Source organism: Pongo abelii, chromosome 1 (assembly GCF_028885655.2).
Source record: "Pongo abelii isolate AG06213 chromosome 1, NHGRI_mPonAbe1-v2.0_pri, whole genome shotgun sequence".
Classification (NCBI taxonomy): Eukaryota; Metazoa; Chordata; class Mammalia; order Primates; family Hominidae; genus Pongo; species Pongo abelii.
This window is the reverse complement of record NC_071985.2, coordinates 195,334,421-195,406,332: the sequence shown is the minus strand read 5'-3', so window position 1 is coordinate 195,406,332 and position 71,912 is coordinate 195,334,421. Positions and strand designations below refer to the sequence as shown.

General features: G+C 48.1%; 1 long non-coding RNA gene across 1 annotated transcript; it reads left to right on the top strand.

The window, feature by feature from the left end:
- Positions 1-20,207: 20,207 nt before the first annotated feature.
- LOC129059251 (uncharacterized) lies at positions 20,208-57,066 on the top strand. The gene is made up of 3 exons (XR_010136152.1): positions 20,208-20,443; positions 40,698-40,828; positions 55,299-57,066. It is a non-coding gene; the product is annotated as an uncharacterized LOC129059251 (long non-coding RNA).
- Positions 57,067-71,912: the final 14,846 nt, after the last annotated feature.

The following is a 71,912-nucleotide window of genomic DNA, read 5'->3' as shown; positions in this document are numbered from 1 at the left end:
AGTGGGAGAGTCAACAGTGTGTTCTCATGGGCCAGCCAGGCATCAGGGATCCTGCTCCCTGGAAGCCTCTCTGTGAGCTCCCTGTCCCGTGGCTGCAAGCATATCCAAGGCTAAGGTGGGCCTTCCAGGAGGCTCACACTCAGCCACGCTTCTCCATGGAGGTAAGGGCACCAGAACCCGGAATAAACTTGTACTGAGGTAGGTATTTTAGCTGGTGCTGGAAAGTTGGGGGAGGATTAGCTACTGGAAGAGCACGGGCCGGGCACTGCAGGCCCAGGGAGCAGCACGGGCAGAGCCGAGCATGTAGGAGGCTCTTGGTGCACTGGCTGGGGAGGGACAGGCAGCGAGTTGTGGCTGGAACGTGTCTACTTACCTGTGAGAACCTCCTGAAGCCAGGATTGAGTCTGCTCCATATTTGCCTGCCCCTGTAGTGCTTACAACGGTGCCTGGCCCTCGCAGGTGCCATTGACGTCCGCTGTGTGGCCTGTTCAGCTCAGGCCAGGAGTCTAGGAATTGGGTGGTCTAGGCACCTCTGATGGTGCAGATCAGACCTCAGAACAGTCCTTGGAGAAGACGGGGTGGGAGGTTTGGCTGGAAGAATGGTCTAATCTATTTGGTTGTTGCAAAAATAATTGCAGTCTTGCCATTAACTTTGGTAAAACCGCAATTACTTTTGCACCAACCTAATTCCTTTATTTTCTTTTTCTTTCCTTTTCTTTTTTTAAACAATGTTTTGTAATCTACCTTTATTTTAAAAGTAGTTTCTTCCAAGATGGGCATAAGGGTTTCTCCAGAGCTAGAGATGAACCCAAGTCATAATGATCTCCCCAGTCTGGACACATTCATGGCTAAATACGGCTTTGTCTGGATTTTAGAACAGGGTTCTTTACTTTTTTTTTTTTTTTTAATGCCATGAACTTCTTTAGCAGTCTTCTAGAGTAGTGTTCTTATTCTTTATTATTATTATTTTTTTAGAGACAGGGTCTCACTCTGTTGCTCAGGCTGGAGTGCAGTGGCATGATCATAGCTCACTGCAGCCTCTAACTTCTGGCCTCAAGTGATCCTTCCACCTCAGCCTTCCAAGTAGCTAAGGCTAAAGGTGCGTGCCATCACTTTCAGCTAATTAAAACAATTTTTTTTTTTTTTTTTTGTAGAGACGGGGTCTCGCCATGTTGCCACACTGGTCTTGAACTTTTGGCCTCAAGTGATCCTCCTGCCTCGGCCTCCCAAAGTGCTGGGATTACAGGTGTGAGTCACCATGCCCAGACCCAAATAGCGTTTTTAAATGCATAAAATGAGATACATAGGATTACAAAGGAATGGTTACGGTTCTAACCGTAGATCCCAGGTTAAAATGGCCGGTTACGCTCTTTTCGAGGACGAATATTCCACTCTCTGAAAACAGAGCACAAACCTTGGCTTCTCCTCCTGCACACTGGAGGGTGGGGTTGGGGGAGGTGTTTGTGCATATTTTTGCAGGGCTGTCCTGGGGGTGGAGATAAATGTCTGAGAGGCAGAGTTTGGAACCCTAGGAGGATGCCACTTGGAGGCAGATGGCTGGGCTGCCTGGGGGAAGGGTTGAGCACCCCATCTCTGGAGGTGGTGAGCTGGAGGCCCATCTGTCAGGGATTCTGGGGTCAGGCTGGGGTGGGTGATTTCTGCCCAGGTGGGAGAGGATTTTGATTTTTCCTGAGCTACTTTTGGTGGTGAATCTAGGAGGTACCCAGGGCTGTAGGATCTTTCTCTTTTGCCAAGCCCTGAGCCACCCCGGCAGCCCTGGGAATGAGAGAATGGTTACTTTGTGCAGGCTTCCACCCGCCAGGCCCATAGCAACAAATTTACCCCAGTGCCATCTCCAATTTGCCTCAGAACCAGTAATTGATCTTGTTCTTTGGAAGACAATGGCTTCAGGCTAGGGAAACACCTTGCTCCTCTGTCTGTCTTCCAAAACCATTCCTGGGGAAGGGGATGGATTGTAAACCATATCACCCATCCTCCCCCAACAGCTGTGCAGGGTTTCAGTTCTGAGCCTAGGAGGGGATCCCTCCTTCTTTCCTCTGTGGCACCGTCACCCTCCCTGGCAGCTTGGAGGCCTTCAACATCACCCAACAGCCTTTGAAATTGTCCAGTCCAAATCCCCTGTGTGGGAGCATGGATGGGGTCACTGAGGCCTAGAGAGGGCAAGGGCTTTGCCTAAGTCACATAGCCTCGGGGTAGCAGGGCGGGTTCTGGAACCTCAGCACTGACTCATCCTGCTGTGTCTGGAGTAGGGAGAGCTGGCAGTGGGAAGGCAGCCCCGGGTCTCCTTTGACAAACACATCATGCTTCCCACCTAAACCACCTCCGTGGGTGGGAAGCTGGGGACTGGTCTATTAGCTTTCTCCCGCTGTCCCCCGAGGGTGCATTTGTCTGTTTTGCATTTTTTCCCGGCTGTAGTTAGACAACTCCTGGTCCTGGGGGGAGCGCTGCAAAGAGAAAATGTCAGGGCGACATGCCGCCAAGATAACATTAGCGAAATATCAAGTCCTTTATGATGTCAGGAGGGATTCCTTCCCGCTGCCGAAGCTGCCTAATGACATCATAAAATAGGCCTGCAGCAGCCGCAGTCCCCCTGAGTCATCAATCAGCCCCGTTAATGGAGGGCCCCAGCCCGCATGCGGCTTGGGGGTGCCAGATTTTAAACTCAAAGGAGGCCCCAACACGGTACTGTGATAAACTGAGGGACAGAAGACACCCACAGCTCCCAGAAAGGGGCAGCCTCCTGGCGGCAGTGCCCCTCCATGGCTGACCTGGACACTAGGGGACAGGCATGTCTCCAAGGCCCCTCGGAGATCTTGAGGCTGAGTTGGCTGCCGTAGGAAACTAACGCCTCCCGGGGAGGACCGCACCCAGCCTGGAGTACCTCCGTGGTGCTAAATGAGAAAAGAGACCCAAGCCAGACTTCTGGTTTGCTGAGGGCTGACCTATCTCTTGAGGGACAGACAGGACTGCTGGGGCCACGGACCCCATCATCTGGTGCAATGAGACCAAGAGTCACCCCACTGGAGACAGTTGGAGGAGGTCTTTGACTCCTTTGAGGCTGGCATGTACTCTTGCATGTTTTGTGTGTACACTTGCATGTGTCCATCTAGCTGTATAAATCTAGGAGTATTCACAGCACATTGACAAATGGGTTGGTGCACGTGTGTACAGCCCGTGTGTACACACTCATGCCTGCATGCCTACTGTCCACCTGCTTTCATTTTTGTGTGTCTGAGTCTACAGCTGCCTAGATACCTCTCTCTATGTCCATGTGCTTGTGTTTATGCATGTCAAAGTGTCTGCAGATGTGGGGAATTAGATGTGGAAGTGGATAAGGAGGAGTGAAGGGAGAAGGGGGATCCCAGAGGGTGAGTGGGTGCGTGGGGTGTAGGGGTGCCAAGCATGTCCACTCATCACGCTAGGCTGAGGACATCGGCTGTGTGTTGGATTCACCTGGGGAAGCTGTAAAATCTACCCATGCTCCAGTCTCCCCTCAGATCAATGAAATCGGGACCTCTGGAGCCAGGGCCCAGGTACCGGCATTTTTTAAAGGCTCCCCAGGAGATTGTAAAGTGCCACTGGGGTTGAGAACCAGGGGTGTACTCAAGCCTGGCTATTCTAAGTGTGGTCTGAGGACTCGCAGCATCAGCCCACCTGGGAGCTTCAGAGAAATGCAGAATGCCAGGCCCTGTGCCAGGCCTCTTGAGTCATAATCTGCATTTTCATCCCACAATCTGTATTTGAATAGGATCCCCAGGTGATCTGTACATCCATTAAAGCTTGAGAAGAGTAGAGCGGTGCTTCTCCACATGAGCAGGCAACAGAACGTGTTTTAACAAACCCTCTGGGGTGATTCTGTTGCAGAATTTCTGATTCAGTAGGTCTGGGGTGGTGTCTAAGAATGTGCTTTTCTAACGAGTTCCCAGGTGAGGCTGATGCAGCCAACCTGGGGCCTACATTGTGAGAACCACTGGTATGATTGTAGCATATGTAGGAGGCAGACAGGGGGAAAAGGGAGTGGAGGCAGGGGTGTTGGGGAGGGAAGGTGGGATGGAAGGGGAAAGGACAGCTCGGTCACCTGGGAAGATCATGTCCCTCGAGAGTCTGCCCTGTCATTGTCTTAGGGTCAATGACAATGATTTTCCTGACTCCTGGGCTAGGCCAGGGATGGGGCTAGTAAAGGGAACAAGAAACATACAGAACTCTACCGAGAATTGCTGGCATTTATCCTCTCCTTTCTGGTCCCTGCAGAGCCTCTCCCCACCCCTCATTCTGTTCAGTAAAAGGATCCAGGGCTGGATACTTCTCTGGTTCCTGAGAGCCCCAGGCCAAAGACGCGGGCCCTCCCAGAGCCTGAGCTCATGAAAATGCCCACATGCCTTCTTGGGAGTCCAGCGCTCAGAGGGGGCTCAATAATCAGGGCACCCATGTATCCAGTTTGCCTGTGACAGTCAGTTTCCGATAATCATCCTTTCATTCTCAAAAGTTTGCATGATAAGCCATATGGCTCCCTACTAATAATGGTTACCGAAATGATGAAAGCTCGGTTGAGGTAGAGGTGAGGAGGCTGAGAGGGTGGAGTGTGGGAGGGGACTGGGTGTCTTCCAAGGGGAAGCCCTCTGGAAACCTGCCTTCCAGGGCCCCTCTGCCTTGCCTGGCTTCCTTGGGAGGAATGGGAGGGAGGGTCTTTCCCAGGAGGGGTCAGTACTTGTGGGGAGGGGTCTCTCCTATGGGGCGGCCAGCCTTGTCTGTCTGCCAGTGCGGAGGCAGGAGGTGGGGTGGGGGCGGCAGTGGGGGCAGAGCACAGACAGGTAGAGGCTCAGCTGCAGCCCCTCTCTTGGCTGGGGCCAGACCGTAGTATCAGTACCTCTTTTGCCTGCATCTCCACCCCAGGAACCTGAGGGCTGGGGGAGGAGATAGGGATCAGCGGGAATACCAGAGGTGTGAGGCAGGCATGACCTCACCCAGGGTGTGCCTGCTCTCTGAGCCCTGCCAGGCCACCCTCCACCCGCTCCCAGGTACCCCCAGGCCGGGTTAGACAACAAGCTTCAGCCAGCCACGGCAGGGGCGTCCCAACGTGCTGGCTGGGTCCCAGCCAGGCTGAGGCAGGGAACTGGGTAGCCTAGTGCTACCCAATACTTCTTCTGGAAATAGCCGATAGTGAACCAAAGTGGATCTTCTCCCTCTGCCCCTGCTGGGTCCCTGGGGCTGGTGCATTTGGGGGAGCAGCAGGGAAGTAGAGCTGGGGCTGGGGAGAGCAATTTAGGACTGGAATTTTGCCATAGACTTGTGGTCCAGAAGCAAGGGAAGTCAGTACTTTCAAATGACCAGGGGAACTGGGAGACCTGTCTCAGCTTGGGACAGGGGGTGAAAATCAGGAAGAAGTTGGTCCAGCAGTGTGGGCCAGTAGAAGAATGCCACTGTGTGCCCAGTGGTGTGCTCACAGGCATTAGCTTGGAAATCACAGGCAGAAAACCCGGAGGAAGCTGTGGGAAGTATTTACCAAGACAAATACATTAAAGCACCTCTTGGTAACTTCCGATTCTGGATGAACCCAGAGATTCACATGTGGTAAGGTGGGCTGTTAAAGTCAAGTGGTTGACATGGGCTTGGTGGAGTATGGGTGGCCCCCTAGAAGCTGTGGGTGTCCTGAAAATGTACGAGGAGGGCTCTGGGAGAAAATACTCCTACCCTTGACTATCTGCTGAGTAGGCCCGAGCCTCCTGGCTAGGGGCCCCTCCCAGGTGCCCTGTCATCACTCAACAGTCCCCATTTATGCCTGAAAGTACACTCAGGCCCTCCCCACACATGCTTTCCTACCCCCATCCCACTTGTCTATAAGCGCACCCATGCCATCCCTGCATACACTGGCGCTCACCACCTCCATGCACATCCCACACCCAAAAGCACAGGGAAGCAAGGGGGCCTCACCCAGGAGCTTCGCACAGAGCACGCCCTCGAGACATCTTTGCATAATGAGTGAATGGATCCATCTGTGAGCCGTGACCTTTTCTGTCCATGCTCCTTGTCTATAGGCTCAGAGTCCCAAAGCCAGCAGGGAAGTGGGGACAGACAGCATTTGCCCCAGGGCTAAAGGCCATAACCCTGCTCTCCAGAACATCACCTGGTGGTGGCTTTCCCCGCCTTGTGGATCTGAGCTGCTGTTCAGAGCTCCCTTCCCCCATGTGCTTATAAGGGACCCCTGGCTGTATCTCTGCCTATCGTTCTCTGAGTCATTTTTTGTTTAGCAAATGTTTCCTGGGCTTTCTGTGTGCCTGGCCTTCTCCTGAACTCTGGGGCCCAGAGACTAGGAGAACAGTTAGCTCATCCCTTCCAAAGGACACCCAGTGACTCTGGGGCTTGGCAAAACCCTCAGGCTGGCCACCCCTCCATTCTGGGATTGCATCCTTCCTGGACCCTTCCCCACCTTCACTCCCACTTCTGCCCTCACACTCACACACTTTTCTCTACCATGTGACAACCACCCTCCTCCTCCTTGCCATTCTGCTCCACCCCTCCTTTTCCTTCTTCACTCTGCTTTGACTGGATGACAACACCTGGTGGCCTGGTTGTGTCCTCTTGGTTCTGGGACAGAGGCGGGAGTGTTGTGGAGGGTCTCAGACCCCTCTCTGGCAGCTGACACTCCTGTTTTGGGGCTGGGAGGAGCAGAGCCAGGTGGAACCCATGTGGGTGGGTGGAGGTTGCCCCTACTGGGTTCTGGTTAGGGGTTTTGGCTTCTTGAGGGCCTGAAGCATGGCAGGGAGGGGAGGGAGGACAAGGAGGGGGAGGAAGGAAGAGAGAGAGAGGATGGGAGATAGAAACAAGAGTGAAAGAAAGTCACCAGAGACCGAGAAATAGAATTGGGACAAACGGACCCACAGACAGAGATTCTGACTCTATTACCAAGCACTTCTCAAAGATCACTGTTGGCCAGGCAGTGTCTCACACTTGTAATCCCAGCGCTATGGGAGGCCGAGATGGGCAGATTGCTTGAGTTCAAGAGTTTGGGACCAGGCTGAGCAACACAGTGAGACTCTGTCTCTACAAAATACAAAAAATTAGCCAGGCATGGTGGTGCGTGCCTGTAGTCCCAGCTACTCAAGAGGCTGAGGCAAGATGATCGCTTGAGCCCAGGAGGTGGAGGTTGCAGTGAGCCAAGACTGTGCCACTGCACTCCAGCCTGGATGACAGAGTGAGATCCTGTCTCAGAAAAAAAAAAAAAAAAAAAAAAATCACTGACTTTTCTTAGGCATGCACTTGGATCTATCTCCGTGAGTGAAGAGATGCAGCATGTGACGCTCAGCCCTGGGATGGCCTCAGAAAGGGCTCGGGTCCTGTCCTGGACTCCAGCTGCAGCTGGCCACAGTGCCTACCCCTGCTGTGAGGGCCGAGGGTACCCTCCAGGAGGAGACCTTGGAGAGTGGCAGTGACATTTCTCTGAGGGCACTCTGGCCCTGGGATGCTCTTGTTTTCCCCTTCACGGCCCCCACCTTTGTTGAGGTCTTGACACCCCTCAGCTCAAGCCTTCAGGGAGCTTCAGAGATTGGAAATGAGCTTTGTAGAGGATTTTGTGCATTCTCAGCACCCTCTGGCCACACCTCACATGGGTGGCCTTTAGCCTTTCCTCAGATCCTGGATCTCGGGTCGCCCTCCTTTGTCCCTGGCTGTGAGCTTGGACCTGATGAGTCCCATCCTCTGGTCCCTGTGAGGCTGCCTAGGCAGGGGTAGGACTCGGGGCTCAAGATAAGGAGCCTGACCTCTCCTCCTTTCCAGCTGAACTGTCCAGAAGCTCCCGGGCAGGTTCTGATCCATCCCAACCTGCTCTGCAGGCCTCCCGGGCTCCTCCTTTGCCCTTTGCCTGGGGGACCCCTCCCCAGCCCCGGCCAAGGCCCAGGAGCCCTGCTAAGAGCCACGAGCAATCTCCTGAACTTAACAAGGGATCATGGCAGGAGCAGAGAGTCTCTTTGTGTCCTCACAGCACAGCACGCACCCACCCCAGGACAGAGGGGCCTTGGCAGCCTCCAGCCTGGTTATCTGATTTAGGGGCTGATGGGGTTTCTAATGGAAAACAATATGGTAATTTCAGAATGTTCCTGATTAGATGAAAATGATATTGCATCAAAGTTACTTCCTTAATTTATTCAGAAAATAACAAGAGAGAATTCTCTTCTAAGATCCTTAATTAAACCAGAGCTTCCACCGCAGGCAAAGCAAGCTCTGAGCTCCAGGTGTGGGGAACAAAGGCTGCTCCTGGCCTGAATCTCTGAGGGGCTGCCCTTGGCTGTGGGGTCTGGGCAGGTCTTTACCCAGATAGGCTGCCCATTCTGCCGGGAGGGGGTGTTGGCAGAGACAGGGCCCAGGCTGAGGCTCCTTCTGCTGCAGGGGCCAGTGGGGCAGTCATCCTAGAATCATTCCATTCCTGTCCTGCCTTCCTATCTTCTCCAACTTCTTCCTGCTGGGTCCCCAGTGATACCGATCCACGGAGACTCAGAAAGCTGGGGTGGCAGAGCTGGGAGCCCAGGGCATCTTCAAGACATGGGCCAGCTGGGTGAGCATGGAAGATGCTGGTGGGGCCAGTTAGGATCCGCACTGGGTCAGCTTGGGGCAGTCGGCACACCTGAAAAGTCTTCACCAAACAGGCTCTGATTTGAGAGGGAGAGCCAGGGCTAAGAGAAAGAATACAAGATGCTGAAGCATCTGGACGTTAGCAACAGGGAGAAGGAAGCTGTGGCCACTCTTAAGCCTGAAGGGGCAAGGGAAGGAAGGACAGAGGACGGGCCGCTGGACAGATCTGTGGCCATAGAATAGCTTAGCCAGTGCCTGAATGCAGTGAGTCAGAGAGGAGATGGGAGACACGTTCCCAACCTCTCTCTTTTCCTGCCCTTGATTCCTTGCTGGTGCCACACATTAGCTGGCCTGGACTGGAAGCCAGAGAGTGGGAGAGCCTGGGAGACACACTTCAAAGGGAAGGCCCCTGGAGGGCCCAGAACAGGGCAGAAAGTGAACCTGGGGACAGAGCAAGCACAGCTTCCAAGGTGATGGTAAACAACCTTTCATCTGTCTGATGCCTCAGAATTTCTCCAGCACATTCTCATCCATTTTCCTTGTCATTCCCCGCAATAGCCCTAAGTATATATTGTTGTCTCCAGGAGGAAGCAGGCTCAGAGAGGTCAAGTGATGTCCCCGAAATCATACAGTGGGGAGGTAATGGAGTTGAATTCCATTCTGCTTTACTCCACCTCCCTCCCCCTTTTCCCCCAGTTAGACTCTTGGGTGTATGAAAGTGCTAGTCTGAGCTGGGTGTTACAAAGATTCCTGGTGTGCAAGGGCCCTGTTTAGAAGCTTCTGTGAGACCAGGAGGGAAGTCCTGTCTCCTGCCCATCGCATGTCAGCAGGCCCTTGGCACTTTGCAGACCAGACTACAGCAAACTCCCCAGGAAACAAAAATGTCTAATTCGGGTGGGACCTCCTGTTTTGGGGTCTGCTATAGAGTGGGGTGAGTCTGGGATCTGCTGGAGCAGGAGCCAAAAAAGAAGGCATCATTCCTGAGTTGGAATCATTTTGGAAGGAACTCCCCATCTTCCCAGGGACCATCTCCATTTGTCCACATGCCTGCTGGTTACACTGCAACAGCCTCAGTCCCCCCCACCAGACACAAGCACCCCACCTACTGAGCAGTGTAGCAGGGGCCAGGAATGGCTGGGGATCCATGTGTCTAATCCTCTGGGTGGCAGGAGGAACCTGGGTGGGGTTCTTGGGAAGCTTTTGACTTTGAACTCTGATGTGGCAAATGGGTAGAGAGTTAGAAACGTGGGCTCTGAAACTGACTCAGAAGGACCATGAAATGCAAGAAGAGTTCTGAGGGTGGGGAGGCTGGCAAGGCACATGCTTGTATGCGTGGGTGTGTGTGTATACATCAGCACATATGTATGTGAGGATGTGTGTGCAAGAGAAAGAGAATTGTTAGGTCACTGGCAATCAAAGGGTCAAGGTCAAAGGAGGCAGGGCTTGGATGGACTGTGATAATAATAGAAGCAGCTAGCATTTATGTAACACTATATGACAAGCCTGTTCCAGGCCCTTTACACAATTAACTATTTTAATCTTCACAACAAATTTAGGAGGTAGATACTATTATTACCCCATTTTATAGGTGAGGAAACTGAGACACAGAAGGGTTCAATGATGAGCCCCAATACTGGAGCTAGGATTTGGGCCCAGGTCCAAGTCTTGACCACCGAGGGGCACTGCGGCCCCCAGCCTGTCCTGGAGGGCATGGTCCTGGACGCTGCCTCCTGCACAGGGCTTCTGGACTGCTACTTTGATGCTCTGTCTGTGTGTCATGCTCTTTGTCCCCAGCAGGTCTGTTTTGGGGGATGCGAAGTTGATCCCACAAAGTTCAGGTATCAGGCAGGAGGTCCTAACTGAGCCAAAACAGGGAGGTGTCAAAGAAGCTTGGGTTTGGGGGGACCCTTCATCCTGGATGGCAGGATGCAGGGAGTGTAGGGGGATGAGGCAGAGAAGTGAGCAGAGGTGATGTGTAAAGGGTCTTTGTTGGCCAGACTAAGTCATGACACCTCCATCCTATAGCATGGGGGCAGGAGCCCTTGATAAGGGTTTCACACAGGAGAGTGGCGTGGTCATCCTAGAAGGCTCACTCTGGTGCAGTGTGGACTGGAGAAGGAGAGACTGGAGGCTGAGCAATTGATGAGCTGAATAATGCCAAAACCCCCAGGCAAAAGGTGATAAGGCCTGGGCTGGGTCAGGAGGTGGAACTGGGGAGATGCCCTTAAGAGGTAGAAGCCTCAGTGTTTGGGGATAGACTGGACACGGTGGGGTGGGGGAAGGGAGTCACTGAGAAGGACACCTAGGTTTTTGGTTACCTGAGTGGGTAGGAGTTGTACGAGGAAGAGCAGCTCCTGCTAGTCCCGTAGGTCCCTCAAGGCAGCAGGGAAGTCTGTGGCCCTGGTGGCTGAGGCTCAGCTACCTGGAGGAGCCTAGGAGAAGTGACCAGGGCATCTTCCCGTAGGCCAGGGTATCACATGGCCCTGGAGAGATTTGGAGCCCTGGATTCTTTCCTGCTGGACACCAGAGGCTGGGGAGGCAGGAGGTCAGAGGCATGGCAGTGGACAAATCAGGAAATGGGGGCAGGGATTGGTTTCCTTTGGAATCATTTTCACTTTCCTTAGCCTCCTCTGTTTCTAAAAGACTCAAACAGGAGATGGCAGGAGAAGGAAAACTATATATCATTCATTCATTTTTTTTTTTTTTTTGAGACGGAGTCTCACCCTGTCACCCAGGCTAGAGTGCAGTGGCACGGTCTCATCTCACTACAACCTCTGCATACTGGGCTCAAGCGATCCCCTTGCCTCAGCCTTGTGAATAGCTTGGAATACAGGCACGTACCACCATGCCTTGCTAATTTTTGTATTTTCCTAGAGATGGTGTTTCAACTCCTGACGGGTTTCGAACTCCTGACCTCAAGTGATCCGCCCGCCTCGGCCTCCCAAAGTGCTAGGATTACAGATATGAGCCACTGCACCTGGCCTCATCATTCATTCTTAAGTCTGAAATTCCAGAGAAGCCCTGTGCTACAGTGGTTAGAACTCTCATTCTGTGGTTAGCTGGGCTCCACATTTCAAAGTTATCACTTTGTAGCTGGGTGTTCTTGGGCAAATCACTCTACCTCTCTGAGCCTTAGTTTCCTCATCTGGCAGTTAGGGATCATTCTAATACATACCTCATAGGCTTGTTGTGAAGTTTAAGGTAGTGAAGGGCCTCCACGGCTGCTCGTAATGATGCTCAGATCTGTGCAGGGTGACAGGGAACAGGGCTGCTATCGCATGTCTCCTAGGAGGCCTCCACCCTCCACGGGGAGGGGACACGGCTATTCTTTTGGAACTGGGGATGGGGAAGAAGGGGAGGGGTGCCTGCAGGTCTTTACTGCCTGGCAATTCCAGGCCCTGCCTCTTCCTTGCAATCCTGTGGCAATCCCCCCACCCCCCCCCACGCCCCGCCACACCATCTCCCCTGCCTAGGCATGGGCCTCTCCAGATAGGATCGGGAGCTGCCACGTCTCAGCCTTTCCCCCTGGCTGCAGACAGTGCCCAGCTCAGCCCACCTTCTCCCCTCAGGGCAGTGCCTTAACTCCAGCTGTCCCGTGCCTGCAGGTCCCAACCCGAAGCCAGGGCAAGTGGTCCCTGAGCTCTCAGATGACCCAGAGGGAGTTCTGAGGTCTGGGCAGGACCCAGCCTTGCCGCAGACCCATCTACATCCTTCCAACGTCAGAGCCCACAGTCAGAGCCCACAAGGAAGGCAGCAGAGGGTGGTCACTCCCCTCTGTCCCTGGCTCCAGCTCTGGGAGCAGGGGCCTGACCCCTGGCCTGAACTCGGCTCTTACCCCAACCCCAACTCAGAGAGTTTGCTGGCAGCAGCCTGGATGACTTTGGTGTAGTTTCTGTGGTTTAATAAGCTACAAAAACGACATTATTTTAAGCCAATCTGGATATAGCACAAAAACTCTCACCCCGTCTGTTCTGTGAAACTCAGATACCCTGACGAGAACACAGCTCACAACCAACTAATACAATATTCTACTGGGCGCGCTGTCAGCGGGCCCCACGCGGGAGCCGGCTCCCCGAGGACGGCCCAGCCGCGCAGCGCAGGCCGAGGAGGGAGGCGGCGGCCGGGGCGGCGGAGCAGGCGGAGGGCCCAGGGCCGGGGTGGGGGCCTCGCGGGGTTGGGGGGACTGCCTATCTTCTCCCGGAGCAGCTGGGGTCGGCCACACAGAACCCCCTCATGTCTCCCCTGCCCCCATGGATGGGGACGCGGGGAGGAGAGGAGAGAGGAGAGGAGAGGAGAGAGGAGAGGAGAGGAGAGAGGAGAGGAGAGGAGAGGAGAGGAGAGAAGAGAGAAGAGAAGAAGAGAAGAGAGGAGAGGAGAAGAGAGGAGAGGAGAGGAGAAGAGAGGAGAGGCGCGTTCTGGCCTGCTGACAGCAGTTCTACTCCCACAACTCACATATGTCTGATTCCGAAGCAGGGAAGTGTGTCCAACACACCCAATGCAAAGACAGGTTGTTGAATATTTTTTCTCTCATCACTAAAAAGGATTCCCTGCTGGGTGCAATCAAGATCCATAAACTCGCGGCTCGAGTCGGTGTGAAAGCAGCGCTCCAGCCCAGACTCCCTCGCTGGCGCTAAATGCAGGCTCCGGGCGGGCGGAGATGCGCCGGCATCCGCTAGCAGCCTGGCCTTGCGACCGGCAGTTCCCGGCACATTAGGCAGTGCGCTTATTTTGGGCTCCGCTTCAGTGGATTAACTTTCAGTGTAAAGTTTTGGAGCTCGGGCACCGTCCCCGTGACACTGCCCCCTCCCCTTTCGGTGGGTACCAAACTTTACAGAGCCAGAGTCAAGGAGAGCTGGCTGGGTTCTCAGCAGCCCTGGGGTTCAGTGGCTGTTCTCCTTGGCAGCCTGGAGAGCCCCCCAGCTGGCTGACCCAGCCTGCGTCAGTGGGGACCAGGTGCCAACGCCTCTCTCCGGGGCAGAGACACTGAGCTTGCAGGGCTTTGGTGATTTTGCAAGGTTCCCGTCGGGGGTTGATCTGGGCTAAACTCGTCTCACTTCTGCTGGTGGTGGCAAGCCTGGTATCACCACCCTCCACCCACTGGCTCCCTCCTCCCTTGGGGATAGGAACCCAGGACGCATCCTGGAGGCTGGAATCCTGATGTTTATATGAAGATAAGGGTGCCTTCTTTCTTCTGAGTTTCCTTCCCCAACCCTCAAGTAGGGAGGCTGAGGCAGAAAGGGAAGTGGCAGGAGACTTAGTTGGGCCATAGGAGAGCCCCAGGGAAGCTGAGGGGGCAGAGAGAGGAAGTGAGGGAGAGAAGAAAAGGGAACACAGCCAGCCCCTAGACTCCTTTCTGATGCCTTGGGAAGGAAGACATTGGGGTTCTTGGAGAAACCCGGGCTCCTCTTTCCCTCCCCCCACCAGATGCTCAGTGACTGTCTGCTGGAAGTTGCTTTCAGATCCAATGGTTTAAAACTCTAGTTCCCATGAATTATTAAGAAGCAACTGAAAATGTTGTCTTCAGAAAAGTTCCCCTTCTTCCCCCAGCATCCCATTTTCTGGGGACCTAGGATGTGTCATTTAAAACCAGAGTGAGCTTCAGAAACAACACGCAGGGTGAAGCAGCCCAGTGAGAGCGCCCAGGCTCTACAGGGTGTGGACCGTGTTACTTACTCACTCATTCATCCCAACACATCATCAGGGCTGACTTTGTTTAGGTTACTGGATGGGGGCTTTGGGAGGCACGGCCTGGGAAGGGAGAGTAGATACATACCCGTTCACACATTTGTTCATTTATTAACACCGAGCATGAGCCAGGTACCGTGTTTGGGTGCCGAGTGCAAGCAGATGCAGTTTAAGTATGAAGCAGTATGTGAAAAGGGCTGTGAAGGAGAGAAGGGGCTTGGGGATTGGGCTGCACGGAGCCTCTGCAGGCAGCGCTGTCCAGGACCTCTCCCAGCTGCGAGGCAATGCTGAGTGAAGGCTGGACGGACTACAATGCCTTCCGGGACTGCATCCTTTTAAGCTTTGCACCAGTTTGCAGAAACCCACACGGATGCAATCACTGTGCCTCAAAGTTATACCAAGGCAAAACCCAACGATGAGAAAGAGGAAATGTTGAGGCAGTTTGGGGGAGCCCTGGATTTTTTTTACAAAAGCCTTCTTTCCACTCATAAATCACTCTCCTTTGAAACCCCTCCTCCACTTTCTCTGCACTCTCTCTCTCTCTCCAAGAGATCAGCACATTGCAAAGACAGGTTGTTGAATATTTTCTCTCTCATCACTAAGAAGGCCTCCCTGCTGGGTGTAATCAAGAACCATAAACTCGCCTTGCGGCTCGAGTCAGTGTGAATCGAGCCTCAGTCAGCTTTCCTCGATTCAGACACGCTCTGGCCGGCTGACAGCACGGGCCAGGCTGGCGGGTGACGGCCAGGCTGCTCTTGCAGATGCATCCGAAGGGGCTGCAGCCAGTGGGGCTGGGTCTTCTAGAGTCTCTGCCACCGGCTCTGTAATGACCTGGCATGGAATTCAGGGCGCCTCTCCTGAAAGGTCAGGAAGGAGAGAAATCAATGCCTGCAGACAAGGAGTCCATGCATTGACAGGTGCCACGGGCACTCCTTGGCCCTCACCCCATGTCCCCAGGTCCCCGGGGAGAGGAGACAGGGACAGGATGACCTCTCAGACTTGGCAGTTATTTCTGATGAGCAGCCTGACCAGATGGCTTTCTCTCTGGTTTTTAGAATTGTTCCTTTCAAGGTGGAAGAGGGCATGGACCTAGTGTTGCCCCAGTGGGCTAGGGTTGGGCTGGAGGGTGGTGATATTGGAATAAGAAAGGAGAGTGAAGGAGAGGCACCTGGGGAGCTGGGCTGGCGGCTGGTTGGCTGCTAAGGGAGCTGTCCTGTTCTTTGCCTATAAAGACAGAACAGCAAGGGTAAGAAGTCTTCAGAGGGAAAGCTGGGGAGGAGTCTTTCCCATCTTTCCTTGACTTTCTGTCTCTGACAATGTTACTGCCACTGCCTGGACCCCTGGGCCAGATGGTCCCTCCTTCCTGAAAGAGCTGCTTCCAATATCCCTTTCAAAATATACCCTCCTCCTGCCAGCCAGTAAACCTTTAGGACACCCGAGCAGTTTCCCAAATATGCCTTGTACATTCCCACCTCCAGGCTTTTGTGTTTGCCATTTTCCCTGCCAGGCAGGCCCTCTCTTCCTTCTTTTTCTGGTAAGCTCCTACCTGTCCTTCCAGGCTCAGCAGAAACGTCTCCTCTTCTGAGGAGCTTTACCCGACCAGGCTGAGGTCACTGGTGGCCCCTGGGGAACTCATGCAATTCAGCCCTTAACATACTATGTTGTGGGGATCTGTCCATCTGCCCTCTGGGTGAGAGCTTCCCCTCTAGGGTTGGGACTGAGTCTGACTCAGCTTTACGTGCCCAGGGCCCAGCACTGAGTCTGTTGGGATGAACAGGATCAGAAGTTTTATCACCAAGTTTCAACACTGCTCTATGTCTGTATCTGCCTACCTGTGTACCTGTCTACCTGTGAACCTGTGTACCTGAGTGGGAGAATGTGCCCTGGTTTCCATGCATCAGTCTTTTGCAGGAATGCCTTTCTGCCCACTCTTCCCTTCTCCACCCTCCAAACCAGATAGGGAGCTCCTTGAGGGCAGGGCGAGCTCTGCTTCATCTCTAAAAGCACAAATGCAAAGTAGGGGCTGGTAAAGATGTGTGGAACTGGGTCTGGATTTTGCTAAAAGGGACCTGTTCAGGCGGGAGCCCTCTAGGCAGGGTGGCTGTTGTGGCTTCCCATGAAGGGCCTGAGCAAGTCCCTGTGCAGGGTCCAAATGCTCACTCTTCATGGGGTGGGAGTATCCTTTCCTTTCAAGCATGGAGAAGCTGCAGCCCAAGAATCTGCAGGCTCAGCCTCAGGAGCTGGCTCTCCAAGTTGGGTCTTCACATTCCCATTAGCTAGTTGTGGGGCTAGCCCTGGGGCTGTTCTCCTGGGGCTGCCAAATAAGATGGCTCTCCAGAACAAAGGGCGGCGTTGGTTCTGCTGCTGCCTCCATAGCCTCCCTTGGGAGGCTGGGAGCCAGGACTCAGACGAAGTGTGGGTTTCCTCTCAGGTGGACAGCACGCCCGCCCCCCCCCCCCCACCTTTGCAGAGGCCATGGAGATATTGCCCAGCAGATTCAGGGCTCTCATAACTCTTTCAAGACAATCACTTTATTTATATGACTTTGTTTAAAAAACCCACAGACGATCCACCACGGGGACATCTCCGACTGGCTCAGCTTGGTTCTCTCCTATCCTCCGAGTCCATAACTCTTAGTCTTTTGATTCTCCCAGTCCACAAACTATAAAAATCTTATTTCTATAAGGTCTTTTATGGTTACCAAGGTAGTCAATAGTGTCATTTTCATTCATATCATTCTGCAGGGAAGTTAGAGGAAACGAACCAGACAGAGGAGAGCTATAAATAAGGTTCAGCTACACAAGGCCCCAAGTGGATCCCACTGCGTTCTTTTAAAACTACTCATGCACAGAATACACACACACGACATACACCTATGCACACGTATGCCCAGTCATGCTAGAGACAGGTGCATGCGAACTCACCCATGCACACAGGATGCTTTGTCCACATGCTGCTTGCATACACACACGCATGTATGTGCTTGCACAATTTAGCAGTTTTAGAAAAAAGCCCTTTGTGGGATTTGCCTGTCTTTGGAGGGCCAAGAGCAGGCAGCAGTACTTGCTGTGGTGAGATGGGGGGACTGAAGCAGGCCAGCTCAGAGAACGCATTCCAAAGCCATGAACTGCAAGGCTGGGCACCTGGCCATCCATGAGCTCATGTGTGGGGAGCTTTGGAATTCCCGCCAACACAGGAGCCTAGCTCCAGCCTGAGTGGCAGGGGCAGCCACCCAGCCAGCACTGGGAATGCCGGGCCACTCTCAGAGCTTCCTCTGACTGTCTCTTGGTGTCATCTGAGGGCCAAACCCCTCATTCTTTGGAGGAGAGCCAGCTAGCTTCACCATTCTGGTTTGTGCCTTGCTGCCACACCTGATTGTCCACAGCCCTGCTGCCCACAGCTTTGCCTTCAGGGCAGGACCCCAGAGGAGGAGCATAGGTTGTGACCCTAGAACAGAAAGCAGGGAGCCTTGGGCACTGAGGCCCACGTGGTGAAGCAGAGAGAGAGCTGGCAAGGGAGGGTGAGGGTAAGAAGTCTTCAGAGGGAAAGCTGGGGAGGAGCCTTTCCCATCTTTCCTTGACTTTCTGTCTCTGACAATGTTATTGCCACTACCTGGACCCCTGGGAGCAGGTAGGGGAAGGGAGGGGCTGCATGGCTAGTGCCAGAGAACTGTACTCTCCTTAGAGATTTCCAGGCTCCTTGGCATGGGGTGCAGAGGAAGGAATGGCCGCTGGAGTCAAGAGGTCTGGGTTCTAGCACTGACTAGCTGCACACTGCAGCCTTTTGCGATGCTGGGCAGACACCCTCCCATCTCAGGGCCACTATACCCCAGTGAATCATAAGGAGGGATGAGCTCTCAGGTTCCTTCTAGTTTGGGAACTGCAGGTGGATTAGCCACACTTCAGGGTTCCAGGGCAGGTGTGTCTCCTTAGTTTCCCCATCTGCAAAATGGGGCTGATGATTTTTTACTGTTGGCGACATCCCAGGGACACCGTGAGGGAAACTGGGCGAAAGTCCAGGTGTACGGATAAGCTTATTTGGGAACTGGTGGCTTTGGAACTCATAACGAAGGCAACCCATCAGGGTGCCCAAGACCTTGAGAAGGATCCCCTCCTACCCCCAGCTTCTTTCTTCCTCCTTACTACTCAGTACCCCCTGTACTCCCCCAGCACTGCAGAGCTGAGAATGCAGCCCAGGGCTCTGAGCTCGAGGCCTTGGAATTCCTCTATTCCCCTACTGCCTTCTTCAAGGGAACTATTAATTGTAATTTAAGCCTCCCAAGTTAAAAGCAGCGTGCAGATTTAAGGATTCTTTCATCCCAATTACACATCGTTTCTGGCTGCACTTTAGTGCCAGGCTTTTATCTGTTGTTCTGGGGAATCACTTATCAGCCAGAGCAGCGGGCTCCACGCAGATTGCTCCCTGATTATGTTTAATGGCAAATGGAGAGTTAACTCTCCTCCCTCCCCAGAGCTGTGTCCGCACTTTTCCCAGCCCAGCCGAGAGCAGCCCAGGGGAACAGGAGGGCATGGAATGGGGGAGCTGCAGGGACCTCCATGTCCTGGGACTGTTTGTGCAGGGCTCCGAGGGGACCCGTGTGGCTCAGTGTGGCTAAGGGGGCAATGCTGCCCCTACCCGCTGGAAGACCCAAGTGCTCTGTTTCAAATGCTGATAGCAGCCCTTTGTTTATTCTACACATTCCACTACCATGGGAGGCTACTGTGCATTCATGCCTTGGGCTGGCCTGTTTCCTCACTTACACTGGAGTGTGCCTGGCAGTTAGGGCCACTGCATAAGTCTTATATACACTTGCACACTCAGGGTGAGCCCAGCTCCTGGACCTGCACTGCCACACACACACTCACACACACACACACACACACACTCACAATCAACATCTCCATGTGCATGATCACACTCGACTTGCATAGACTCCCTACTCTCACCTGCGAGCACACTCTCAGCTCAGTCCCAAACATGCACAGAGCTGGACCCTTCTCCACCATCAAATGGAGACTTTTCTGTCTTTTTTCTTTTGCTCACAGAATTAGGCTGCCAGAGGAGCTTGGAGTGGATCTTGGAATGTCAGGTGATGAGATCATAGATTCAGACCCCTGTGCCATTGAGCCCCCAGTGTCACTCACTTCCACTGGGTTCCTGATCCCCAGTAGGATTGTACCTTTTCACAGAGTTTGGGCTGGCTCAGTCCTTTGGATGCTACTCTGTAAATCTCAAACTCGACGCTCCAAAGCAGAGCTCCTGGTCTCCCCCAAACCTGCTTCTCCTGCAGTCCTCCCCCGTCTCAGCTCTTGGCAAGTCCTTGCTTCCATTGCTCAGGACAAAAAAACCCTGGAGTCATTCTTGACTCCTCTCTTTTTCTCACTTCCTACTTCTAGTCCATCAGCAGATCATGCTGGCTGTATTTTAAATACATATTCTTAATCTGATCACTTCTCACCACCCCCACTGCCACCACCTCGACCAACCCCACGAAGACCTGGTTTACTGTAGCAACCTCCAGACAGGCTTTCCTGCTCCTGCTCCTCCCCTCCATGCGGCAGCCAGACCCTGTCCTTCTCTGCTCCTCTTGAAGAAATACTTGAGGACCTTACAGGGGCTTGCGAGTCCCTATGTGATCTGCTCCTTTAACCCCACCCACTCCTGACTTCTCCTCCCCTATTTTCCCTCCTCCACTCCTCTCCAGCCACAATGACCTCTTTGCTGCGCCCGTGCCTTAGAGTCTTTGCTGTTTTCCTGCCTAGAATGCTTTTCTACCTGATCTTTGCTTGAATAACCCTCTTCCTCCTCCTTCAAGCCTGTTCCAATGTCACTTCTTAGTGAGATCACCTTAAATATCCTATTGATCCTGCAACCTGCTGCCCCTTCAGCCCCTGCCCTCCCAATCCCACTTACTCTGCTTTTATTCTTTTTTTTTTCTTTTTCTCTTTTTCAGCAGAACATATACCTTCTATCACAATTTAGGTGCACTGGGAAACAGACTCCGACAGAGACTTCGGCTTACAGGAAGTTTACAGGGGAAGACTCTCACAGTGGAGGAAGCAGAACCAGGCAGAGGGAACAGTTGAATTGTGATGTAGTCGCAACAAAGGCCTCAGCTGACCCCATGGGGAGCTGTGAGCTGGGGGGACTTTCAGAGTCGCTCTGCATTAAGGTGAGGGGGCTGGGGAACTTATAGCCTCATCTACCTACTATTGGGTGTGGGCTGCCCCCAGGGAAGGGGAGTGACCTTGGGTAAAGCAGCTGTCTTCTTTGAGCACAATTCTGGGGAGGGGCTCAGCTGAATGGCTTTGGCCACCAGTGCTCCCAGCAGCTGGGGGTGAGTGCATCCGCTCAGAAGTGGAGAAATGGGTGCCACGCCACAGCGTCCACTTTGCCTTTTACTATACATAAATGAGTAAATGTTAATATATAAAATTTATTGTTTGTTGGCTGGGTGCAGTGGCTCATGCCTGTAATCTCAACATTTTGGGAGGCTGAAGCAGGCAGATCACTTGAGGCCAGGAGTTAGAAATCAGCCTGACCAACATGGTGAAACTCTGTCTCTAGTAAAAATACAAAAATTAGCCAGGCATGGGGGCATGCACCTGTAATCTCAGGTACTTGGGAGGCTGAGGCAGGAGAGTTGCTTGAACCCGGGAAGCAGAGATTGCAGTGAGCTGAGATCATGCCACTGCACTCTAGCCTGGGCAACAGTGAGACTGTCTCAAAAATAAAATAAAATAAAATAAAATTTACTGTTTGTCTATCTCTCCCTCTAGAAAAGAAGTCCCATGAGGAAAGGGGATCTCTGTGGGTATAGCTCCCTGATGTTTTCCAAGTGCCTGGAACAGTTTTGGCCCATAGTAGGCTCTCCATATATATTTGCTGAATGAATGAATGAACCTGCCCGTTTTTCAATGTGCTGCTTGTGTCTGTCATCAATTTCACTGGAATCTCAATTCCAGTTTGGCTGCCAACCAGTTGTGCAAACTATGGGCAAGTTGTCTAACTTCTTGGAGCCTCTGCTTCTTCATCAGTAAAATGGAATAATAGAAGTACCCATCTGACAGGGTTTTAGGAGGATGAAGTTAACTAATGTTTGTAAAGCACCTTGCGGGTGCTTGGGACAAAGCTGGTAGTCACTGAATATTAACTTATTGTTAATGTTGTTAGTACCTTGGGCTCTCCTTGCTTTGGGTTGCTGCCAGGATTCTTATCAGACTTGAAGACGAAGCCAAAACTCCAGCTGGGAAATCTTGACTTTCCAGGGATACAGGGAGAGGTGGTGTACAGAAGTCTGATCTGCAGAGGTCATTATTGGTTAATGAGGATAGAGGTCTGCTTACAAGTCTCTGGCTGGAATCCTTGCCTTGGGGCAGCTGAATGTGTACCTGTGTGTGTACATGTGTCTGCACACATGATTGCACAGAGTTAATGCAAGCTACATTCAAAGCTGTGCATTCCTAAAGGGTAACTGCTCCTAGGTATTAGGCCCATATAGTAAGCCAGTCATTAGCAGGGTCAAAAGAGCTATCTTTCCTTCCTATCTTCTGCTCACTCTTTACCTTCTGCATGGGCTCCTTCCTCATTGCTCCTCTGAATGAACTCACTTCCCAATATGCAGTGACTTCCTTGTGGTCAAGTCCAGTGGTTGCTTACTTGACCTCAGCAACAATACTGACCACCATTCTCCATCTTTACTTCCCTGATTTGGGTATAATGAATACCATGGTATGTCTCCCTGGCTTTCCTGCAAAAGGACTCATTGAGGCACTCTGTTCTCCCAGTCAATGAAAGCATCTGTGGCCAACAATATTCTGAATCTTTTCCCAAGAACTGCCTTTGGCCAAATGGAACTGCCTCTCCCAAGTGTTACGCCACCTCCCAAGGGTTATTACACCACCTCCCAAAGGTGCAGTGACTTCCTTGTGGTCAAGTCCAGTGGTTGCTTACTTGACCTCAGCAACAATACTGACCACCACTCTCCATCTTTACTTCCCTGATTTGGGTATAATGAATACCATGGTATGTCTCCCTGGCTTTCCTGCAAAAGGACTCATTGAGGCACTCTGTTCTCCCAGTCAATGAAAGCATCTGTGGCCAACAATATTCTGAATCTTTTCCCAAGAACTGCCTTTGGCCAAATGGAACTGCCTCTCCCAAGTGTTACGCCACCTCCCAAGGGTTATTACACCACCTCCCAAAGGGTACTACATCTTCCTGGAGATAGTTCCAATTCAATAATGGATAACTCTCGCTTCATTTTGGTACATCTCTAAAGGGTCATAGTTGCTCTAGCACTTTCCACCAGCCCTTGGTCAGCCCAGATTTACCTCTGTTGCCAATACATCAGAGTTCAACTTCTCTCTCTGCCTAGCCTGGCTTCCATTCCTTTTTGCTGGTGTTGTGCCCGAGAGCACTCTCCAATAAGTCCTCTGCATGCAAATCTCCATCTTTGATCTATTTCTAGGGAACTTGACCTACTACTACAGTTGGTGCTAGAAGTGGTTCCTAGGAAACAGACTCTAAAATGGGATTTTGGAGCTGGATCATCCACCGGCCAGTTGGTAATAAGAACCCCATCACTGGTGGTGGGTGGAGGTACTGATAGCCCCTGACATGCTCTAGCAGTGCAATTGTTAAAACTTTCACTGATGGGGAAGTGGGATGGGATACTGGTGAAAGGGAAAGTACTAGTGGGTGTACTTTCTCAGACATTCCAGAGGCTCAGAGGAATGAAAATTATGAAGTCTGTGGAATTCAATGATTGTTGCTGGGGGCAAGCAAGGCATTGGAAAAAGACAATGAAATGCTGAGAGTGATTAATCACCAATTTAAGGTGAAGTGTGAAAGCCAGAGGGCCTCCTTGCCGTCAGATAAAGAGGCTTTCTCTTGCAGCTAGAAGGCAGAAAAAACTGAGGTTTGGCCCAGGAATGAATTGTTAGGGTAGCAGATTTCTAAAGAAAACTGTCTCAACATAGCAAGTCAGCTCTGTCTGATTGATCAGGGCTTGATTGGGGGCTCTGACACTTACGACAGGGGCATCTGGATGGATTCCCTTGAATGTCTTGAAACTCTAGGTCGCCCCGAGCCCTCTGAGGCCACAGAGTGTCTGTCCTTTGCCTTCCTGTGAAAGGCTAGAGCTTCCTTGGTGTGATGGTCAATACTGAGTGTCAACTTGATTGGATTGAAGGATACAAAGTATTGATCCTTGGTGTGTCTGTGAGGGTGTTGCCAAAGAAGATTAACATTGGAGTCGGTGGGCTGGGACAGGCAGACCCACCCTTAATTGGGTGGGCACCATCTAATCAGCTGTCAGTAAATATAAAGTGGGCAGAAAAATGTGAAAAGGAGAGACTGGCCTAGCCTCCCAGCCTGCGTCTTTCTCCCGTGGTGAATGCTTCCTGCCCTCGAACATCAGACTCCAAGTTCTTCAGTTTTGGGACTCAGACTGGTTCTCCTTGCTCCTCAGCCTGCAGACAGTCTATATTGTGGGACCTTGTGACTGTGTAAGTTAATACTTAATAAATTCATATATATAAAATATATATATTTTATATATATATGTATACTATTGGTTCTGTCCCTCTAGAGAGCACTGACTAATACAGATTTTGGTACCAGGAGTGGTTCTAGAGGAACAGAATATTAAGGATGGAGTTCTTTCATTGGTTTTGGGATTTCTGGAGTTGGCTGCTTAATATGATTTGACCTCAAAATGCTAAGGACTCTAATTCTAATAGTATGGAGAACACTGATAGTCCTTGGTGTGAACTATTTAGAGAGTTATGCAAATAAAGCATTTGACACTCCTGATTTGCTGCTCATGAGAGGCAAGGAGTTTCATGATTCTATACATAATAGCTTTGAGCATATGTGGAGAACCAAAGAACATAATGAAGCTGGCTGCTTGCTTCTAAGTTCAGTGGACAAACTGATGAAAGAAAATGATGAACTCAGGAATTTTGTCTCTTGGCTTCAGAAGCAGATACTGAGCCTCAAATCTGCTAAGACTGCCCTGAGTAAGAGTGTTATCTCCTGTAGAGAAAAACCTGAAATTGTGGAAAAACAGACACAAGCTCTTATCATGTGAGTGGCTGACCTGCAACCAAAGATGGGTGCATAGCCTCTCCAGGTGTCTACTGTTAAAGTGAGGGCATTGATTGGAAAAGAACGGGACCCTGAAACTTGGAATGGGGATGTACGGGAGGACCCTGCTGAAGCTGGAGACACTGAGTTTGTAAACTTTGATAAACCTTTTTTGAGAGAAGGAACAGCTTCGCCATTCCCAGTAGTGGCATCATCCCCTCCTGGACCCATGCTGCCATCAGCCTTTCCACCTTTGCCAGAGGAGATAAATCCTGCACCGCCTGAGACAACAGTGATGGTGTCCTCTGAGGCAGTTGCCAGGCAAAATAATGTTGATTCTCCTCAGGAGCCACCCCCAACACCCCTGTTTGCTTCTAGACCTATAACTAGAATAAAGTCCCAGCAGGTCCCTGGAGGTGAGGTTGACAGTATGATCCATGAGCAGGTGCGCTACACTCAAAAAGTGGAGTTCTCTAATTTATATAAACAGCAATCTGGAGAACAGGCATGGGAATGGATATTAAGAGTATGAGATAATGGTGGAAGGAACATAGAGTTGGATCAGGCTGAATTTATTGATTTGGGCCCACTAAGTAGCGACTTTACTTTTCATATTGCAGCTAGGGGAGTTAAAAAAGGTTCTAATAGTGTATTTGCTTGGTTAGCTGAAATATGGATTAAAAGATGGCCCACTGTGAGTGAGCTGGAACTGTCTGATCTCCCTTGGTTTAATGTAGAGGAAGGAATCCAAAGGCTTAGAGAGATTGGGATGGTGGAGTGGATTAGTCACTTTAGATCTACTCATCCCAGCTGGGAGGGTCTAGAAGATGTACCCTTAACCAATACCTTGTGAAATAGATTTGTGAGGGCAGCACCTGCATCTTTGAAGAGCCCTGTAATTACTCTTCTCTGTATGTCAGATCTAACAGTGGGAACCACAGTCACTCAACTACATAATTTAAATTCAGTGGGAATAATTGGATCCCAAGGTGGCAGGGGCCAAGTGGCAGCACTCAACCATCAAAGGTAAGGTGAGCACAGCTACCGTAATGGGCAGCAGAGGCAAAGCAGCAATCAGAATAGTCTGACTTGTGTAGAGCTCTGGCATTGGCTAATTAATCATGGCGTTCCTATAAGTGAAATTGATAGGAAGCCTACTGCATTCCTACTTAATTTATACAAGCAGAAGACTTTCAGGTCGAATGGGCAAAAGACTAATTTGAATTATGAAAACAGAGAATCACGGCCCCTCAATCAATTTCCAGTCTTGAGCCAGTTTACAGACCCAGAACCCCTTGAATGAAGGGGAGGCAGTGTCCTCTTGAGGAAGGGCCCCACTACATTACTGATAATTTATGCAGTGAATCTTTCTTCCATCCTTCCCCAAGGAGACCTCCAGCCTTTTACTAGGGTAACTGTGCACTGAGGAAAGGGAAATGATCAGACATTTCGGGGACTGCTGGACACTGGCTCTGAGCTGACGTTGATTCCAGTGGACTCAAAACATCACTGTGATCCTCCAGTTAAAGTAGGGGCTTATGGAGGTCAGGTAATTAATGGAGTTTTAGCTCAGGTCTGACTTACAGTGGGTCCAGTAGATTCCCGGACTCATCCTGTGGTCATTTCCCTAGGGCCAGAATGCATAATTGGCATAGACATACTTAGCAGCTGGCAGAACCCCCACACTGGCTTCCTGACTGGTAGGGTGAGGGCTAATATGGTGGGAAAGGCCAAATGGAAGCCATTAGAGTAGACTCTACCTAGAAAAATAGTAAGTAAAAAACAATATTGCATCCCTAGAGGGATTGCAGAGATTAGCGCCACCATCAAGGGCTTGAAAGACACAGGGGTGGGGATTCCCAACACATCCCCATTTGGTTCTCCCATTTGGCCTGTGCAGAAGACAGATGGATCTTGGAGAATGACAGTGGATTAAACTTAACCAAGTGGTGGCTCCAATTGCAGCTGCTGTACCAGATGTGGTTTCATTACTTGAGCAAATTAACATATCTCCTGGTACCTGGTATGCAGCCATTGACTTTGCAAATGCCTTTCTCCATTCCTGTCTATAAGGCCCACCAGAAGCAGTTTGCCTTCAGCCAGCAAGACCAGGAATATGCCTTTATTGTCCTACCTCAGGGGTATATCAACTTTCCCGCTTTGTGTCATAATCTTATTCGGAGAGACCTTGATTGCTTTTTTGCTTCTGCAAGATATCACACTGGTCCATCACATTGATGACATTATGCTGATTGGATCCAGTGAGCAAGAAGTAGCAAACACACTGGACTTACTGGTGAGACATTTGTGTGCCACAGGATGGGAAACAAATCCGACTAAAATTCAGGGATCTTCTACCTCAGTAAAATTTCTTGGGGTCCAGTAGTGTTGGGCCTGCCGAGATATTCCTTCTAAGGTGAAGGGTAAGTTGCTGCATTTGGCCTCTCCTACAACCAAGAAAGGGACAATGCCTGGTGGGCCTATTTGGATTTTGGAGGCAACACATTCCTCATTTGGGTATGTTACTCTGGCCCATTTATTGAGTGACCTGAAAGGCTGCCAGTTTTGAGTGGGATCTAGAACAGGAGAAGGCTCTACAATAGGTCCAGGCTGCTGTGCAAGCTGCTCTGCCACTTGGGCCATATGACCCAGCAGATCCAATGGTGCTTGAGGTGTCAGTGGCAGATAGGGATGCTGTTTGAAGCCTTTGTCAGGCCCCGTAGGTGAATCACAGCGGAAGCCTCTAGGATTTTGGAGCAAAGCCCTACCATCTTCTTCAGATAACTACTCTCCTTTTGAGAAACAGCTCTTAGCCTGTTACTAGGCTTTGATAGAAACTGAATATTTGACTATGGGTCATCAAGTCACCCTGGGACCTGAACTGTCTATCATGAACTGGGTGCTTTCTGACCCATGTAGCCATAAAGTGAGTGGTGCACAGCAGCATTCCATCATCAAATGGAAGTGGTATATATGTGATCAGGCTTGAGCAGTTCCTGAAGGCACAAGTAAGTTACATGAGGAATTGGCTCAAATGCCCATGGTCTCCACTCCTGGCACCCTGCCTTCTCTCCCCCAGGCTGCACCGATGGCCTTGTGGGGAGTTCCCTATGATTAGTTGACAGAGGAAGAGAAAATTAGGGTTTGGTTCACAGATGGTTCTGCACAATATGCAGGCATCACCCGAAAGTGGACAGCTGCAGCACTACAGCCCCTTTCTAGGACATTTATGAAGGACAGTGGTGAAGGGAAATCTTCCCAGTGGGCAGAACTTCGAGCAGTGCACCTGGTTGTGCCCTTTGCATGGAAGGAGAAATGGCCAGATGTGCAATTATATGCTAATTTATGGATACTGTAGCCAATGGTTTGGTCGGATGGTAAGGGACTTGGAAGAAGCATGCTTGGAAAATTGGTGACAAAGACATTTGGGGAAAAGGTATGTGGACGGACCTCTGTGAGTGGTGAAAAACCATGAAGATATTTGTATCCCATGTGAATGCTCACCAATGGGTGACCTCAGTAGAGGAGGATTTTAATAATCAAGTAGATAGGATGACCCATTCTGTGGACACCACTCAGCCTCTTTCCCCAGCCACCCCTGCCATCGCCCAATGGGCCCATGAACAAAGTGGCCTTGGTGGCAGGGATGGAGGTTATTCATGGGCTCAGCAACAGGGATTTCCACTCACCAAGGCTGACCTGGCTACAGCCACTGCTGAGTGCCCAATTTGTCAGCAACAGAGACCAACACTGAGCCCTCGATAAGGCACCATTCCTCGGGGTGATCAGCCAGTTACCTGGTGGCAGGTTGACTATATTGGACCTCTTCCATCATGGAAAGGGCAGAGGTTTGTCCTCACTGGCATAGACACTTACTCAGGATATAGGTTTGCCTGTCCTGCATGCAATGCTTCTGCCAAGACTACCATCCGTGGACTCATGGAATGCCTTATCCACTGTCATGGTATTCCACATAGCATTGCCTCTGACCAAGGCACTCACTTTATGGTTAAAGAAGTGTGGCAGTGGGCTCATGCTCATGGAATTCACTGGACTTACCATGTTCCCTATCATCCTGAAGCAGCTGGATCAATAGAACAGTGGAATGGCCTTTTGAAGTCACAATTACAATGCCAACTAGGTGACAATACTTTGCAGGGCTGCAGCAAAGTTCTCCAGAAGGCCGTGTATGCTCTGAATCAGGGTCCAGTACATGGTACTGTTTCTCCTATAGCCAGGAGCGTCCAGGAATCAAGAGGTGGAAGTGGAAGTGGCACGACTCATCATCACCGCTAGTGATCCATGAGCAAAATTTTTGCTTCCTGTTCCTGCGACATTATGTTCTGCTGGCCTAGAGGTCTCAGTTCCAGAGGGAGGAACGCTGCCACTGGGAGACACAACAAGATCCCATTAAACTGGAAGTTAAGATTGCCACCTGGACACTTTGGGCTCCTCCTACCTTTAAGTCAACAGGCTAAGAAGGGAGTTACAGTGTTAGCTGGGGTGATTTACTGGACTATCAAGATGAAATCAGTCTACTACTCTACAACGGGGGTAAGGAAGAGTATGCATGGAACACAGGAGACCATTAGGGCGTCTCTTAGTATTACCATGCCGTGTGATTAAGGTCAATGGAAAACTACAACAGCCCAATCCAGGCAGGACTACAAATGGCCCAGACCCATCAGGAATGAAGGTTTGGGTCACTACACCAGGATAATAAACCCACGACCTGCTGAGGTGCTTGCTGAAGGCAAAGGGAATACAGAATTGGTAGCAGAAGAAGGTAGTCATCAAATAACAGCTACAACCACGTGACCAGCTGCAGAAGTGAGAACGGTAATTGTCATGAGTATTTCCTCCTTCTTTTGTTAAAAACATGTTTGTGCATGCATACACTTGTACTAAGAAAATATCTTCATTTTATTTCCTTTTTCCTTTATCAAGTGACATAAGATTTATTGACTTCATATCAGCATTCAAGTATTGTTAACTTTATGTAATAGTATTTGGGGATTGGTGTGTTTCTGGTTGTAAGAAGGATAGTTGTATTATATTAGGCATAATTATGACCTTATTATTGTCTTTATTTGAAGATTATGTATGATCTCAGGAGATGTGTATGGGTTCAAATTGACAAGGGGTGGACTTGTGATGGTTAATACTGAGTGCCAACTTGATCGACGGATAGAAAGTATTGATCCTGGGTGTATCTGTGAGGGTGCTGCCAAAGGAGATTAACTTTTGAGTCAGTGGACTGGGAAACATAGACCCTCCCTTAATTGGGTGGGCACCATTTAATCAGCTGCTAGCGATTACAAAGCAGGCAGAAAAATGTGAAAGGGAGAGACCCGCCTAGCCTCCCAGCCTACATCTTTCTCCCATGCTGGATGCTTTCTGCCCTAGAACATTGGACTCCAAGTTCAGTTTGGGACTTGGACTGGTTCTCCTTGCTCCTCCACTTGCAGACAGCCTATTGTGGGACCTTGTGATCATGTAAGTTAATACTTAATAAACTCCCCTTTATATATCTATATCTATATCTATCCTATTAGCTCTGTCCCTCTAGAAGACCCTAATACACCCAGGCTTGAGGATGATGAAAAGGCCTCTACCTTGCAAGATGCCATGCATCATGTACCCTCTCCCAATTCCTGCCCAAGCTTATGGTCTCCCACCTCCTCTTCCAGCAACCAGACCAATAACTTGGGTTGAGCTGCAACATAACCTGGCTGCTAAGGGAAGAAGTCACTGCAGGACGCAGCCAGTGAATCCCAGCAGGAGCCGGGAGTTTAACTTCATTTCTCTCTTGCATCATTGACAGGCTTGCCACCTCTGGTTTCCACCCTGCTGCTCTATCTTCCATGTTGCTGTTACAGGGATCTTTTCAAACAGATATCTCACCACATCTCTGCCCTGCTTAGAACCCTTCAGTGGCTCCCTATGGCCTCAGGACAAAGCCCCCATTTCTTCACTCAGTGCTGCCTCATCTCTTACCCCCTTTTTTATGTATTCCTATTTTGGTACTTGCCACGTCTGTTCCTATGTTGGCGCTTTGCTTTTGCAGCTTCCTTGCCTGGAAACTCTCTCCCCTTCCTCACTTCACTGGGGACTTTCATATCTCAGTTCAAGGGCCATTGGTGCTCCTCCTGCAGAGATGTGTGTTCTCCAGCTCCCCTCTTCAGGGCTGGCTCCTCTCTCCTGGGCTGCCGAGGGCATAATAGGCTGCAGAGGGCTCTCAGCCACTTCCCTCCCTGGGGACTGCCTGCAGCCAGACAGCTGCCTTCCCTAGGGTAATGCCCCCTCTGGGGACCAGCCCACAGTTAATGGTGGCTGAGAAGGATTCAAACACCTGCCTCCTTTCCCTCAGTTTGGGACAACCTTGAATTCCCTTCCTACCTTCAGAACTTCTCGTAGCTGAGGTCTAAGTTGCAACCATATTACTGGGCCAATCCTAGCTTCCTCCATCTTTATAGGCGGATCCCTCCAGAGCAACTCTCCTGCTGCAATGAATCTCATGCAACTGTGTTTCAAAGTCTTTCCAGAGATAACACCTTTTAAAGCATTCTTAGATTTTCTTTCTCTGGGCTGTCTCAGAACCATGCATATATATTTGATATTGTGTATTTTTCAGTTATCTGTTGCTGTGTAACAAACCATCCCTAAACGTAGTGATTTAAAATAATGATGTTTTTTTCTTGATTTTATGGGTTGACTGTCCTCAGCCAGGCAGCTCTGCATCATCCAGTGTAGCTTAGGCCACTCATGTGTCTGCACTCACCTGGGAGCTCCACTGTAGCTGGAATATCCAGGATGGCTGCTCATCCTCCTGGATATCTGTCCACATGGGCTTTAATCATTCACTAGTCTAGCTTGGGCTTCCTTATGCTATGGTAGCTGGGTTTCACGAGGAAGAAAGTGGAAATGGCCACTTCTTTTAGGGATTGGGCTTCTAAGGTTTAGAATCTCACTTCTGTCAAACTGTCTTGTCAAGGCAAGTAACAGGCCTGCCAGATTCAAGGGGAGGGGAAATAAGCTCCGCCTGCTGATGGGAGGAGCATCATTTGCATCTAGGGATGAGAAGGAGTAAAGGAAACTACCACAGCATGTAACACCATGACACTGGGAACTCCTTGAGGGCAGGGATTCATCTATATAGCCTTGTCCCTAACCCATGCACTTCCAGGAGCTGTCAGAGATTTCTGATGACAGAGTGAGCTCCAGCCCCAATATTCCTCATTCTGTGTTTGGTCCCCATAGATCCTGGGCAGGGGGTAAAGAGGTAGTGAAGCCAAGCCACAGGCTGTCAGCTGCCTGTATGGGGACATCGCTTTAATTTCCAAGATAGCAGTCCAAATGCTGTCTGGAGTCTATTTCTGGGCACAGACTCTGCCCCTGGTGCATGAGTAGGGCACACTTTATTCAGCCACATGGTTACCCAGGGCCCCAGAACCAAACACAGGCTTAATAATTAAAGCTTGTCTCTTCTCTCTCATGTCATTGTACCTTTAGAGCATGTGGAAGTCATTAGTGTTGTTTGTCAAATATTTCTGGCGATGCACCTGCTGAACACATGGAAGGATTGTACTTCTTGGCCCTCTTGTGGTTGGGTGAAGTCTAGTGATTAATTCTGGCCAATGAGTTGTGAATGGAAGTGACTCGTGCCATGTATGGGCATTTAATTGCTGCATGAAGCCCTTCAGAGCTCTTTTCCTCTGCCTTGGAGACTGGCAATGTTCGAGATGGTGTCTGCTCCATCAGTTGAGTGAGGATACATGGAGCAGAGCCCCAACCAACCCAAGATGCACAAGTGGCATGAGTGAGAAATAGTATTTGCTATTTGAAGCTGCTAAGATTAAGGGGTTGTTTGTTCTGGCAGCATGACTAAGCCTATCCTGTGTGACACAAGGGCCCTGACTCATCTTGAGCTCAACTTAACATTTAGGTATATCTGGAGCGGGATAGAGGCAGGGCTCTGGGGAAAGAACTCACCTTCAGGGAAGAAGGAGTAGAGACTGGGTAGATACTGTGGTAGGAATCCAACACTATATTAGCAGCCCAACTAATATAAACAACTAATATATTAACATGTGTTAGAGTTGTAAAGGCGTCATAGTAACACTGAATGGAATAAATATTCAGGAAAGTGGGACCATTAAAAAGATTCCTACCCCTGCCTCCTACATGTACATTTCTTTCCTTCCCCTCCCCCTCCCCCAAATCCCCTCATTCACTGCAAGGGATTTGAATAGTTGTCGTAAAGGCAGAGTGATTTGAATGCCCAGACATTTGCATATGGGCTTTCCTTCTGTTGCTTTCTTTATTCTAGTTCGGTGGCTCTCTAACTTTAGTGTGCCTAAAAATTTCTGTTCATGGCTGTATAAACAAACCCATGTATACTGTACTTTATGAGTGGTTTGAGTTTTTCAAGGGTACTTTAGACTATATGCAGTTCTTGTCTTATGCACAGACTTCAAAATCTAACCTCTGTGTAAGATGAGATTCCATTGTTCGAAACCAAAAGAACCTTATAAATTTTATGAGACACGGAGGGCACAAGATGTCAGCAGCAGCTGCTCGTAGCCCATTATCCACCCATCCCCCAAGTCTTGTTGATTTTACACCCATGGTCTAAGCCTCCATCATCTCTTTCCTGGATTACTGTGAAGGGCTCCTAACTGCCTTTTTGCTTCTATTCCTGTTCCCTCCAATTCATTGTCCATACCAGAGCCATCGTGATCCTTTCCAAACACCAATCTGGTCACGTTCCTTCCCCTGTCTGAATCTCTTCACTGGCCTCCCATTGCGCTTACCAAGAAGATCGACACCTTTAATGTGTTCTTAAGACCACAGGATTCAGCCTTGCCTGCCTCTCCAGCCTCATTTCACAGCAGTCTCCCCTTTGGCCTTTTACTTTCACCGACACATTCCTGTCCCTCTCCCCCATCGCAGAGCCTTGGCACCTGTTATACCATCTGCTCAGAATGTTCTTCCCCCACCCTCTCCTTTTTGCCTGGTTAACTCCTACGCATGCTTCAGATGTCAGTTCAAATGTTACGTCCTTGGAGAAGCATTTAAGCCAGCTTATTCTTTATTTGCTCTCATAGAATGTGTTGCTTTCCTTCAGAATATTTATGTCAGTTTGTAATTATATACTAATTTGTTTGATTATGTGATGAACACTTGTTTCTTCCACTAGAATGTAAGCTCTAGGAGAGCAGGCGCCATGGCTTCCTTGTTATTCTTGTATTCCTAGCACATGCAATGTATGTTTGCTGCATGAATGATTGAATGGTACCATAGTGGTTTCAGTGGCAGTGATAGTGGCTGCGGAACTGAAGCAGTGATGGCATATCCATTTCCATCTATTTTGGGCTATTATTTACTCTTATTCTCACCTCTAGCTTCTGTGGCCTGAGAAATAGGAATTATCTCCAGATGCAAAAACCAAGACCCAGAGAGTAGACAAGACTCAGGGCCAGTGAGTGGTGGAGTCAGATCCAGAATCGGCTCTCCAGATGCTAGGAGTAGAGTTCCTTCTCAGACACCGTACTACTTTCTGGCCTGTATTCTGACAAAACAGATGCCTCCTAAGGTCTCCGGTGTGGATGACTTGTGGGGTACTGATAGCAAAGTAGCATCTTTTACAAACAGTCCTCCTACCTCTCTTCCTCTTTTTTCTCCTTTTCATCTTTCTCTTCTTTTTCTTCTCATTTGATTAAAAAGTCATTTTTTTTAAAATAAGGTCAACATGGGTGAGACTTTTTGAAATGTTTGGGCTGTGGTCAGCTCAAAAAAACTAGACTGAGCACAGTTTGCCTAGTTAGCCCCACCTGTGGGGCTGGTGAGAACCCATATGTAGGATTAAGGCAGAAAACCTCAGACTTCAGGAAATGTGTTAATGCTAATTATTGCTTGTTAAGGCTTTAGAGTTTGATGGCACTTATGTGGGTTGGGGGGCAAGACTTCTCTTAGAAGGGACTGACGTTTCCAATTTCAGTCATTCTGGGAAGAAGTGAATCCTGGAGCAGAAAATGAGGAGGTATGTGGTAGAATTTAGCTGGAGGGGACATTTTCCTCCTCTTTCTGGAGACTTGGTTCAGTTTGTTCTGGATTCTGAGGCCTGGAGGTAACTAGAGCATTATATTAGTTAAGGCAAGGCCAGCTGCTCTAACAGATAAACCTTTAACATCTTGGTATCTTAACAGAAAAAATGTTTATTTGTTGTCTCCAAAATAGATATTCTGATAAGTGGTGGTTTTCTTCCAAGTGGAAATCAGGGACCCAGGCACCTTCCATGTTGTGGCTCTCCCATTCTTAATGGAGAGAGTCTCAAAGTCACCTAGAAGCAGAAAAACTAACCAGGGTCAGGTCTCAGCATAGCTTGAGCAGATAAGTCCAGACCCTGCTCCAGGAGGAAATAGCTCATTCAACAAAATTGCCAAATAAGCTGCCAACATGTACCAGGAGGAAGCAGGGGGATCCATGTAGAGGTGGATCCCAGACTCGGGTGGGGTTGGGGGTGGAAATATAAGTGTAGATCAAGGAGTGTTTATTGATCTAGGAATCCTTTCCTGGGATTAAGGATTTAATGCCTGGCAAGGACACTTGGAGTCAGTGCTAAGATGCTACCAGGATGTCTCCATGAAGCTTGGACCTGCAGCTAATTAGATGGAGGGATGCTGGAATTGCTGGTAGAGTATTGAGGAAGGAATCAGAAGACTTACAGATGTGATGTGAGACTATGATACCCACTGACTATGTTTTCTAGAAAAGTCCAGAGGATACTCCTCTCACTAAAGCAATAAGAAAGACACTAGTTAGGGATACACAATATTATTGAGGAGCTCAGTAGTGGCTATCGTCTGCAGGCAGGGTTGAGGGTAAGAGATGCTGCACTGGAACTGGGCTCCTCGATGACAATGGGAATGATGGAATTTTGGAATAGGAGAGACCAGGTGCCAGCGGGTAATAGAGGAAAGGTGGACTTGTTTGCCACATCAAGCAGTAGAGTCAAGTGGCAGCTAGAGGTCTTCACCCAAAGGATCTGTGCTGATAGCTAATAGACCATGTTCCTAGGAGCTGGACATATGGACAGCCCACAAGGTATTACTTACCTTATATAACCAAAAAAGATCAAGAACAGGTGAGCAAAAAAGATCAAGGCCTATGGCAGCTTCCATAATAGAAAATAATGAATCTTTAGCCATTTTCCAAATCTGAGCCCCTTTTCAGACCCAGAGTCCATTGATTGAGGAGGAGGCCATGTCCCCTTGAGGAAGGACTCTGCAAAGCCACTTCAAGTATTTACGATAAATGTCTCCTCAATCCTTCTCCAAAGAGACTTGTAGCTATTTATCAGAATACCTGTACATGAGGGAAAGAGGAAGCAATACAACTTTTTGAGAGCTGTTGAGCATCGAGTCAGCTGGGAATGCAAATGCCACAATCGCTTCCATATTAGAATTGGGCATATTGAGGGCAGGTGATAAGGGAACCCTGGTTTAACTCTGTCTTACAGTGGGTCCAATAGTTGCCCACACTGAAGGTTTGTTCATTTTCCTCGTTTCTGAGTATGTAATTAGCATGGTTATACTTAGTAGTTGACAAAACTTTCATATTGGTTCTGAAGCCCAAGTTGAGGTCTTTTAAAATGCTCTTTAACTCTTTGGCCAAGATGTTAAATCCAAAGCAATTCCATATCTTAGGTGGCATTGTAGAAATTAGTGCTGCCACCAAAGGCTTAAAGGATTTAGGAATTGGTTTTCCCCACCACATTCCCATTCAATTTATTGATAGGGACCCTAAAAATCCAGATTGGTCAAGGATAATGACCAGTGGACCACCAAAACAAGGGGGAGTTCTGATTGTAGCTGCTGTGCTGGATATGGTATCTTTAGTAGAACAGATCAACATAGCCTCCAGCATTTGATACACGGTATTTGATCTTTTCAATTCACATCAGAAAAAAGGATTAGAAGCAGTTTGTATTCACATGAGAAGGATAGCAATATATATTTACTGTTCTGCCTCAAGGCTATGTTGATTTTCTTTCTCTTTGTCACACTATCATCTAAAAGGACTTTGATTGTCTTGACATTCCAAAAACATCATGCTGGTCCACTATACTGATGGCATCATTCTCAACAAATCCAACGAACAGGAAGTGGCAAATAGTTGGTTGTTCTAGTAAGAGACATGCATGTCAAGAGGACATAAAGCTTACGAAGATTCAGGACTTGAAGCACTGATCAAGTGTTTAGAGGTATTGCTCCTTGAATCTCCTACCATAAAGATAGAGGCATAGTTCTTGGTAGGCCTATTTGGAGTTTTGAGGTAGTGAATACTTATAGTTGGGAATAGTGTTCTAACCCATTTATTGAGTGGCCCAGGAAACTGTCAGTTTTGAATGGGTCTTAGATCAAAAGAGGACTCAGCAGCAAGCCTGGGCTGCAGTGAAAACTTCCCTATTTCTTGTGCCATATGACCTGGTAAACCAATAGTGTTAGAGGTATCTGTAGTCTGGCAAGCTTTATTAGGAGACTCACAGTGGAAATCCTTAGAGTTATAGAGCAAGGCTATGCCTTCTTTAGCAGAGAACTACTCAGTGCTTGAAAAATCAGCTCCTGGGGGTGTTACTGGGCCCTAACAGAAACTGAGCACCTGACCATAGACCATTAAGTGAATATATGGCCAGAGCTGGCCATCATGAGCTAGGTATTATCATATCTGAGTCACAAGGTTGGCTAGACAAATTAGCAATCCATCATATGAAGGAAATGGTACATTTGAGTCAGATCTGAACAGGTTCAGAGGCTCAAGTAAGTGCATGAACAGGTGGGATAGACTCCCATGTCATCTATCTTTGTTGAACCAACACCTTCCTCTCAGCTCATATATATCCCCTTGTCAGGAGATTCCCAGGACCAGCTAATGGAGGAGGAAAAATCCTGGGTTGATTCAAACATGGGTCAGTTCAATATAGTGGTGACACTAAAGGGCAGTGTTGACAGGAGATCTTTAAACAGTACAGTTAGATCATTAACTTTTTATGGAGAAAGGAGTGGTCTGACATGGGTATATACATAAAGTTTTGGGCAATGGCGAATTGCTTGGCTAATTGGTCAGGGGCCTGGAAGAAGCAAGATGAAATGATCAGAGCTAAGGAGTCTGGGGATAAGGGACATGGATGGCCCTATAGGAATGGACACAAAATTTTGGTATTTTTTGTGTCTGATATTAATGCTCATGAGAAAGCATCCAATGTAGAAAAGGTATCAAACAACTAGAAGACAAGACTTGTCCATTGAGTGTCAACCAGCCTCTGTCCTCAGCTGTCCCATGTATGGTGGCAGGGATGGAGGATCTGCAAAGGCTCAACAACATGGGCTTCCTCTCACCAAGGCACATCTGGCCAATGCAGCTGCTAAATGTGTGACTTGTCAACAGCAAGGCCCAACATCGAACCCTTAGCATGGTACTGAGCCTTATGGAGAATGACCAACAATTTGGTGGCAACTGACTCTGGAAGAAGCAACAATTTGTCCTTACTGAGATTGACAAAACTCTGGACATAGGTTTGTCTTCCTTGCCCATGGTGCCTATGCCAGCACCACTACCCAGGGGCTTACAGAGTGATTAGTGACATGGAATTCTACATAGCATCTTCTCAGATCAAGACCCCTCACTTTACAGCAAAGGAAGTATGACAATGGACAAATGACGTTGGGATGCATTGGTCCTATTATATACCAAATTACTTGGAAGCTGCTGGCTTGATGGAATGTTATAATCATCCCTTAAAAACTCAGTTAAGGTGGCAGTTTGAGGAGTCGTAAGTCTAGAATTCTGTTCTCCAGGATGCAGTGTATATGTTACACTAATGGCCATTGAGTAGTGTTGTGTTACAATGGCTAGAATATATAGATCTAGGGATCAAGGGGTGAAAGTGGGATTGTGCCCTTTCACCATCATTTCCAGGGACCAGCTTGGGGGAACTTGTGCTTCTTATCCTAGAATCTTAAGGGTCTGTGGATTTAGAGGTTTTGGTCCCAAAGGATGAGGCACTTTCACTACGGGAAATAGTGAAATGAGGCACTTTCACTAGGGGATTCCATTGAACCTAAAACAAAGATTCCTTCCCACCAATTTATTTTGGGTTCTTTGTGCCAGTAGACCAGCATACAGAGAGAGGAGCTAGATTTGCTGTTACATAATGGGGACAACGAGGAATATGTCTAGAACTTTTCTACCCTCCCTGTGAATTTTCCCCATTCCCTACTTGTGCCTCTTGGGAACTATCTCTTGCACCCAAGTTCATGTGAATATATGGCCAGAGCTGTACTTTTGAGAGAATACAGTAAGACAGTCAAATTTAAAATTTTGTCATAAGTGCAATGGAATTCATTGAAGGGTTTTAAGCAAGGGTGGCACATGATCAGATTTGCATTTTAAAAAGATCACCCTGGTGGCTGTGTGGAGAGTAGATTGGAAGGGTTGGAATGGATTTAGGAAGTCAGGAGGCAGTTATAGTAGTCAAGACATAAGATGGTGGTGATTTGGACTTGTATGATGGTTGTGGTAGAGATGGAGAGAGAAGTTGGTGGACTCAGAATATTTTATAGTGAACAGAATCAATAGGACAAGAGTTCCCTTTGTCTGTTTCTGATCAGTTTGTTCAGAACTTTGCCTTAGTGCATGCACAGATGTTCGTCTGAGCACTCCTTGTCCTCTCTAAGGCCAGTCAGTGGCTCTAGGGTAAGCCCTGCTTAGATCTCTTACTGGCAGCTGCTGCCTGGGAGGAAAGGGCTACATGTATGAATTAAATAATTTTACCATTGAATATTGAAACTCCATCATGCTCAAGAACCCTGCGGTGAGACCTCTCCAGCTTAGCCTAACAGAGAGAAATTGTTCTCTCTTTAGGATAGCCAAGACTCCAAGTTTCAGTTCTGTTTGAGCCACCAAGAGTGGCAACTCCACAAAACTCTTTAGTTCCAAGGCTATGGTGTTTAGTTGATTTTCACTGTGATGAAGGGGGTCAAGGACTGGTTTGTGGAAATACGATGGCGACCTTTGAGATTCTCAGAGTTGGAATCTCCGAGGAAGTAGAGTTAAAGACAACTCTTCAAAAGACTGGATTTCCTGTGATCAGTCAGCTGAGGGCTCCAAGTTCTCAGAGTAACGAGACTGCCTTGGTGTTCAGGGGCTAGTCAAGCCCGATGCATTTGGACTACAATGTTTATTATTTCATGGATCTCCTGGAATGATTTTGGCTACCCAGGCAATCTCCCTAGAGCCTGAATTCCCCATGGCCTGCAGAATGTAACATCTAAAAATGGTGATAGTGGTGTCTCAGAATGACCAGGGCCTGGTGATTGGCCACTTGGGACTTAGTAGGGACTCAGTAGATGTGTGCTGGGTGGTGTGAGAGGTGGGGCAGAGCCTGATAATTCCCAGGATTCTAGCTTAGGTGACTGAGTGGTGGGGCATTGAATTTAGTTTTGGATATACTGAGGAACATCCAGGGAGTAATGCTCAGCAGGCTGTGGAATATATTTGTATTTTTAGTGTCTAGAATAATGCCTGGCATGGTAGGAACTCAATGAATAATTGTTCAACTGTATTTGTTAAATTCTTCTCTCCAATTCCCTCAGCAACTCAGTGATAGATCAGGAGAGTTGTCACAACTTTTTGTTTAGGATAATTGAATCTCTAGGTGAGAGGTGAAGTTGGTTAAGGTTGAAGACCTCTTGCTGATAAGCATGTCTTGGGATAGTTTCCATAAAGCACTTGACTCATTGAAGCCTCCTTTGGATATTCAAGGAGGTGAAAGGTGAAGACCCGCAGGCATCCTGGGACTTAGCTTTTTTGAGTGAGGTGGATTGGGATATGGGTGTGGAGTAGGAAAGGCAATTCCCTCCTTCCAGATCAGGATTCTACCATAATCTTTCTGATTGTAGAGGTTATAAGTACAAGCTTTGGAGTTGGATAACATGGGTTCAGTCTTCAATCTGCCATTTTCTAGCTTTGTGACCTTGGGAAAGTTATTTAAGCTTCAGGCCTTATTTTCCATATTTGTAAAATAAAGATATTTATATCATCTATCTCATAGTGTTGTTATGAGAATTAAATGTGATAAAGCATGTAAGATGCTTAGTTAAATGTTGGCATATAGAAAGCATTCAATAAATGCTACCAATAATTCAATAATGCTACTAACCATTAAATAATCAATCATAGTAATAATTGTTTTTATTTTTCCAGCAATATCATGCATTCTTTATGCTTCTTCTAATCTATGAAAAAGTATCAATATTATTATTCCAATTTTACAGATGGAAAAAAGAAGCTTGGAGAAGAGGAAATGACTTTACCCAGCTAAGAATATGGCAGAGCTGAGCCAACTAGTCAAGTTTTCTGACCCCAAATCCTGTATTTCCCATGACTCATCTTGTGGAAGGCTGAGGTATAATTGAGTAGGTTTATCTAGCCAAGTCCAATAGCAATGCCAAAAGGTGAAATTCAAGTTCTATGAGAGCGGACATAACTGCCAACTTAGCCAGGAAAGTGTGTGTCCCATGTGTGGGTATGTGTGGTTGTGTTGGAGGGTGAGGGTAAATTGGTGAAGTATCTCCCCCAACTCTCCAAGCCCTCAGAAATTCCCAACTCACAGAAGAGCATATTTTCGAACACCTTTCTGAGACCATCTTACCCGGGTCCATCTTTTGAAAAGCCTTGTCCAGCAAAGCTGAATTCAAATGAAAGAGAAAAGCATTCCTTTTCCAAGGGTCTCTGTATCCTGTGTCCAACCTGAGCCAGCCAAATAGCTCAAGACCTGGGAGAAATCTGAGATTAGAATATCTAGATTTTAGTTCTGATTCTGCCACTCTATGATCTGAATAATTCCCTTTCTCTTCCCAGGCCTCAGTTTCCCTGTCAGCACCAGATAGGGACTGCTTCAGCCTGACACTCCATAACTCAAGGTTGCACCCACATCTCCTACCTTTGGGGGAAGGAGGGAGGGATTATGGGACAGTGACATCAATCTCCTTCCTGGGATGGCTCCTCTGAGCTCTACATTTCTTGTCTATAGTGACCAGGGAATTTTCCTCTATTGATTGCTTTCTGTAATCGAGCTTAACAAATAGAACTTCCCTCAAATAATTCTTCCAACTAAACTGATAGAAAGCTAACCTTGTTATATTTATTGACAGAACATTGAAATAAATATTATAGGTCTAGAGGGAATGTTTCAGCTCATTGATTTTTTTAAGGAAATAATAAATGGAGCCTATTCCCTTTGGCATATTATGCTGGGAATAATCTGAAAAAATGCTTAGCTTGTTCAACACAGAGCTTAGAAACCCTCCTTCCACTCCCAGTGGAGCAGGGACCCTTTGCATAAATCTGCTTTGGCCCAGACAATCAATTTTCAATTTTAATTATTTTCAAAACTCGTTTATTATTTGCTTGTTCTCTGAGTTGGGAGCTTTGCTTTTTAGTGAATTTGCAGCCAGAGTGGTCAGAGCTCCGGCCTGGATGGGGAACGCATGGGATTTCTTAGTTCTACCCACCAGAGAGGAAAACTCACTATCCCTCTTTCCAGGGACATTTGTTCTAGAACAGGGTCTGCAAACTATGACCTCTGGACCAAATCCAGCCCACTGCCTGTTTTTGTAAATAAAGTTTTATTGGAAAACAGCCACACCCATTTGTTTGCATGTTGTCTGTGATTGCTTTCTTTTTCTTTTCTTTTCTTTTTTTTTTTTTTTTTGAGATGGAGTCTTGCTCTGTCACACAGGCTGGAGTGCAATGGCGTGATCTCGGCTCACTGCAACCTCTGCCTCCCGGGTTCAAGCAATTCTCCCTCCCCAGCCCCTTGAGTATCTGGGATTACAGGCATCCTCCATCATGCCCAGCTAATTTTTGTGTTTTTGTAGAGATAGGGTTTCACCATGTTGACCAGGCTGGTCTTGAACTCCTGACCTCAGGTGACCCCCCTGTGCCTCAGCCTCCCAAAGTGCTGGGATTACAAGCGTCAGCCACCGTGCCCGGCCAACTACTTTCTACTACAATGGCAGAAGTGAGTAGTTGCAACAGAAACCATAGGGCCCACAAAGCCAGAATATCTACTACCTGGTCCTGTGTAGGAAAATTTGCCCATCTCTGTTCTAGAGTGTCTTCTCTCTTGCCCTTTTAAATGAGGCCAGCATCCTTCACCTACTAACTCTGGGGCTCCCTGGACTGATGGCTACTATAGTAACAGTAGCCAAAGCCTACATGTGCCCTTCTAGGTACCCAGCACTATCCGAAGAGTATTACATTTATTAATTGTTATTTTATCCTCACAGCTCTTTGAGGTAGGGCAATTATTAGCACTTTTAAAAATGTGGAAACTGAGGCACAGAACAGTTGAGTATCTCATCTAAGGTCACACAGGTAGAAAATAGCAGGGCTGGCATATAAATCCAGGCTGACTGGTTTCAGGGATGGTGTCAGAGGTGGCAGGTTCTCAGGGAAGGTCTAGATCAATGTCCTCAAATGGCAGATGGAGAAACTGAGGCCCAAAAGGCAGGCACACAGCTGGTGGTATAGCTGGAAGTAGAATCTAGATAAAGGTTCCAAGGCCAGGTCTTCTTGTTGTTATTATTACATTGTTTTACTCAGCTTCTTTTTATCAGAGCCACACAAGGGGATTCAAAGGCCATTAAAGCTGAGCCCTGTATCACCCACATCTCCCATCCCACCAAGGCTTTGAGAGTCATATTATCTACTACATCACTCACTGCATCTCTTTCTCACAGTCATTTCTTCTTTTACTCTCCTAGGTTGGTGGAGGAATTTGGTACCTGGCTCAAGAGTTTCTTTTCTTGGGCAGTTTCAGCATTCATTCATACCATAAATGCTGCTGAGGACCTAGAACACACTGTATTTGGTGATTTGCATGGTCATTAGCAGCCCTTTAGGAAAGAAGTTAAACCGTGTTATAGACTAGCGTACAATCAAAAGTTTGGGCTACATAGATGGCAGTCTTGCCCAATTAAAAAAAAAGCACTCTTTGATCCCTTGTCCTCCCTGCCTATCACCATGTCTTTGACCTTCCATTCACAGCCAGACTGACCAGATGAGTTTCAACTCCATGACTGTGTCCATGTCCTTCCCTCCTACTCACTCCTCAACCCACTCCAATCTGGTGTCCATCCAGAGGTCACCGTGGAGACTGTTCCAAGGAGGGCCCTAGTGGTCCCCACACTGGAAGGTCAGTACTTTCCAGTTGTACCTTCAGACCTTCTCCTGCCTTTTGAAACTGTTGAGCACTCCCTTCTCCTTGAGAGGTTTGCCCCCTAGCAACACTCCTCCTGCTCTTCCACCTCTCCAGGCATGCCTTCTCAGGAGCCTTTTCTGGTTCTGCCCCACCTGTCTTGTTCAATTTTGGGTTGTCTTCGGTTGCATCTTAGACCCTCCTCTTACCGCACGTAGGATCAAGCCATAGCTCTAGCCACTTACCGCTTATTCTGCCAGGATTTCCTCAGATCTCAACCAGCATCCTAAATCTCTTTCCTGAACTTCAACGTACAACCAGACATCATTTGGAAGTCCCTCAGGTACTTCAAAATCAACTTTTCAAAACTGAATTCATTATTGTCCCCTCCCCATACGTGACCCATATTGATGACTTATTTCACCACCTACCAAGCTGTTCAAGCCCGAGGCTCCTGCTGTCTCATCTCCTCTTTAGAATTGGCCCTATTGATTCTGGTTTTTAAATCCCTCTCACATTTATTCTTTCCATTTCGCTCTTGATGCAACTGCCTTACTTTAGGTCCCTGTCATCTCTCACCTGGACAATTAATTAGTTAATTAATTTAACAACTATTTATTGCATATTACTGTGTGCCACTCTCTGGGGGAAATGGTATTGAACAAGACAGACATTGGCCCAGCTCTCATGGGCTCAGATTCTTAGTAGGGAGAGAGCTTCAACAGATAAAACAAATACTTAGATAAGATAATTTTAGTTAATGTTAGTCCTGTGAAGAAAGTAAAATTGGATAACGTGAGTGAAAGTGACTGGAGGCAAACTTCTCTAGATTGAAGGTCAGGAAGGGCTGTCTGGGGAGGTGACATTTGAGCTGAGATCCAGAAGGAGCAGCCATACAAAGATGGGTGAAAGAGCATTCCAAGCAGAGGGAACAACTGGTGAGGAGGACTTGAGGAGGGAAAATCTTGGCTGGGTTCAAGGAACAGAAAAAGGCTGTTGGAGCTGGGGTGTAGTGTGTATGGAGAAGACCAGCAGGAAGTGCATTTCAAGAGGCAGGTAAAGGCCACAACGTACTGGACCTTGTAAGCCATGGTAGAGAGTTTAGATTGTATTCTGAGGGTAATGAGAAGCCTTTGAGAGGATTTTAAGCAGATGAGTTCTGATTTACATTTTAGAAAGCTTGGGCTGGGCACAGTGGTTTACGCCTGTAATCCCAGCACTTTGGGAGGCCAAGGTGAGGGATCACTTGAGGCCAGGAGTTCAAGACCAGACTGGCCAACATGGTAAAACCCTGTATCTACTAAAAATACAAAAATTTAGCCAGGCATGGTGGCATGTGCCAGCTACTAGGAGGCTCAGGCAGTAGAATCACTAGAACCCAGGAGGCAGAGGTTGCAGTGAGCCGAGATCCTGCCACTGCACTCCAGCCTGGGTGACAGAATGAGACTCTATCTCAATTAAAAAAAAAAAAAAAAAAAGAAAAAGGAAAAGAAAAGAAAACAAAAAAAAGCTTGTACTATATGCTGAGAGTGGGTTGCATGAGGTCAAGTGTGGAGGCAGGGAGACAGGGGCCACTGTAGTTGTGTGGCTAGAATGAAGTTGTGAAGCTAAGACAGGAAGGGATGTGGTGGGGTCAGGATTTGTTTTGGAGGCGATGCCATCAGTCTGTAGATGGATTGAATGGCGGGGTGCGAGAGAAAGAGGAGGCAAGGATGTCTCCTCAAGACCTTACCCTTCTCCCTCCCTATGAAAAGAAAAAATAGCAAGCTCTGAACAAGAATTCCATCTCTTTCGCTCTCTCCTGCTTTGACATCCTGGCACAGAAAGGTTCTGGCGCCAAACTTGTCTTGCCCAGAGGCATCCTGGCCTGGGGTTGAGACTGGGATGTGCCGCATCATGAACTGAGCCATCGGGGAGGGATTTGGGTCGTCCTCCCACCCCCAACTGCTCTTTGTCCTTAGAGCCAAAACCCTCATCCTGGCTGCCCTGTGTTAGCTAGGAGATGCTCCTACATGGAGCCGCAGATTCCCCAACACTACCTCGAAGGCTGAGAGTCATACGATTACCTATAGGCTCCACCCCTCCCTAGCCTGGCTGAGCTCCAGATGCCTCCAGGCAATGGCTAGAGCAATGGGCATGAGTCTCACATGGGCTGCTCTTCAGCTATGTGACCTTGGGTAAATCATTTCACCTCTCCAGGCTTCACTTTCTTCATTGTATATTGGGGCAAATTAATTCTATCCCACTGGGTTATGGCAGGATGAAAAGGCCTGGCCTTGACTTCTGACTCCGTTTTGGGCTGTGGAGACTTTGGGTGCTAGAATCCTCCTCTCTGGTCTGTTAGGAAGGATGAACTTGTGTCTCTGGAGGCTCTAGGAGAAAAGAATAACTTGGTTTTAGTTTTGCAGAAGCAGGTGAATTCTCCATGAGGGAAGGTGGGAATGGAGTGAGGAGGGTAGTTTCCCAGGATTCTCTAGATATGCCTTTTCCTGACTATGATATTCTGGAAACACCGAAGCCATCTTTTCACCTTTAATGATCAACCTTTGCAAGTGGAGATCAAGGGTAGTAATATGTTCAGGGACCAGGCAGGGCATGAGTGAAGTGGGCTTTGTGGGGGTTGCAGTCAGCATGAGAGTTCATGCTCCATCCCAAGGGAGTCTGGGGAGGAAGAGTAGCCACTGCTTAGCTCCAGCCGATTGTTGACATTTGGGAAGTTGAACCTGGTGTTACCAGGTCTTCTGAGTTTTCAAGAGAAGTCAGAAATCTGGAATTTTATGTGAGATCTCCTGAATTTTAAATGTTGGCAACTAAGTCAATTAAACAAAAATACCAGTGTGGGACAAACAAGAGTTCCAGGATGCATTTGGCCCACGGGTGGCCAGTTTGTGAAGCCTGATACAGAGTCACTGAGAAATAGTTAGAGTCTAACAATAGCCAGGTGCACCAGCTCACAGTGAATGCAAATATAAAGCACTAGGAAACACTGACAACTTCATGTTCATGTATCCTGACCAGAAATACTTTTCACATCTGTAGAAGATGGAAAGGCTTGTGACTTTTCATTTTCACTAAATACTGAACAATATCCAGTGTCCCTGTTAACATTGGTTACTCAGTTGATGGCTGAACACAAAGTATGTTATACCTATTCATATATGTGTGTGTATATATATATATATATATATATGCATATTCATTTATTTATTCACATAAGCTCCTTTCAACAAGTTCCTATAATTACAGTGTAAGACGCAACTTCGGCTCTGTGTCAGGTTAAAAATTATTTGAAATAGGCTGGGCGCGGTGCCTCACACCTGTAATTCCAACACTTTGGGAGGCTGAGGCAGGTGGATCACGAGGTCAGGAGATTGAGACCATCCTGGCTAACATGGTGAAACCCCGTCTCTACTAAAAACACAAAAAATTAGCCAGGTATGGTGGCGGGTGCCTGTAGTCCCAGCTACTCAGGAGGCTGAGGCAGGAGAATGGCATGAACCCGGGAGGTGGAGCTTGCAGTGAGCTGAGATCCCGCCACTGCACTCCAGCCTGGGCGACAGAGCGAGACTCCGTCTCAAAAAATAAATAAATAAGTAAATTTAAAAAATTACTTGAAATAATAGGCAGGATAAAGTAAGTGCTCTAAGAGTTACAAGCAAAGGGCTGTGGAAGTGAGGCAGAAAGATAATATTGATTACCTTTAGGGGACTTGGGGACGGCTTCAGAGAGGAGATGACATTTAACTTGAGCTTTGAAAGATGAGTGAGGGGAGTGGGAAGGAAGTAGACTTCTGTTAGGATTCTTGTCTGCAAGCAACAGAACTAACTCAGCATCACCAATTGTGATGGTTATTTTGATGTGTCATCTCTACTGGCCATAGGATACCCAGATATCTGGTTAACATTATTTCTGGGTGTGTCTGAGAGAGTATTTCCAGAGGAGATTAGTATTTGCATTGGTGGGCAGAGTAGAGCAGAGCACCCTTCCCAATGTGGGTGGGCCTCATCTCATCTGTTGAGGGCCTGGGTAGAACAAAAAGGCAGAGGAAGGCTGAGTTGGCTCTCTCTGCCCGTCTGCTTGAGCTGAGACATCGGTCTTCTCGTGCTCTTGGAGTGGGACTTGCATTGGCACTCCTGGTTCTCAGGCTTGTGGACTCAGTCTGGAATTTACACCACTGGCTTTCCTGGGTCTCTAGTTTGCAGATGGCAGATCATGGGGGTTTTCATCCTCCAAAGAACCCTGATTAATACAGTAATTAACAGAAGGCTAGGAACCCACACCTGTGAAAGGCAGGGATTGAGGAAGCCTTGGCAGCCTGGATTCAGGAAGCAGGAAGCTGAGAAACTGCTAAGAAGCAGAATCGAGCTCTGCCACTATTCAAGTTAGCCTCCAAATGGCCGTGATCTTTTCACCTTTGCTCAGGATTCGGCTTCCTGGGAGACAGTGACTGGCTGGCTGACTTTAGGTCCTGTCTTCCCCAACCCCTGCAGACAGGTGAAGGCTAGGGCCCTCTTTATGTGCATAGTTGGTGTGGAGTAGTGGGAAGTAGACACAGGAATTACCCTTCTGCCAAGGCTCTATGCAATGGTAGTTATTCCCAACCAGTGCTCACTAATGAAGAGGGCACCCCGCCTCTTCCAGATGGAGCAGTTAGTCCTGTGATGGTGCAGCGCAGGGCCTCGAGAGGACTCCAGGCTCTGTGAGGTGAGGAGATGTGTGGCAGAGGCTGAGTGGGGAGGCCTTACTGACCTTGGGTTTCCACTGGAGCCTGTCACCGCACTGCCTCTGAACCACACTAAGGCACACACTACAGTCAGGAACACAGTTACTTCCCTTGTTCTACTAGACAAGGGGCCCTGTTCCTGTCTCAGGTTTTATTCCTCCTTATCAACTACAAAGAAATAATGGCTTATTTATTAAAGAGAAGCACCTTTTAGTTCCACTTTTAAAAGAATGAACAAAACGGAAAAGTAATTTAACTAGTTTTGGAAACAATCTAAATATGTAGTAATAAGAGGTTGATTAAATAAATTTCAGTACATATAATGATGCAAAACAGCCTGGCTATTTCAACCCTATTAAACAATTATATCAAACACACAGACCACACACACACATGCACACACACACACACTCAGAAAAATGACTGGAAGGATGTACACCAAAATGCTAATGGTGATTATCTCTGGGTAGTAGGATTCTGGGTGAATTTTATTTTCTCCTCTTTGCTTATTTTATCTTTCTATAGTTTTCCTCCCTTCCTTCCCTCCTTCCCTCCTTCCCTCCTTCCCTCCTTCCCTCCTTCCTTCCTTCCTTCCTTCCTTCCTTCCTTCCTTCCTTCTTTCCTTTCTTTCTTTGATGGAGTTTCACTCTTGTTGCCCAGGCTAGAGTGCAAAGGAGCGATTTCAGCTCACCGCAACCTCCGCCTCCCACCTTCAAGCCATTCTCCTGCCTCAGCCTCTCGAGTAGCTAGGATTACAGGTATGCACCACCACACCTGGCTAATTTTGTATTTTTAGTAGAGATGGGGTTTCTTCATGTTGGTCAGGCTGGTCTTGAACTCCCGACTTCAGGTGATCTGCCCACCTTGGCCTCCCAAAGTGCTGGGATTACAGGCGTGAGCCACCATGCCCGGTCACCTTTCTGTAGTTTCTATAATAAACATGAGTTACTTTCCAATCAGAAAAAAGGTTATCTTAGAAAAATAAATTTGTCATTACATTGATGAATACAATCATCATGACAGTCTGAATAGACCAATCTTTTAATACCAGTCATGAAAATCAGCTGAGCATATACCAAGTGATGTGTAACACAGACCCTGAACAAAACCAAGAATGTGGCTGAGAAATGGGTTGAAAGACATTTACATTGTCCCCAAATTGCCTTTCCCTCTCCCCACCCTACGAGGGATAGCCATCTGCTTGACACCTCCTCTGGGGGATGGGAAGCAGGGTCACTGCTCGATCCATCCAAGGCCTGTGGCTTTGTCTTGCTTAGTGATTTTGTCTATGAGATTTAGGACACTTTCACCATATTTATTCAGTTTTATGGCTTTAAATATAACACTAACTCCTAATAATCAATATTGATTTAACTCTAATATCTTATTTATAGACATAGTCCTCTGATTTGCATATGGGCTCAAACTGTAATGCAGTAGAAATAAGCCACTCACTGCCCTGGCCCTGGGCCACCAACGAAGAGACTATCAGCCCCTGATGGATGGCTCAGAGGCCCAGACAGAGTTTGGGTTTCTGATGCCCCCTTCTCCCCACCCCCTCCAAAATGGCTGCTTCTGGCAAGGCAGAAAACCACAGAGCCATCCTGGGACTGAGAATGCCTTTTCACCTCATGCAACATAATTGTCATTCTTAAGGAGACAAGCCTTCCACCTGGCCTTATTGGAGGGCAGTTATAACCTGTAGAAATGCTAATAGAAATAGGACCCCAAGGGAAAGAGAAATAGCTAGAAGTACAAAGGTTTAAGGGTATGGCTTAAGAAAATAGAGACTTGCCTCCAACTTACCCCAAGTGGGCCTGACTGTGATGATGTGGGTTTCTAGAGATATTATTTTTCTATAATTAGTGTTGAAGAGGTATCCAGGAAGCAAGACCCCTCATAGGGGTGGCCACTGGCCTGGCCACCATGATCTGGTGTGATTAAGATCTACGAGGAAGGGTAGAAGAAGCCAGAACTGTTTAGCCCAGAAAAGAGAAGACTCACAGAGACTGGTGATGCTTGCCTAAGGCTAAGAGGTTAAGGAAGTGGCCATCTCTTGTTTACCAATGAGCTATGCCTTCCTTTGATCAGAATAGTATTCATTGCTCAGAACACACCCTCTCCCCTTGAAGTTTCTGGGAATTCCCATGGTATTTGGTGAGCGTGGTGGGGATTTGTTATTTAGCTCCCTGTACCCTCCCCTGCAACATGCACACACCAACATCCATTCACCCTTGCCTGGAAACGGCTCTAGATTCCACAAGTAGAGTCTATAGTCCAGGCCTCCCCAATCAGATCATCTCTTCTCCTTGATTGCAAGTTTGTTCATGGTGAATCCCAGGACTTTGGGAGGAGCTACCAGAAAACAGTGTGGTTCTCTTTCATATACTTGAACCTGAGAGCATGTAGTGGCTGAAGCTCCTGAAGCCACCTTGATAATTAGGTTGTGCTTGAGGAAAAAAAACCAACATAAAATAGATGAATTGAGAGATATCTTGCAAGAGACACATACTATTTCTTCTGCACCCACAATCCTCCCACCCCCACTCCATACAGTACTAAGGAGCACATGACCTTCTTTCTTGATCACAAATGATTTTACTAGGGGTGAGCGCCTAGCTCCACTTGACCAATCGGATTTATTCTTTTAGCATTTGGAACATAGACACAGGGACTAAATCAGTAAGATGGTATTGGGCACTAGAATGGAATAGTCATGTAGAGTTGGGGCCAAAGTAGATGCTCCAGCTTATCCACCTGCTCCTGGGACACACTCCACTTCACATGCAAGTCAGAGTTATGGGGGAATGCAGAGAAGCAGACATAATAAATATATGAATAATGTTTTGGTTGTCTCTTGCTGTATAACAGACCAGCCCAAAACTTAGTGGCTTATAACAACAATTTATTATTATCTTTCATGTTCTGTGGGTTGACTAGAATTGGCTAGGTTCTACTCATTTGTGGTCACTCATACTGTTTCAGTCAGACTATGGCTGGGGCTGGTGTCATCTGCAAGCCCAGCTGGGATGGATGCCAATCATAGCAATTGACACTGTCTATAGTCAGGGAACTCTGCTAGGGCTGTTTCCAGAGTAGCTACAAATGGCCTCTCCACATGGCTTGGGCTTCTCACTGCATGGTAGTTGGGTTCTAAGTAGAAGTGTCCTAAGAGCAAGTGTCTGAAGAGAAGGGGAGAAAAAATGGCCAGTCTTCTTAAGGGCTAGGCCTGGAACTGGCATAATATCAATTCTACCCTGTTCTGTTTGTCCAAGCAGTCATAGACTACCCTAGACTTAAGGGGTGGGAAAAATAGACTCCACCTCTCGATGGGGAAAATGGTTACAGGCAGGGAAGGAATTGATGATGGCCATCTTGGACCTCAGCTAGCACAAATAATAATGATTTCTAAGGGTAACTGGTGAAGCTTGTTAACAATTGTGCAGGGCACTTTATATACACCATTTCCTTTAAGGTGCTTTATATACACCATGTCCTTTAATCCTTAGAACAATTTTATTATTACACATTTTACAGTTGAGGACTTTGAAGCATGGAGAGGATGAAATAAAATATGGAGGATATTGTAGTGTCAAGGAGCAGAATTAGGCTGGGCACGGTGGCTCACGCCTATGATCCCAGCACTCTGGGAGGCTGAGGCAGGTGATCACTTGAGGTCAGGAGTTCGAGACCAGCCTGGTCAACATGGTGAAACCCTGTCTGTACTAAAAATAAATAAAAAGTAGCCAGGCACGGTGGCAGGCACCTGTAGTCACAGCTACTTGGGAGCTGAGGCATGAGAATCACTTGAACCTGGGAGGCAGAGGTTGCAGTGGGTCGAGCTTACGCCACTGCACTCTAGCCTGAGCGACAGAGTGAGACTCCGTCTCAGAAAAAAAAAAAAAAAAAAAAGAAGAAGCAGAACTGACTAAACTAAAAAAGGTTTAGTAAGATGAGAAGAAACTCAGTGATGGGAAACCCCTAGAAATTGCCCAATCCAACCCCTTCATTACACAAGGAAACCCATACCTAGAGAAGGGAAGAGGCTTTTCAGTACCACCGAAAAAGGTTTAAATGATATGCCCATTTATTTTCTCACTTAAGAGGGACATGAGAAGATGCGGCAAATCCAGGAAAGCTGTAGCTGGTGGTTCAAGTCTCATCAAGTTTCTTGTCAGCTTTTCACTTTACTACCCTCAGAATGTGAGTGATCTCATCTTGGTCAGCCAACTATAGCAGGTGATCTCAGAGCTACTCACGGATGATTGGAGCAGGGGGAAATACTTCACCAATCTGGACCGATCACATGGAAACAACCTCATGTGGCCACATCTAAAGCTGGAAGGGAAGGATAAGCTTCTCCATGTGTCTCCTTCTTCCACTAAGCTCCATACAGACTTTTCCTTCTACGTCATTGCCCAGAACTGGGATACACCAATCATTGACAAAGGAGAATAGGATTATCAAAGCTGATTTAGACGATTCATGATGCTCCCTTGGGCTGGTCTCTTTATAGCCTGATATCTGAGCACACACTGCATTCTGTTAGCAAGGAAGAAGGACGAGGTTTAGCTATTGTATAGGTTGCCAACATTTTCTGCCGCATGCAGCTTTAAGAGGTAAAGAGAATGGCGTCTGTTCCCGAGGTTTCAATTCCACTTCTGGGCTCCTGTGGGCTAGATGTGCTGTTTCCTGTCCTTGAGCATCTGTGAAATTGCCGGTGATATCCTGACAATTAATTATCATTTACTTAAGCTAACTTGAGTGAGTTTCTGTTCCTTGCAACCAAGTATGTCGTGCCTAAGAAAACCACTGAGACACTTCGTGATGTTTTGTTTCATAATTTTCTTGAATAGGCTTTTCTAGAGTGTTTCATAATTGACTACAGTGCTCGTGCCTGTGTGGCACTGGATTTGCATTCAGGAGACCTGAGACCCAGTCTTGTGTTGGCATGCTTACTGCCATTACTTCTAGAAGCCATGGTGAGCACTGCTGGTTAACTACGGTATTCCTTCCCACTGAACCCAGATATGGCCCTAGAATTCTTAATATAATGCTCAAAGCTAACCAACTGGTCAGAGTTGGTATATGAGATGAAATCTATTTTCCATTTGCAGCTCTAAGCTTGGTGGTACCGAAAAGCCTCTTCCCTTTACTAAGTATGGGTTTCTCTGTGTAATGAAGGGGTTACATTGGGTGCCTTCTAGGGGTTTTCCATCACTGAATTTCTTCTCATCTTACTACCCAAGTTCCATTTTCCAGGCTTGACATAGCCCATGGTTTCTGATCACACCACAGGGAGCCCAGAAAGTGAAATGGCATGATCCTGGGTGTAGGTAGTAGATGTAGACTGGTCATGTTCCAGTGATTAGGGATGCTTCATCTCTTCACAGGATTCTGGAGGAGCTCTGGTCTTCATGTGGTGACTCTGGAGCTCCCATTCCCTAGTGTCACTGAGAGGGGAACACATAGGCAGCTGGATTCTGTCGCTTTATGAAAATCCTATGGGCAGTGTAGAGCTGTGGTTAAGATCACAGCCTTGGGCTGAGAAAGACCGAGGTTCAAGGCCTGTCTCTGTTTTTTCCTGTGTGTATGACTTTAGGATGGTTATCCAACCACTTTAGGCCTCAGTTTCCTCATCTGCAAAGTGAAAATAACACTACCTCTATTGTAGTAAAGACAAAATAAGATTATGTGTGCAAAGCCATCAGTCAAGTGCCTGGTACACAGGAAGTATTAAACACATGGTAGCTATTATTTTTATGCCATTTGGGGACATTTTTCATGTTGTTGGGATGGTGCCACCCCTTTCCCGATATAAAGTCCAAGAAGGTCGCTTGGCCTGAGTCTGGGGCAGGCAAGAGGGAGGGAGGACAGGCAGTCTCTCCCAGGATGCTTGGGGCAGCCCATGACCTGCGATTCTGGTCCCACACTGAGCCGATTCCACTGTGACCCATATTTTATGCAACGCTGGCAGATGGGGCTCATTTGGAGGACAGTGGCTGGGAGCTGGGGTCAGTGAGGGGACTGCAAATATTGTCCCATGAGGCAGAGCCGAGGCAACTTAGCCTGGAGATGCATGCGGGGCCTGTTTTCTTCCTCACACACTGAAAGGCTGTTACAGGCAGAGAGCGGATGCTGGCGGTAGCCCCAGAGAGGAGGGAGGGAAGCGCAGAAGGTGCCCTGTGATGGTGCCACCTCTGCCGCTCACAGCCTGCCCGGCGGGGCTCTGACCCCCTCCATCCCCTTCTCACTTCACACCGGTGGCTCTCATGGGGTGCTTTCTAAACACACCAGTTCCCGAACACCAGGAAAACACTGCTAGTTCAGTAGATCATAGTGTGGTAGTGGTGTGTGTGTGTATGAGGGGACACAATCCCCATCTCCTTCCCCACCCCCCTTTTTTCTTGAGTTATTTGAGTAGGTTTTGCTTTCTTAAAATCCAATGACCCACAAATTGGAGGTGCCTGGACCTCCTTAGCCCCAACATGGGGACCTTAGTCCCTCCTAAGCTGGCATCATGGCAGCTGAGGGTTGATATACCCAGCCTATGGCTCTGACCCCAGTTCCTTTGTGGCCCTGGCCATGCCAGACAGACCTACTGGCGAGGACGAAGCTCCCTGTCATCTCTTTGTGTGGTGTTGTTTGGAGGCTGACTCTCTGCACCACAGGGGCCATGGGCGTCCCCTTCCTCACCTAGGGGGCATCGAGAGGCTCTTGGGGTGCCCTGCCACCTCTGGCTACCCATGCCCTGGGTGATGGGGGCAAGCCCAGGGGAAGCAGGCCACTTGCTCAGGACCCTAGACTCTCAGCACGGCACTCCTGATACCCAGGAGCATTCAGGAGGCACTGACAGTTGTTGGTGGGGGTTCGGGGGGTAGAGGGAGAGGGAAATACATTTTTAAAGATAACCTGGAGGCAAATATAATATTTATACTTATTTATCCTCAGAGCTCACTCGCAAGGCCCCAGACATGTCTAATGAGCAGGAATTGCAAAATGGCCACGAGTCCTACTTGTTTGCCTTCACGGAGTCTCTGAGCAGTCACGTGGACCCAGATTTTTCAACTGTGTGACCGCTGCAGGCAAAACGGCTGTAAGGAACACCAGGACGTGCAGCAAGTGCCCGACTCCCAGAGGCATCGAGCCACAAAACTGCCAACCCAGGAAAATGAGGCGCTCCCTTCCACCCCCCTCTTGGCAGAACACGGAGCATTTGCACTTACACACGTGTGTCCTCGCTTCGTGTGCCGACACATGTGTGCACACATGCAGGCACACAGAGACTCTCTGTGTCCTCATGGCCTCCCTCATAGGCCTGCAGGCATACCCTTGTACAAATTCATACACACTCCCCTGTCTATTCAGACATGTGGTCCACGGGGACAGGGATGCTCCCTGGCTAAGGGCTGGTTCTGGATGGGGGCTCTTCCCTGCTCCACTCACTCTGGACACCAATGACTGTAAACACTATGTGAAGGGGCTTCCTATGCAGAAAGTCAACAACAGAATTAATTGAGACCGGCACAATCTGCTCTGGAACGAGAATGACATACAGTTTACTATATGGTTAACTCAAGCATCTAGGCATAGTGTCTATATGCGTAGTTATATAAATACATATACAAACATATATGTATACATAGAAATAGACAAATGTATGGTTAGAGAAAATGTACAAAAATATACACGTGCTGCACAATTGGACCTGACACTAACTTCTAGATCTTCCTTCTGCAGAGTGATGAAGCCTTTCACTGCTGGGGCTGCGTGTATCCTGGCTCCCCAGATTGGGTCAGATCTGCTGTTTTAAGGATGGGAAGTCACGGGTGTTCCTTTTCTTCACAGCGCTTGTTACAGTTGTTATTCTACCTCTGTCTGTGACACTGGCTTTTCCACATCATGTTGCACTGGTCTGTAAGCTCCAGAAGGGTAGGGCCATATCTCTTTGCTTACCTATATATTTAAAGTGCCCAGCACACAGCAGGTCCTCAGTACATAGACGGCTGAATGAAGGCATGGCCCTTTCTTCTGTTGTGTTTTCTTTTTGTGTCCCATGGCAATCCAGTCACATACTTTGGCACCAGGAGGGTCACTTCTTTTAATGCTGGCAGCATTGAATTCCAGGTTTTGGTCCGAAAAGTGCAAATTTCTTTCTTTCTTTTTTTTTTTTGAGACAGAGTCTCGCTCTGTTACCCAGGCTGGAGTGCAGTGGCGCGATCTCAGTTCACTGCAGCCTCTGCCTCCCCGGTTCACGCCATTCTCCTGCCTCAGCCTCCCAAGTAGCTGGGACTACAAGTTCCCGCCACCATGCCCGGCTGATTTTTTGTATTTTTTAGTAGAGACGGGGTTTCACTGTGTTAGCCAGGATGGTCTCGATCTCCTGACCTCGTGATCTGCCTGCCTCGGCCTCCCAAAGTGCTGGGATTACAGGCGTGAGCCACCGCGCCCGGCCGCAATTTCAAATACAACACCAACGCCAACTGTATTTCTAAGGAGGTGATTTTTTCTTCTCCTTTGTACCACTGGCAGCCTTTTTTTTTTTTTTTTGAGACAGAGTTTCGCTCTTGTTGCCCAGGTTGGAGTGCAATGGCACGATCTCGGCTCACTGCAACCTCTGCCTTCTGGGTTCAAGTGATTCTCCTGCCTCAGCCTCCTGAGTAGCTGGGATTACAGGCACATGCCACCACACCTGGCTAATTTTTGTATTTTTAGTAGAGACGGGGTTTCACCATGTTGGCCAGGCTGGTCTCGAACTCCTGGCCTGCCTGGACTGCAGGGGGTGGGGTGGGTGATGGTTTGGGAAGTCATAATCAGTTTAGGTTTTCTTTTTTTTTTGAGATGGAGTCTCGCTGTGTCACCCAGGCTGGAGTGCAGTGGTGCCATCTCGGCTCACTGCAAGCTCCATCTCCCTGGTTCAACAGATTCTCCTGCCTCAGCCTCCCGAGTAGCTGGGACTACAGGTGCCCACCACCACACCCAGCTAATTTTTTGTATTTTTAATGGAGACGGGGTTTCACTGTGTTAGCCAGGATGGTCTCGATTTCCTGACTTCATGATCCGCCCGCCTTGGCCTCTCAAAGTGCTGGGATCAGTTTACATTTTCACAGGGCAAAGTTATTTCTAGATATAGTCTGGCCTGGAAAATATTCTTTTGGTGGGAGCAGCATGTTCTAAAAGCCATGCTGTGAAGTCTTCATATGCAATTGCACTGGGTCATGCCTGACCAGTTTTACTACAAGTCAGAAGGGGAGGTTGAGAGTCTCTTGACTGATCAGGGCTAGGGCAATGACAAATCCTGACCCACTCATTATGCTAATTTCTATCAGAACACTTGCTCCGGCTTCTGGGTGGCCAGATGCCTGTCCCCTCACCTCCAAAGCAAAGAAGGAACTGCAGTTTTCTGGATGCCGCAGATTTAATGCAGTTTTCTGGATGCCGCATGATTTAATTGGAACAAACCATAAATATCTTTAATAGAGAGTTGGCTTTGCTAATGACTGTTTTAAAGAAGTGTTTCTGGGCTGGGTGTGGTGGTTCACACCTGTAAATCCCAGCACTTTGGGAAACAGGCGGGCAGATCGCTTGAGTCCAGTAGTTTGAGACCAGCCTGGCTGACATGATGAAACCCATGTCATCCATCTCTATAAAAAATACAAAAATTAGCCAGGCATTGTGGCATGCTCCTGTAGTCCCAGCTACGCAGGAGGCTGAGGTGGGAGGATCTCTTGAGTCTGGGAAGTGGAGGTTGAAGTGGGCTGAGATTGCCCCACTGCACTCCAGCCTGGGTGACAGAGTGAGATACTGCCTCAAAAAAAAAAAAAAAAAAAAACAAACAAAAACCAAAAAAAAAGAAAAGAAAAAAGGAGTCTGCATGTGTCTTTATAGCAGCATGATTTATAGTCCTTTGGGTATATACCCAGTAATGGGATGGCTGGGTCAAATGGAATTTCTAGTTCTAGATCCCTGAGGAATCGCCACACTGACTTCCACAAGGGTTGAACTAGTTTACAGTCCCACCAACAGTGTAAAAGTGTTCCTATTTCTCCACATCCTCTCCAGCATCTGTTGTTTCCTGACTTTTTAATGATTGCCATTCTAACTGGTGTGAGATGGTATCTCATTGTGGTTTTGATTTGCATTTCTCTGATGGCCAGTGATGGTGAGCATTTTTTCATGTGTTTTTTGGTTGCATAAATGTCTTCTTTTGAGAAGTGTCTAGACGTTTATGTCCTTCGCCCACTTTTTGATGGGGTTGTTTTTTTCTTGTAAATTTGTTGGAGTTCATGCACATGTATGTTTATTGCGGCATTATTCACAATAGCAAAGACTTGGAACCAACCCAAATATCCAACAATGATAGACTGGATTAAGAAAATGTGGCACATATACACCATGGAATACTATGTAGCCATAAAAAATGATGAGTTCATGTCCTTTGTAGGGACATGGATGAAATTGGAAATCATCATTCTCAGTAAACTATCGCAAGAACAAAAAACCAAACACCGCATATTCTCACTCATAGGTGGGAATTGAACAATGAGAACACATGGACACAGGAAGGGGAACATCACACTTCGGGGACTGTTGTGGGGTGGGGGGAGGGGGGACGGATAGCATTGGGAGATATACCTAATGCTAGATGATGAGTTAGTGGGTGCAGCACACCAGCATGGCACATGTATACATATGTAGCTTACCTGCACGTTGTGCACATGTACCATAAAATCTAAAGTATAATAATAATAATAATAATAAAAGATTTTTTAAAAAAAGGGTTCTGGTTAAAAGCTCTAAACCCTACATCATTCTTTTGGGGCAGAACGCTTCTGACACATAACTGGCTTATAAACCCAAGTATCAGGGCACCTCATTTATTCACCCAGCAAGATGAACTTCCAGGTCTCACTATGTCATGGGTGGGTGGGAAAATCCATGGCGCAGATGCTGGTCTGCAGGCCTCATGACTGGTCATCACGTAGTGTCCCCCACTCTCATCTTTCTGTTTACTTGGGATGTATAAATAAAGCAACAACAATAAAAACATAGAGCACAGTTAACTGCCCAAACACCTCCCACAGCGTTAGGCCTTTCTCCTTGGAAAATTCTTTTGGTCCTGTGCAGTGGTAGTGGATGCTGTGTGTGACTGCCGGATCCCTTCTTTGGGAACAAGGCACTCATTCCCCGGCTTCTGGAGCATTGGCTGCTCCCCATGGAGTCCCTTTCTGGGAACTGCTCTTGGATGAAGACACCCGGCCAGCTCCACGTTCTGTCTCCTCCCTGGGGGCAGTCCACAAACGGTCTTTGGCTGTGCAAGGGCACAAAGGCCCTGCCCCTGGCCTCAAATCAAACCTTCTCTGAAGTCCCAGCCAAGCCCCAGAGCTCCCTGTGGGAGTACTGAGGCCTTCGTTTAGACTGCATTACAGTTCAATTTCTCTCTCTGTCCAATCCTGCTTCCTTCACCCTTGACATGTGTTGAGTTTCTTATAAACTCCATTTACATAAATCTCCATCTCAGAATGTTTCCTGGGGAATCTGACTTGCACCAGCCACCTGGGACCTTTGCAGCATTCCAATGCTTGATGCTTTTGGCGTACATGTGAAACCATATGTTTTACATTGAGAAAGTCTGGCATGACCATAGCTAGTCCTGGGTAGCCAGGATTCAGGGTCAAATGTGGTAAGATCTCAGGTGCTCTCTGACTGAAGTTTGTGGGATTTTAAATTCAACCCAAGACTTCCACTGAGCTTAAAGCTTTGGACAGTAGGCAGGGGTTGCCAAGTGGCATGTTTATACCCATGCAAGTCTGACTTCTGCATCTCTGCCTGTGCTCAAAGGAGTGACCTGCCTGTACCTGGGACAGTCAGAATGGAGCTGGAGGATCCTCAACACTTCCTCCCTTTCTCTTCCCTTGGGGGCCTTCAGAAGGAGAATGTGAAGCTCAAGAGTTCATGTGAAACGTGGATCTGAGAACTGTGCATATCCTGAGTCTGTCTCACTCGGATCCATTTGGGGGAGCTAACTCTGCTGACTTTATTTCCAGGATCCTCTGTGATATGGTTTGGCTGTATCCCTACCCAAATCTCATCTTGAATTATAGCTCTCATAATCTCCGTGTGTCATGGGAGGGACCTGGTGAGAGGTAATTGAATCACGAGGGCAGGTTTTTCCTGTGCTGTTCTCATGATAGTGAATAAATCTCATGAGATCTGATGGTTTTATAAAGGACGGTTCCCCTGCACACATTCCTTTGCCTGCTGCCATGTAAGACATGCCTTTGCTCCTCCTTCATCTTCTGCCATGATTGTGAGGCCTCCTCAGCCACATGCAACTGTGAGTCCATTAAACCTCTTTTACTGTATAAATTACCCAGTCTTGGATATTTCTTCACAGCAGTATGAAAATGGGCTAATACACTCTGTTAGCTGCCTGCTGCCTGGATTTTGCCAATAGGAAACATCGGTGGGTGTCTGGATGGTGGAGGAAGAGGGAGAACCTAGGATATTTGTCCCTTTCCCTTTCTGTCTTGGTGGCTTCTCTATCTGAGGCTGCATCCCCTCCACAGCTTCAACTCCTCTAGGTTCTGTGGCTCCAGTCTGTTGAGTGGCCCTGGCCCATGACATTACCTCCTCCCTTTGTCTCTCCAATCTAGAGGTGACAGTGACTTCCTGCTTATCTTTGGTCACCTCACTGTCACCTGGTGGGGGTTCAGTTTCTCTATGACCTATGTAGCCAATTCCTTGTACTAAATTCCTCCTATTATAAATTCTTAAGGTGATTTCTGTTTTCGTGGTTAAACTCTGACTCATATGAGAATTTTGTTTTTCTAGTGAAGTTGGGGTCTAATTTAAACAGGGGATGATCTATTGAGCTCTGTCTGTAGAACAACTGGTCTAATGACTGAATCATTCCACAAAACTGCCAACAGATCACCCTGGATCACCCCTACTCTGTCCTGCCCCTACTTTCATCTTAGAATCCAGTCATGGAAGGGCTCTTTTGACCATGTCTGCCACACCCTTCCCCCGCTTTTTTTGAGACGGAGTTTCACTCTTTTTGTCCAGTCTGGAGTGCAGTGGTGCTATCTAGGCTCACTGCAACATCCACCTCCCGGGGTCAAGTGATTCTCTTGCCTCAGCCTCCCAAGTAGCTGGGATTACAGGCACACACTACCATGCTCAGCTATTTTTGTATTTTTAGTAGAGACAGGGTTTCACCATGTTGGCCAGGCTGGTCTCCTACTCCTGATCTCAAGTGATCCACCCACTTCGGCTGGGATTACAGGCGTAAGCCACCACGCCAGGCCAGAATCTCCTTTTTATGGACTATCTCATGGGAAATGTGCCCATTACGACCCACTCTGGGAAACCGTTATGGCCTACACTTGGAATTTTTTTTTTTTTTTTGAGACGGAGTCTCGCTCTGTTGTCCAGGCTGGAGTGCAGTGGTGTAATCTTGGCTCATTGCAACCTCCGCCTCATGTGTTCAAGTGATTCTCCTGCCTCAGCCTCCTGAGTAGCTGGGATTACGGGCACCCACCACCACTTCTGGCTAATTTTTGTACTTTTATTAGAGACAGGGTTTCGCCATGTTGGCCAGGTTGGTCTCGAACTCCTGACACCAGGTGATTCACCCACCTAGACCTCCCAAACACTTGGATTTTTGACGGCCCATTTGGTTACGCACTGAGTTGGAGCTAGAGCTATTTTCAGAGGAAAAATACTGTCTTCTCTATGGACAGGAGTGACTGTCCATTTGGGTTCAGTCCTGGTTTACCATGCTCCATAAGCTGGGCATTACTGATTTCCTTAGTATTTCCTTAGGGTTTATTTGTCCATTCTCAGCCACAGTAGAAAGCTGAGTCCACATCCTCTGATTATAGTTAAGGAGCTGAAACAGAACTTTTAGTAGGAGTGAATGGGGTAACCCACAGACCACCCTTAGCACAGTGCTTGGCACTTGGGAAGGATTAAACAAATGCTGGCTGCTGTGAGCTCCACCTGCACTGCTCCAGACCCTCAATATGTCCTCACTCAGGTTAAAAAACAGGCTAAAACCTTGGGAAGTTGAGGTAGGTGGATCACAAGGTCAGGAGATCGAGACCATCCTGGCTAACACGGTGAAACCCCAACTCTACTAAAAATGCAAAAAATTAGCTGGGCGTGGTAGCATGTGCCTGTAGTCCTAGCTGTTCAGGAGGCTGAGGCAGGAGAATCGCTTGAACCCAGGAGGCAGAGGTTGCAGTGAGCTGAGATTGCACCACTGCACTCCAGCCTGGGTGACAGAGCGAGACTCCATCTCAAAACAAACAAACAAACAAACAAGCAAACAAACAAACAAAAAACAGGCTAAAACCTGCCTCTGGACTCGGTGAATTTCACGGCTACCTCCCATAGATTCTGAGATCTTGCTAAAGTCTCAGGGATCTAGGTTGCATGGGAGACCCAGAGCCTCTTGCGTGGGTTAGAGCCCATGACAACCCTTGTCCCCGCAAAGCTTATTTAGGCCCTGCCTGGACTCTTGGGGATTGGGAGTCGGGGGTGTCTGAACCACTCTCCAGTTCTGTCTTCTGGAGGCACCCTCTCTGCTGTGTTCCCAAGTAGTTAGCTCTGCTCTGCCTGGTCCAGCCCATGCAGCCTGGAAATCCTAGTGATCTGAGCCCCAAACAATCCCCCACCCCAGATACCTGTTCCCCCATCATCCAGCAGAAGTAAGGAAATGGAGAGAAGTTGCTACAGGAGCATTTGGAAATGGGAACCAATGTCAACTCTTGCACCAGGGACCAAAAGCTCAGACTGGTGCAAACAAAAGCGTTTTTGTCCCCAGGGGCTGGTGACCATGGTCACCTCCCGGCCAAGAAGCAGTGAGCTTCACAGAACACTCCTTACTCCAGCTTGCACCAGGACAGGGCCCTCCTTGAAGCCTGGGGAGCTGACATTTCCAAGAAAGGGGTGGTGGGGGAAGTGGGACTGCAGCTGGGCCCCCGACCCCCTGCCGTCCCCAGCTTGGAGCCAGGGCCGGAAGGACCACTTCCAATAATGACTCAGCCTTTGTCTTTGGACAGCCTGGCTGCATGGGGCCAGGCGGGGTCTCTGCAGCTGGCTGAGTTTGCTTCCGCAGTTCTCAGTCCTGGGTTTTTTCCACTGATCCCCAACTTTTTATTTTGGAAGTTTTCAAATTTACAGACAAGCTGAAAGAATGGTCTAATTATTACCCACGAACTCTCCATCTAGATTCAGCATTTGTTAACATTTTGCCATCTTTGCTATCTCTCTTTTTTTGGTATAGTATTCGAAAATGAGTTGTAGGCATCATGATTATTATCCCCCAATAATTCTCATGCTTCTCCTAAGAATAAAGACAATCTTCTTCATATCCACAATGCTATTACTGCATGTGAGAAAATTAACAGTAATTCCATAATATCAGTTAATTTCCAGTTTATATCCATATTTTCCAATTGTCCTAAAATGCCTTTTATAGTTGTTTTTTTTTTAAATTGAACTAGAACCTAATTATGGCATATGTTTTTATGCTTTGCATTTTGTCTTTTAAAATTTAGAATCCCAGCACTTTGGGAGGCTGAGGTGGGAGGATTGCTTGAGGCCAGAAGTCCGAGACCAGCCTGGGCAACACAGTGAGACCCCCATCTCTAAAGTCAGGTGTGGTGGCACACACCTGTAGTCCCAGCTACTCAGGAGATTGAGGCAGGAGGATTGCTTGAGCCTAGGAGTTAGAGGCTGCAATGAACTCTGATTGTGCCACTGCACTGCAGACTGGGCAACTGAGTAAGATACTGTGTATCTAGGAGGAAAAAAAGTAAATAAAATCTAGAATAGCCCTTTTAACTTTTTTTTTTTTCTCTTATCAATTAGCTTTTTGAAGAGTCTAGGCCAGTTTCCTTGTACAGTAGAAGTTTCTACACACTGGATTTGTCTGATTGTTTCTATGTGATGTCATTTAACTTGTTTCTCCATCTTCATTTTTTTCCTGTAAGCTGGGTGTTCATCCTAGATGCTTAATTAGTTTCAAATTAAACTGTTTATAAGAATATGTCCCTAGTGCTGTGCACATCACATTGTAACACATCGGGAACATATCCTAGTTCGAACTTTTCTTGGTGTTCAACTTGAAAGCATGAAATAAGGTTTGATGATCACCTATCGTATGCCAAGTGCTTTGCAGAGCTTCTTATCTGGACTTACAAAACAATTTGGAGGAGAGGAGATTGGCTTCCTTAGTTTATAGATGAAGAGCTGAGGCACGGAGGTGGCAGTGGCAGGGGCAGGGAAGAAAATGAACACTTGTTAAGGAACCATTGGGGTCCAGGGGTGGGGCAGCTGTGAAAGCCGTGATACTTTCGTTATACAGGGAGCTCTGGGAAGTTAGATGGCTCACTTAAGTTCCCAAGGTCAGTTGAGGGGTAGAGCTAGCTTCATATTCAGATCATCTTCCTCCCAGTCCTGACCTCTCCCTGGATGTCTTTTTTGGGTTCTGCATGTCCAATGGATGCACTAGTCTGGAGCCTAGGTTCCATCGTGCTGGGTCAGCCTGGCATGCTCATGTCCTCAGTAGGCCCTGAGTGGTGACTCTGAAGGGCTGGAATCTGAGAAGATGCTTTAGGTCAGTGGCTGTTTCTTTTAGTCCCTCATGACACCACCAGGACCAGAGTAGGGTGGGTGAGTGGGTATTTCTTCTACCTCTCCCAAGAATTCAAGTGTAGGTGGAAGGAGGTGTGGCAGTGAGACCCGAGGAGGCCTCCTAATCTGGGGAAGCCAAAGGGCCAGGCCACAAGCCCAGTGTCTAAGCAGAAGGCATCTGGGGAAACTGGGGCCTGATGGGGGGCAGAAGCTTGCCTCAAGTCACAGGTGGAGGCAGAGCTGGGAGTGGAACACAGGTGAGAGTCTGGACTCCTTAGGCAGTGAAAACTGTGTGAAAGGTAATCTTTTTTCAGAGCGGAAAGGGAGCTGGAAGAGGAGTGCTCAGTGGGGGGGGGGGTGCGGGGGTGAGCTGATGGAGGTGGAGGTGGACAGAGAGAGAACAACACAGGCAGGAGGGCACTGGCTTTCAAAGTGTGGGGTCCCCCAAGGTAACACAGGGCATGGGGTGTAGGGTGCATGTGTGTCTGTAGGAGTTCCCCAAATACTTTCTTTCTTTCTTTTTTTTTTAAAAATTGAGACAGAGTCTCACTCTATCGCCCAGGCTGGAGTGTAGTGGCCACAATCTCTGCAATTTCTACCTCCTGGGTTCAAGCGATTCTGCTGCCTCAGCCACTGAAGTAGCTGGGATTACAAGTATGCACCAACACGCCTGCCTAATTTTTGTATTTTTGGTAGAGACAGAGTTTTGCCATGTTGGCCACACTGGTCTCAAGCTCCTAGGCTCAAGTGATCCACCACGCTCGGCCCAAAGACTCGCTTCAGTGACATCATAGTGCCTCCCTGGGAGACACTGGGAGGACCTTCACTTCATCCATTCCCATCGCCTTGATTTCACCTTCATCTTCTCACTTGGGACTCTGATATCAGCCTCCTTGAGGGTCTCCAGCCGCCAGTTTCACCATTTCTAATCTATCTTCCACCCTGTGGCCAGAGCACTCTTTCTAAAACACCTCTGGTCAGGCCACTCCTCTTTAAACCTTTGTATCACTTAGCCATTGCTATGTAACAAACGACTCCAAAATTGAATGCCTTAAAAGAGATCAGTGGGCCAACTCCGCTGATCTCTGCTGGGCTCCATCATGTGTCTGCTGGCAGGTCAGCTGGGAACCACTGGTGGCTGGATGACCCAGGATGGACTCGCTGACATGTTGTGTTGTTGGCAGGTTGCCAGTAATTTGGGCTGGGCTCCTCTGGGACACCTCATTTCTCCGCCATGTGGCCTCTTAGGCTTGTTTCCATGGTGGTCTCAGACTTCAAGAACAGCAAGAACACTTTTCAAACCTTTGTGCTGCATTTTCTAATGTCCCCTTCAGCAAAGCAAGTCACATGGCCGACATGCTCATGTCCAGATGTAGTGGGGAGACTGGGGTGGGCAAACAGATTCCACCTCTTTATGGGAAGGGGAAATTTGTAACCATTTTGCAGTCTACCACAATCTTTCCAGACTCCACAGTGCTCTCAGGATACAGTCGTACCCTCTATACTCTCTGTCACCTGTTCCCAAACTATCTTCCCATTGTGTACCCCACACAGAGCTTTGCTGCAGTTTACCTGGAATCTCACCATTTTCAAAGCACCTTTCTTCTCCAATGCCTTTGTGCGTGCTGTTCTCTTTGACTGGGGTGCCCTCCCCACCTCCGCATCCTGTGCTTACTTATTTATTCTTCCAGGTCCAGCTCCAATGCTACCTTATTCTAGAAGCCTTTTCCGCTTTATCTCCATCTGAATGCACCCTCACGTCTGGATCTCAGAGCCTTTTGCTTGCGTGTGTGTTGCTGCACTTCTTTCCCATTGTCTGGGAGCACAAGCTTTGCTCGTGGCTAGTAGAGCAAGAGCTCTGAGTAAGGCTCTTCATGTTAGAATCCCAGTTCCTTCATGTACCTCATGACCTTGTGCACAGCACTTTACTTCTAAGCTTCTGTTTTCTTATTTCTTTTCCTTTTTTTTTTTTTGAGACAGGGTCTCACTCTGTCACCCAGGCTGGAGTTCAGTGGGGCCATCTCGGCTCACTGTAACTTCTGCCTCACGGGTGCAAGCGATCTTCCCTCCTCAGCCTCCCGAGTAGCTGGGACTATAGGTGCATGCCACCATGCCCGGCTAATTTTTGTATTTTTTGTAGACATAGGGTTTTGCCACGTTGCCCAGGCTGGTCTTGAACTCCTGAGCTCAAGCAATCTCTCCACCTCAGCCTCCCAAAGTGCTTGTGTTATAGGTGTGAGCCACCGCACCTGGCCTCAGTTTTCTTATTTCTAAGAAAAGAGGGACAAGAAAAGCCCTTACTTTGTAAGGTTGTTTTGTGAAACTAATGATGTGCCTGTGAGGTGCTTGGCAGGGCGAATGTGAGCTCCCATGAGACTGTAAGCACTTTGTGAGCAGGAGCTATGTTGGCTAAATCTCCTCCCCAGAGGGGAAGATTTAGAACACTCCTCATGTGATCTGTGTCCACATGGCTTGACATGGAACAGGTCCGGGGTGGAGATCCTCAGTGATCATTTTTGTGAATTGACAACTCCCCCAGATAACAATGCGTCCCTGCAGATGCAGCAGACATAGGGCTTGCCTGGTTTAGGCTTTTCCTCGGCACCCCTCAGTGTGGGACAAGACTTGGCTGGGCCCACAGCCAGCAATAAAGTGGATGCTAATAACATCATTATATGCTGAATAATTAACTGTCATTTAAATATTCATATGTTGTTGGGGGCAAGGCCTTTTATCAGCATCTGGGGACGTGTCGGCAGAGGAAGGCGATAGATGTCGGCAAGGCTGACTTTGCCTGTGAAGGGCGATCTAGGGTCCAGAGAGAGCCGTGGAGTAGCCACCAGACAGTAAGCTAATATATAACCGCAATATTCTCACGTGATAAACTGCAATTTCATAAATGCTTGATGCATATGTGCAAGCCTAAAACAATATTGGAAGCATTAATTTCATTTGACTAATGCTTATCTATATTTTATTCTGTTCCATTTTTAAAGAACCCTCTCTTTCTTTCATGCAAAGGGAGGTGGGGCTGGAGACTTGCAGAAGGGCTAGAGTAGAAGGGACTGGAGGTTCTTATCATCTGTCTGCTGTGCTGCAGGTGCAGGTTGGGGTCAGGCTGGTGGGCTGTTCCTGAGCCTAGGAGCCCTGCCTTGGGGAGTTCTGACTCTGGTTCCTTGGGAGAAGAACTCAGGCTCTTGGTGGTGTCAGGGGAGAGCAGCATGGCACCTAGTTCCTGGCCAGCTGGGTTGAAGCTGCTGTCAATTCCTCAATTGTTTCTGCAGGGGTGAGCCTGGAAGGGATGCCCTAGTGACCCTGCAGGGAGAGGTTTGGGAAGGTAGGGACTGTTATAAAGCAACTACCCCATGGTGGTGAAGTGGGCGTGGGAGGAGGAGGCGGGGGGAGGGGAGAAAGAAAGTTAAGGGAGAAGGACAAGGAGCTGGAGGAGGATGGAAAGAAGAGGGAAGAAGAGAAAGGCAATAAAGGGATGAAGGAGCCTGAAGGGGCTTGTGCCAAAGGAGATGGCTACCTTGGAGGGAGTAGGGCAGATTGGTGTGGTAATTAAGAGCAAGGGTCCTGGAACTGGACAGTCCTGGACTTGAGTTTTAGCTGTGCCTCTAACTAGCTCTGTGACCTTGGGCAAGGAACCTACCTTTTCCAAATGCCAGTTTCCCATTTGTCAAATGGGAAAAATTGTAGTACTTAACTGATGTATTAATTGTACATTTTTGCATAAATTTGAACAAATTACCACAAACGTAGTGGCTTTAAACAACACATGTCTCATAGTTTCTGTGAGTTAGGGATTTTGGCAAGGCTTGATTAGATCTTCTTCTGACGATCTCACAGGGCTACAGAAAAGGTGTCTACCAAGATGCATTCTCATCTGGAGGACTGACTGGGGAAGTATCTGCTTCCAAGCTCACTCAGATTGTTGGCAGGATTCACTTCCCTGCAGTTGTAGGACTGAAGGCTCTGGCTCCTGCTGGTTGCAGGAGGTAGCCTGCAACTCCCAGTTCCACAGTTCCTTGCCATGTGGGCTCCTCCAACATTGCTGCTTATGTCATCCAGCCAGCAGGGAGAGCCTCTATCTCCAGCCTGCTAAGATGGTCTTAGGAATGGGATGTAATAATGGGACAGACCATTACATTTGCCATATCCTATTAGTTAGAAGCATGAACACCAGGAGGCTGGAGTCATAGCGTTTACCTTCAGGCCTGTCTGCCATATCTGAAGATGACATCCTGTAACTACTCAGCATTGGACAATGTTCTAGGTACTGTATCCTACCTCGTTCAATCTTCCGAACAACCCCATGATGTGCCATAATTATTGCCACTCCACCGTACTGATGAAGAAATGGCAGCCCAAGAGCTTAAGTAACAGCCATATACTTAGTAGCAGGTAGAGTCTGGACTTGAATCAGATGCTTTGGGACCAAGGCCCAGACTGTTAGCCACCATGCAGTCCAGCCTCCCAGGGCTGCTTGTGAAGATAAACCACTTAAGATGCTGAGGACTGGTCTTGGTAGAAAGTCTAATAAATATCACTCCAAAGTAACCCATTTGTGACTTGGCCTCCTTTGGTAGCTTCTGTGCGCTCCCTGTACCCTTGTTGTGACCACATCTGCAAACCCTTCACATCCCCAGGATCACCAAAGCCAAGCCTAGAGCACTGGAGAGCAAAAAGGGAGCATGGAGGAATGTGTTCTCTCCCTCACCTGAAACCCCTCCAGCCCAAATCTATTCACCTCTCTGGCCTCCACTTAAATGTCACTTGTTTCTTCTTGCTACTGTAACAAATCACCACAAATTTAGTGGCTTAAGACAATACAAATTTATTATATTACAGTCCCAGGAGGCAGAAATCTGAGATGGGTCTCACTGGGCTAAAATCAAGGTGTCAGCAGGGCTGTGTTTCCTTCTAGAAGATCTAGGGGATGGCTGGGCAAAATGGCTCATGCTGTAATCCCAACACTTTGGGAGGCCGAGGTGAGAGGATCACCTGAGGTCAGGAGTTCGAGATCAGCCTGTCCAACACGGTGAAACCCCGTCTCTTCTGAAAATACAAAAATTAGCTTGGTGTGGTGGTGCACACCTGTAATCCCTGCTACTTGGGAGGCTGAGGCAGAATTGATTGAACCTAGGAGACGGAGGTTGCAGTGAGCTGAGATTGCACCATGGCACTTCAGCCTGGGTGACAAAGAGAGACTCTGTCTCAATAATAATAATAATAATAATAATAAAATCTAGGGGAGAATGTGCCTGTTTTGCCTCTCTACTTTATGGAGGCTGTCTGCATTCCTCGGCTCATGGCACCTTCCTGCATCTGCATAGTCAGCAATGGCCAGTCGAGTCTTTCTCTCATCACGTCACTTTGACACTGGCCCTTCTTCTGCCCTCTGATTCTACTTTTAAGGACCCATGTGATTACATTGGGACCACTCAGATCATCCAGGATAATCTCCCTATTTTAAAGTCAGCTGATTAGTACCCTTAATTCTGTCTGCAACATTAATTCCTCATTTGCCACATAATATAATATGGTCTTGGTTTTGGGATTTAGGATGTGGACCTCTTCAGGGGCCATTCTTCTACCCAGCACACTTCCACAGGGAGTCTGGGGCTCTGTGACATCCTTTACTTATCCCATCACTACCTTAGGCTTCTTCCAGGGGTTTGAAACTCACATTGGGGCCAGGAGCAAATGCAAATGAATCCTCTGAGTGTAGGGTAGTAAGGAGTGGTAGCATGATGACAAAGGAAAAGTCCTTCCACATTCAAAAATTTTAAAGCATGATGTTGGCCAAATTCAGCCTGCAGACTGCCAGTTTGTGCCTTGGGATCCTGTTAGACTATGACCACCTTGTGAGCTGTAGCTGGGGCTGCAGAGAGGCTAGCACCTTAGGGCAGGGTAGTCAGAGGCACATTCCTGGGCAGCCGGGTCAGGAAAGGCTCTCCTGCCTCCAGGCTAAAGTTGCTTGTACTGGACCATATGCCAAATGCCCTCTTAGTTGGGTACCCTGTGCAGGGCACAACCCATGCACTGTCCATGGCTCTGTCCCTAGTGTCCCATACAGTGTGTGACACATAGCATGCATGTGGACTCAATACTTGTTGGATGTGTAACTGAATGAAATCCACTGCCTTCTCACTCACTCTTTACCCTGCTCAGGGATGTGTGACCTCCTTCACAAGAACTCAGCTTCTCTTGACAGGCACTGTGGATGTGTGCGTGTGCGTACATGTGTATCAGTCACAGGCTTCAGTGACTTGGAACGCAAGGTCTTTGAGCCTTTGCTAGGAAATCACCGTGGCCTGTGACCAAAAGGCTGGGGCCAGGGACTGACCAACCGAGGGGGTTCCAGCCCGCCCTTGCCACCGCCCCAGCCACTTCCTTCCCCCTTTCTCCCCACCACCCCCCTTGAATTCAAGATTCACCGGAGGTCGAGCCTGGTGTAATTACAAGGTATCTGCTGCCTCCCCATAAATCTAATAGACTTTTTGGCCTTGTCAGATTAAAACTTACCTATCAACCCGCCGCAGTCCTCTAGATCTCCCTAAATCTGTACTTGGGAGAGAATTTATGGCCAGGAATTGCATTTTGCAAAATGATTAAAGTTGCCAAACAGCCATAAAAAGTTGCAGGAGGAGATATGGTTTTTTTTGAAAGTCTGCTTAACTTATAAGGGGTGGAAGGTTTATTGTCATTTAGAGTCCACAGCGAGGCAGCGATGGAGCATTTGGCGGCAGCTGTGCACAGCTGCTCTCGCTTTATGCCTTTTACATGTTTTTAAATTGCCCTGTTTGAATCTGGCCTTCTGCAGCAGCAGAAACGCCCTGGTTTGCAGGAGAGAGGCTGTTCCTCCTGTCCTCTGTTGTTCAGCCCTGGTGGCCCCAGATCCCTGCCTCATCCCCAGGC